Here is a 72,089-nt window from a genome sequence, read left to right as displayed (position 1 = left end):
CCAATTGTTATTTACCTTCTTAACAATGCTATGGACATTTCGGGCATATGGTAGCTTTTCTGCACTTTTTCTTTTATAGAACACTTTCATGAACATTATCGGTATTTGTGTCTTGTTGTTGTAGTGGATGTGGGATTTGCATAGACCTTTGTCTTCAAATAACTCCAGAAAGAATCAATCAAATTCCATTAAATCCAATGATAACAAAACCATCAAAGTGAAAATGTGCTTCATATTTTAGAAGAATTCATAAACCCAAACTGGCTAACCGATTTTTTCTGTTTGAAACACCAACCAGTTTCGAATATTTTCGAAACGGTTTTTTGTATAGTTAATTTTGTGTAATTTTTGTGATACTTTTTGTTAATATTTTCTTATTTTTGTATGAATAATCTAACCCTATGATTACAATAGTTGTAAAAACTAACAAATAAGCTCGTGAAAGAAAACTAAAAACTTTCCGGTTTCGAAATCAATTCAAGCAGTTTACGACATAAGGTATTTCCTATTATCGAGCAATTTTATTAAGAACTAATTGACCGCCCCTGCTTCGCCCGGTAGCATTTACTAATGTTAGTTCTTCAAGTTTCTCCAACCCACATACACCAGCCTGTTCTTATTTATTTGCAAATAAAATATCTAAATTAGTACTGCATAATTTAGGGAGCTTTTTTATTACAGTTGACTCAAATGATGCTGACATTACATACATACATTGACCATTTCATTTTTATATATATAGATGTGTAGATATTCTTCGTGGTCTTAAAATATCATTACTTTAATAATAATTTTATATTTGGCAAACAGTTTAATTTTTAATAAACAAATAGTTTTAATTAAGTAATATGATTTATATTTTGTGGCCACCAAGCGTTTGTTATATTTGAAATATTGTTCGTTACTAAAACTAAACTATCAGCATGAAACAATTTTTTTTGTTGGTAACACTTAACTGCACAATTGACCGGAATTTTTAAGCTTGCGTTAGTTTAGGGACACTTTACCAAAAACTATTTTTGATTTAAAAAAAATGTTTGGTTATTTGGGGGCTTCGGAGGGTTGTTTTCAACAGACAGACGGACATGGCTATACTCCGATATTTATAACGATCCAGCATATATATATATTTACTTCATGGGATCGCATATTATTAAACATGTCTTTGAATTTATAAAAAAATTGTAATAAACATAAATTATATCGAGAACCTGTAATGAATCTCTGTTTTATATATTTGGGGGATTCAAACGGTCTCCTATTAGGTCGTATTGTCATAATGTCATAAAATGTTTCTTTAGTTTAAATAAATTTTTGTTGGGTTTCAAACAGAAAAGTTATAAACTAATAAGACTTTTAGAACTATGTTTATTGTTTAAACTAAAAAAATATTTTACGACATTATGACAATACGACCTAATAGCAGACCTTTTGAATCCCCCAATTGTTTAACATAAACACAAGTTTTTTTTAATCGAATAATTAAATTAAAATGACAGGATTCTCTATATAAGATCATCAAAAGTATTTGTGGACTTTTCCCATAACAAAATGTACCCTAACTGATTTTATACAGTATGAGTTTCTCACCGCAATTTCGAACACTCCACATGAAATTTCAAGCCTCTGATTTTATATTTAATGTAGTTAGTCCACCACGCATCTTAAAGTATACCGATCATCTCAGAATCATTTTCAGACCCGATTAAACGATGCACAGTGGTATGAGAAAAAAAAGAGGGAAATAAATCTGTAATTTCTAAACCCTTAGTCCGATTTGAATGTAATTTCATATGCGCAAAGAGGAAGTAAAAATTAAACTGATTTTATATTCAGTAGTGTGGCCTTCATATCTTTCACATCCAGAATGAATATCTATTTTCTTTTATGGACATTCTAAATTTTGTAAACTCTTATTTATATGCTAATATAGAAAATTATAACAAGTAATCGTACCCAAGTACGTATATATTTGGAATAATCCTTAAGTAAATTCGATAAAAAATTGACTTGGATTCAGCGATGAAATAGAATCAATGTTTATTATTCTTCACTTATGAGAAGATATTTTTATTTATTTTTCAATCATTGGTTGATACATAAATGTTTGTGTAAATCGTCCCAACTAAGTCCCAACTAAGTTGTTAAAAAAAATAGCAAAATATGTTTGTATTAATTACTTACATTACACAGATTTAAATACAATTTTTATATCTTTAATAATAAATTATTATTAATTAGTATACAGTTCTATGACTTATTTAAATATTTAAATTAATACAACCGATATTGATTTCAATAATAGCTTCATTTAATTATACCTATCATCAACAAATATGGGGGGTATAATGATTTTGTCATTCCGTTTGTAACACATCAACAAATTTGTCGCAAATCCATATTAGTATATATGTATATTCTGAATCCTCCTAAGATTCTAAGACGATCTAGCTATGTCCGTCCGTCTGTTTGGCTCCATGATTTCACCTAGCCCTCATACAAATGTCCCTCCGAAATACTCTTTGAGCAGTAATAAATATGTTTATTATGCGCAATCCTGATCAAATTTTGCACAAATTAGTTCTAAGTGCTCTGAAATTATACTGTAAAGTATGACAAAAATAGGGCAACCTATGTCCCTAGTCCCCATATAAAGTCCACCTCAGAAAATGACATGAACATTCATAATTGTCTTATAATAATTAATATCGTGATGAAATTTGACATAATCAAGTTTCATATGAACAAAAATCTTTCTGCCAACTTTTGTGAGGATCGGTACATACTTGAAACATATTGATGAAGGATATACAAGATTCGCCGCGACCAAATATAAAACTCTTACTTGTTTTTAATTGTGTTTAATCCGCTTTATTAAAGATTTAAATTAAATCACATTTAAAGTTAGGGATGGTACTTTGCAAGCACATGCAAATTAAATAAATTGACAACAAACAACATTATTGGTTTGTATTTTATGCACAAAATTTAAATATTTTGCAATAAAAGTTCAAATTGATCACAAAATACATACACACATATATTCGTTGTCCCAATAAAACTTCATATCGTTAGCTTAGTGTGAAAATGAGCTAAGACCAATTTTTATAAAAATTAAGATTTTAATACAAAGTTCTTAATAAGTAAAAATTATTATTGGTTTTATTCAGGGACCGTAAATAACGGTTATCACGAAAATTTTTAATCAAAAACTTGTCTATGTTCAGAATCGATGGCCGTCATAAAAAAACGCATTGAGGAGTTTTTTTTCCTCATGAAATAAAAAATTTTAAGGAGTTTTATTTTTCCCGTCAGAAAATAAAACTCATTTGAGGAGTTTTATTTTTCACGTCAGAAAATAAAACTCATTTGAGGAGTTTTATTTTTCCATTCAGAAAATAAAACTCTTTTCGTTTATTTTCTACTTTTTCCGTATATTTCTTCATTGAGTATATATGATAAAAAGTGTGTAGTAATTTATTTGTTTAATAAAAAAAACAACAACAACTTAATAATAGGAATCAAACAATAACAAATTAAAGTCCCACTTGTTTTAATTTTAATGACAATTTATTCAATTGCAGGGAAAAATAAAACTCCTCAAATGAGTTTTATTTTCTGACGTGAAAAATAAAACTCCTCAAATGAGTTTTATTTTCTGAAGGGAAAAATAAAAGTCCTTAAAATTAGTTTTTTTTTCTGACGGCTATTTTTTAAGAGTTTTATTTTTACGGATTTATTTAGATGGATTTTAATTTTTAAAGTTACAAAATAACTTTTTTGATATCACTTGTAACCCTTACGGTCCTTGGTTTTATTCATTAAGTTTCAACTAAAAATCGTAAATCGTACTTTTTTTAAGGAAATATTTAATAATTTTGAAATTAATCTCAACTACTGGCAGCAAATTTAATGAAAATAGAGTCTTTAAATAAAATAACATAGTTAAAACGATAAAAATAAACAAATGTGTTAAGTCCCAAAAAAGGATTTATAAGTCGCCAACGCATTTCTTCTAAACTGTGATAATTTATCATTATAAATCATAACATATCAATACATGTATATATATATAAATGAAATGGTCCACGTATGTAATGTCATCACGTGAGAACGGCTGGAGCGATTTGGCTGATTTTTATACCCTACACCACCATAGTGGGGAGGGTATTATGCGTTTTTGCAGATGTTTGTAACGCCCAAAAATATTAGTCTAACACCCACCTTAAAGTATACCGATCGACTTAGAATCACTGAGTCGATTAAGCGATGTCCGTCCGTCTGGTCGGCTGGCTGGCTGTCCATGTAAACCTTATGCGCAGAGCACAGGTCGCAATTTTGAAGATATTTCGATCAAATTTGGTACATATTATTTTTTCGGCTCAAGGACCAAGCCTATTGAAATTGGTCCATTATTTCACCTAGCCCCCATACAAATGTCCTCCCGAAATTGGACTTTATCGGTCATAAATGTTTAATTTATATATGTATCTCCACAAATTCCGCTCCAAATAAGTTTTATATACAAAAAATTCATGTCACAAAATTTTGTTACGATCGGTCCATAATTAGTCATAGCTCCCATATAGACCCGCTTCCGAAAACCACTTTAACGTGCATAAATCGCTTAAAAATGTTGGTAAATACACAAAATTCAACATAGTTAATTTTAATATAGACATAAATCACACGACCTAATTTCATGGTGATCGGTCCATAATTGGTCATAGCCCCCATATAACCCCACTTCCGAAAATCACTCAAAAATATAAATTATTGAAATTTTAAAAGACATTTTTTTTTTGTTCTTTTACTTAGTGTAGGGTATTATATTGTCGGTCTTGACCGACCATACTTTCTTACTTGTTTTTATTCGATTCGAAAAAAATTAAAAAATTCCGGCTAAAATCGGCTTTTATGAGTCCAGTTAACTGTAATAAAAAAGCCCCCTAAAGTATGCAGTACAAATTTATATATTTTATTTGCAAATAAATAAGAACAGGCTTGGAGAAACTTGAAGAACTAACATTAGTAAATGTCAGTAAAATGTAGTAAAACTGCATTGACAGATTTCAAAAATATTTCTCCTATAAAATTTGTGAAAAGCGACTTATCACGTTTGCACTCTAAGCTAACGATATGTGGAATTTAATTTTTATACCCTTCGCCATGAGTGGCAAAGTATATACATATAAGTTTGTCATTCCGTTTGTAATTTCTACATTTTTCATTTGTGACCCCACAAAATATATATATTCTGGATCGTTATAGATAGCGAAGTCGATATAGCTATGTCCGTCTGTATGTTGAAATCAACTTTCCGTAGCCCCTAAATAACTTACATACATGATTCATACATCAATATGTCTGGAATTCTTCCGACTATTTAAAATCGACAAAATCGGCCCACAAATGGCTGAGATATAAGGAAAAAACCGGGAAAACCTCGATTTGTGGCATATTTTTTATCTATATCTTGATTACTAAGTCATTAATATAGACAATATGGATATCTAATGATAGATACATATTTTAAAGTCCATTGCAACGATGTATACACAGCTATAGTAAGTTGGACCTACAATGGGTCAAAATCGGGAAAAATATTTTTTAACCCGAATTTTCTTTTCATCCAAAATTTTTTTTTATCATAAATTAGTTTCCAAAAAAAAAAAAAATTTAATTTTTTATAAAAAAAAATGTTTTTAAAAAATTTTTTTTAATAAAAAAAAAAAATTTGTAAAAAACTTTTTTAAAAACCAATTTCGAAAAGAAAAAATTTAAAAAAACTATTTTATAATAAAATTTCGAAAAAAAATTTAAATTTTGTTTACCTAAAAACATTTAAAAAAAAAATAATTTTGAAGTATAATTTAGTGAAGGGTATCTAAGATTCGGCACGGACGAATATAGCTCTCTTACTTGTTTTTATTCGATTGTCTATTTGCGTTTGTAATATTTCTATTGTGTCTAAAGTTATTAAGGACATTAATGTGTTTTTGACTAGAGATACATTTTGACTAAATGGACTTTAATGGTTTTTTAACATACAAATAAATGATGCTGATTGCATGGATTTCTATAAAAATATCTAACAAATACATATGAATTGTATCATATTTTCAATTATATTATTTTGACTTAAAGGTTTATTTCCCTCTCTTTGCAAATTTGTTTTAAAGGATTCCTTCCTTTAAAATAAATTATGACTGGACTCATAATTCACCATCAATCTTTGTTGATGCTGTCAACTAAAATGTTTAAGTTTGTTGCTGTTATTGCTGCTGTTTTTATTTGCTGTAGTTTATAATTGTTGACATAAATAAAATAAAAAATTTAATTAACTCTTAAATTTTAATACGAAGCAAGTTAATTGATTAAAATACAATTAACACCAATGCGAGAAATAATTGTGAGGGGAACGAGAAAGAGAGAGGAAGAGATAGAGACTGTCAGTCTCTCACTCGTTTAAATAGTAAAATGTCTCATGGTTATTTACAATAGTTTAAAGTTTAATGTGTATGGAAGAGGGCAGTATAAAGTAGATTGCAAACTAGTTATTTTAAAAAAAAACACTAAGCAAATATTTATTGACAGCTAGAAGAAATTTGCCAATTAGTTGGCTAAAATACCACAAGTCAAAGTAGAGATTATTGACTAGACTAGATTATAAATAGATAAGTAAATAAAAGATTAATTTGTAAGTTTAAGAGAGGAAGTGTTAAAACTTCAAAAGTCATATTTAAACTTAAATTTAAGCACTGTTTTTATAAATCTTTTAACTTTTAGCCAACCATGCTTGAAGGACATAAGTTTGTTGACGAAACTTTCGATTAGAAATTCGTCAATTTTATAAAAGTGTGTGCTGTAAATTGCTTTCAATTTCTATAAATTAATTAGAAATGAAGAAAATTTAAATGTACATTTTCAATAACTCTTTATTTTATTTTAATACAAAACTGTTACCATAGTTAATTGATAAATGCAAATAGAATTTGCCAAATTTTCACTATTATTTAAATAACAATTTCCATTTGCAATTTACAACCTACTTTGTAACATTTAAATCATTAAATAAATATTTATACAAAACCTATAGACCATAATTAATGCAAAATGTTTTTTTATATTGAATATAAGCATAAGTATTTAAATGAATTTTGTGTAATTAAAATGTAAATTTAATTAAAAACTTTATGTAACTGACGTTCAGTCTTTTGTGAAAAAAATATTTAAATACAAATGCAACAACATCAATATTAAAACAATTTGTTTTAAATATAACAAATTATTAAAAGTGTTGCATACACCAAGGTATTCATGGCGAATACTTAGATGTATAGCAATATGGAAATTGTAATAAGAAATGAATAATGGAATGATAGTGTTGTTTGTACTTATATGAAGTGAGGACGAAGTTAATACAACTTAACTTGAGAAGTTGTAACACAACTCGCCTTACCCTAATTGCATCGCATTAGTCCTCAACCGAGCCAAAAATATTGCATCCTTGGATGCAAAGAAATAATGGAAGCATACAGAAATGTATCAAAGAAACCGATTTTTTTTTCTTGGACCAGCACTCAGGGGATGACTCCTACTCATGCAAAGCATTGTGTTGGAACTAGGAAAATAGGTTATGGGAGGGAGGATAGAGGGAGTAGTGTTTGTGGACATTTGATTTGAATTTTCCTATATTGAAAGTGACAGGAAAGACTTCAGGAGGAAGCTTATTCCACATACGGACAGTACGGTTAAAGAACGAATTTTTCCTGTAATGTGTTGTGCGATCTACTGTCCAGTCGACAACGAATTGATGTGCCCTTGCCGAAGAGGGTGTGTTGCGTAAAAATCTACGGGTTTCGGCAACAAGTTCCCTAATTTCAGCAGAGCACATACCATTGTAGTATCCGTAGAACAGTGAAACACAACCCACATTGCGACGATGTTTCAGTGAGTCAATAGAGCTGGATACCCTATTGTCACCGATAAGCATCTTCGCCCTCTCCTTTACGCGGTCGAGTAACTCCAAAATAGACTTCGAAGCACCGGTCCACACATGAGAGTTGTATTCCATTTTAGGTCGGATATAAGTGGTGTAAATAGTAAGGAGATCAGATGGAGTGAAGTATTTCTTACACCGTTTTAGAAAACCAAGGCACTTGAATGCTTCTTTTGACACTCGCAAAATGTGTTTTGTCCAGCGGACATCGCACTGAATACTCATGCCTAGAACATCAAGAGCTTCTGATTTCTTAATATTTACACCACCCATAAAAACAGATGGAACAACATGATCTGTTGTGCGTTTGTGGGTTAACATAAAACATTGAGTCTTGCGTGCATTGAAATCGACTCTATTCGCACAACCCCAGAGATCTTGGTTGAGCGTATCATTAATAGTTTGCCTCATTGCCCCAACCTCCGACAGGCTTGGTCTATAATTGAATGCATATGAATGGCAAATGTTGCTGTCATCTGCAAAAGAGTAGATAGGGTTGAAAGTTTGACCCAGAAGGTCGTTTATAAAGATAGGAGAAAGGACGGAGCCTTGCGTTACCCCTGAATTGATCTTGAACTCGTTTGATGAAATTCCATCTATAACAACTCGTATAGTGCGATCTCTGAGAAAGCTCGATATAAATCGAGAGAAGTTATTACCAACACCAAAAGCAATAAGTTTTGCTAAAAGCGCACCATGCCATACTTTATCAAACGCTTTAAAAATATCTAGGGCCACCACTTTACTTTCGCCAAAACGGAGTATGGAACGACACCGTTTTTCCGATAGGAAGGCTAGCAAGTCTCCCGTAGTGCGTCCTCTACGAAAGCCATACTGCCGCTCGCTGAGTAAATTGTTGGACTCTAAATATTTCACAAGATGGTAGTTAACCATATTCTCCATAACTTTGGAAAGTGCAGAACAAATTGCTATTGGGCGATAATTTTCAGGGTTGTTAGCCTCTCCCTTTTTAGGAATTTGCGTTACATTAGCAACCGTCCAACATACTGGAAATTTGCCGGCTCGGTATAAAGTGCTGAAAAGGTTACCTAATGGACGAGCTAGCGTCGAAGAATACTGCTTCAAGACCAGTGCTGGTATACCATTAGACCCATCAAGATTAATTTTTTCAAAACCTTACTTTGCGACTTATTGTAATAATTTTTTTTAAATTTTAACAGATTGTTATGTTTTTAATGAATAATTAAAACAAAGAGTTTAGTATAATTTAATGAAATTTCAAGTGTTTTCAATTGTGATTAAATTTTATATATTGTAGATCTTGCGGAAATGAGGTTTGGTATTAAATTAAATAATGTTTAAAATAAAGAAACGAATTACAATACTAACCCCCATTTTCTTAATATCTCGTTATCGTTTTTAGTAACGATAAACCTCCAATTAACATTTTTTTTTGTATGAGAACTGCCAGTTTATCGTCACGATAAAAAATAACCAGAGAATGAGAAAATGGGGGTAAGGGTCATTATTACAACTTGTCTTTATGTTCGTAATAATAAAAGATAACTTTAAGTAATAGAAAAAGGTACCCTTAAAGTTAACTTTGAATATTTCGAACATAAAGGCAAGTTGTAATAATAGCCCTAAGATAGTTAATAGTAGGAGGATTAATAAAGACATTTAAAATACATATTTCTGTTATTATACAATATGCTCCAGTTTTTTTTAACGCTAAAACTTAACCTTCGCTTTACCAATACCCACCCGGGTAACCACTCGGTTTTTGTTAGCTTAATAATTTGTTTCATTTTGTTTCGATTTAAATAAAATTTAGACTCAATGAACAAATTTTAGAGTTCTATATAATTTAATAAAAACATTTTAAACTTTTTATAAGATTTTTTTGATTTTTTAAAATATTGTTCGTCGGATATATGTATAGAAGTGCAGTATCACCCGGGTGGGTATTGGTAAACCACGTACATAAAAAACCTTTGGTAAAGCGAAGGTTAAGGCACTAAAAATTGTAGAACATGTTTTTTTTAACAAATTAAACATACGTATTGTTACCTTTTAAAAATTATGGTTTATTTGCTTTAAATAAACCGTATTTACTTAATAGCTAATAAAAGCGATCAGAACTATTCATCAACTCCTAGAAGTTTCATGAATTATCTAACGGAAAAAACTCAAATATAGAGCTTTACAGTTAATGTTGTTATATTTATAAACAATGTTAATGAGAGCGTGATAGCACATTGATGAAAAGTAGAAGTTTCTACTGATGAAAGCGTTTATAAACATGATGAATGTTGCAAGCAGCCATTTGAGATCGTTAAATTCAAATTGATAATGCAATTTCGTACAAGTATGATATAAATACATTCTTTGCGAAATATTAGAAACAAAATTTTGCCATTTCTTAAACTCATTTCAAAATCATGACTTTGATTATTTTGGAATTTAAAAGAGGGTATTTTTAGATTTGGACAACCATTATTTGGACAACCATTACATATGCGGAAAACAAAATAAAGTCAAGGTAAAAAACTTAAAATATCCGGCTTGCTTTATACCAGAAGCCTTGTATTCTGACCGATACATCATTTTGCAATCAGATCGGTAGTTTAAGAGATTCATATTTATTACCAATTTTTTTCGATCGAGCCCTCTATGCGGTATTTGACATACTTCAGACGGGAAAGTCACTGCGTTAAGCCGAAATTATACTTTCCTTATCAGAGTTGTCCATACAATTGTTAATAGTTCGTTTACGAAAGTGTGAGGCATTTAAACTCTTATATGAGGACCTTTAATTTCTGAATGAAATGCTCTCAAAGTTAACAATTTTATTGTAAAAGGATTTAAAACATATTGAATAAAAGTAGTTTTCTGATCATTTTGATACCATGTATATTAAAGAGTTAATTTATTGTTTGTTTGCCTACAATATCAATAATACTTAAATTTTAAATTTTGTTGATATTATAGAAAAATCCTGAATATTTCAAAAATTTACCTATGACCCCAAAGGATAAATTCGTTTTATTAAAATTTAATTACAGTAACAATTATTGGTCTTTGGACCAAATTGCTGTCAAGAATTACATATTTCCAAAATCTTCAGTACTCAAATCGCAGGTGCAGCGGAATTTTTAAAGTTATTACCTTAATACTTGTTGATTTTAGTAATACATTTTTAGAAATTGTTAAAAAACATTTTAAAATGTTTTAAAGAGTTCGACTTTGTTAATGGATAAACGTTATCTTAGTAAGGCAAAAATTCATATCAGAGTTTTTATAATTAGATATGACTTTTTCCATTTTTCTGTCAACATATGGATTCCGAGCCAAAAGAACTGCTCATCTTTTGAGCCAAGAACGAATCAAGCCAATATCGGATACTCTGTTCCAAAGTGAACCGTATCCAAGTGAGAGAGTTCAGCATAGATTGAAACAAATAATAGTTTAATGGGGCACGGTCTGGACTCTAAAGCGAGTGATGCAAAACTTTCCAACCACTTCATTCTAAATACCTTTTAACAGGTATTGCAACTTGTGGCCTAGCGTTGTCGTGATGGAATATTACAGTTTCATGTCTGAGTAGCTCCTTGTGATGATCTGGTCAGATTTCAGCAGCTCATTATAGATAGGACTCTTTTGCTTCAACTAAATACAGAGAATTACCTTACCGCCATGGATACTTGGCTTTGGTGTCGATTCGGCTAGTTGGCCGGGCTTTACATGACTCAGTTTCAATAAAACACTAAAATGGGGTTAAATAAGTGCCAAACGAATGCATGAATGTTGAGTTAATAAAATAAGATTAAATTTATGAGACATTTATGTACAAGTATGTTGATATTTTTACATATCTGTAGGGAGCAACATATGTACAAATAAGTTTCATCAATGAAAGTAAAAGAGACAAAGAAAGTTAAAGAATTTAACTCAACTAAATGTCACATATGAATTAACACACTTTAGGAACTAAGAGTAATTAGACGTAAAAGTGTTTTCATTTGGACAGTGTAAGTAAGATAAAGTGTGATATTAAAAGATTAGAAGTTATGGGGAAAATATTGGTAATAAAAGTGGTCACTTGAAACCACTTTACACCCACACCCGTCATTTATGTATCCATATCTGCTGTGTTTTTACTCAAACAAACAAAAAATATATGATTATTTTCATTTTCTCTGCAGGAAATTAACACAAGAACATAAATTTCAATAAATAAACTTCCTTGTGTTGGAAGCAGCATTGGTGACAACATTCAAATTAAAAGCATCATAATTTATAATTTTTGTAAAATTTCATTTATTTAAAACCAGCTAAATGTCTGCACAAATAACCACGAATAAAAAACACACACATATTTTAAATTGTAATTAAAAATGTTTTTACCAAAAAAATACACAACATCAACCAAAGAAAACCAACACAAAATGGCTTAGATAAACATAGCTTAAGGCTGAAGTATAAAACGTTAAGAAAATTTGTGTAATTTTTGTGTGTACCCATTAAATTACATACATTAAGGTCTGTTTTGTAACGAAAATAATAAATAAAAAAAAAATTAAGAAAAGCTCTCAAAAATAACACATTTTTTATAAAAATTTTCTGCCATGGGTATGTTATTAGATTTCACTTACATATTAACGTATGTGTGACATTTTAGGGATTTTGCTAAATTAAATGAAAATTAAATTAAAACATTTCAGTTCTTGTATCTTCTGTCAAGTGAAATGGAAGTGTTTACTTTTTTGTTTTGTTGTATTTTCTACAAATTGTCAGTAGTAAGTATTTTATGTGGTTTTGAACTGCACAAAAAAAGAGCCATCATTTTGCTTTATTTTGTTCTTTTTTTATGATTTTCTTGCGAACCCCACTAGCTAATCAAAATTGTATTAATTTTACGTTAACACACCTTTGCTTTTCCGCTTGTTTGGTGTTTGTTACAAGAATGTTTTTTTTAAAAATTTTAAAAGGGACATTTTTGAGTGCTTTTAAATTTAAAGTAAAACGAATGTGTACAGTTTGTAACAAAATAATTTATAATTTATGAAAAAATTATTGGAAAATCTCCCAAATTATAATGATACCCAAGCCAGGAAAGGATTTGACATTGGCGTCATCCTACAGACCTATTACCTTATTGCCTTGTTTGTCTAAACTATTTGAGAGAATAATCCAAGGGAAAACAAGTAAGAAAGTATGGTCGGTCAAGCCCGACCATATAATACCCTACACTAAGTAAAAGAGCAAAAAAAATGTTTCTTCTAAAATTTCAATAATTTATATTTTTGAGTGATTTTCGGAAGTGGGGTTATATGGGGGCTATGACCAATTATGGACCGATCACCATGAAATTAGGTCGTGTGATTTATGTCTATATTAAAGTTAACTATGTTGAATTTTGTGTGTTTACCAAAATTTTTAAGCGATTTATGCACGTTAAAGTGATTTTTGGAAGCGGTTCTATATGGGAGCTATGACTAATTATGGACCGATCGTAACAAAATTTGGTGACATGAATTTTGTGTATATAAAACTTATTTGGAGCGGAATTTGTGGAGATACATATATAAATTAAACATTTATGGCCGATAAAGTCCTATTTCGGGAGGACATTTGTATGGGGGCTAGGTGAAATAGTGGACCGATTTCAGCCAGTTTCAATAGGCTTGGTCCTTGAGCCAAAAAAATAATATGTACCAAATTTGATCGAAATATCTTCAAAATTGCGACCTGTACTCTGCGCACAAGGTTTACATGGACAGCCAGCCAGCCAGCCGACCAGACGGACGGACGGACGGACATCGCTTAATCGACTCAGAAAGTGATACGAAAATCTTTCGAACTAAAAAAGTACTGTTCGGCAATATTTCTAGATGTTGCCCAGGCTTTTGACAAGGTTTGGTATAAAGGTCTAATACATAAGATTAAATGCCTACTGCCTTCTAGTACACACAAAATACTAGAGTCTTACCTATCGGATCGTTTGTTTAGGATAAAATGCGGCGATTATGTGACAAGCGACTATGCGATCAATGCTGGTGTACCTCAGGGAAGTGTTCTAGGACCAACCTTGTACTTATTATACACCTCAGATTTGCCCGAGTCCGAAGAATTAACCATTTCCACCTTTGCAGATGACACTGCAATTCTTAGTTCACATGTGGACTTAAATGTAGCATCTAGAAACCTTGATAATTATCTCAGACACGTGGAGACGTGGTTAAAAAATTGGAGAATACAAGTGAATGAAGACAAAAGCAAGCACATAACGTTTTCACTTAGGAGAGGAAATTGTCCACCAGTGACACTAAACAGTGTGAACATCCCACAGTCTGATCACGTTACATACCTTGGCATTCATTTAGATAGACATCTTACTTGGAGTCGGCACATAGAAGCCAAGCGGCTCCACATGAACCTAAAAGCTTCTAATTTACACTGGCTAATTCACCATCAATCGAAATTAAGCCTTAACTGCAAAGTCATCCTGTATAAGACGGTCTTAAAACCAATTTGGACATACGGAATCCAATTATGGGGAACAGCAAGTAATACCAATATAGATCTCATACAGAGGGCACAATCCAAAATTCTTAGAACCATGACGGGAGCTCCATGGTACATAAGAAATGAAAACATCCACAGAGACTTAGATGTACCTTTGGTCAAAAAAAGGTGTACCTTTGGTTAGAAAAACTCGTGAAGCTTATTTGTCAAAATTACAGCATCATCCAAACCCGCTCGCAAGGCTACTTACAGTAACGCAAGACGAATCAAGGCTACGTAGAGCTGATTTACCACTTATCTAATATACCAAATATGATTCTCCTCTGAGAGAACAATAATTGTTTAAAAAAAATTATGAAAAATTATTTTTTTCAACAAAATGATGAGCATAAGTACCAAATTTAATATACAAACATTAAAATGGACTTAACACCTTTGTACTCCTAATTTGATAAAAATTTGTAAAGAGTAATTTATTTTGCCTCAACGTAGCCCGACTTTATGAATAGACTCTAGACAATAGACACCAACTTGACTCCTAAAGACCAACAATTTGTATGGTTTTAGAAATTGTCTTTTTATTAGTATTTTTTTATCAAAATTATCACTCCTGGCAGCAGGAGAACCAATTGAGTAGCTTTTATTATTTCTTTGATTTAATAGCCTAATTAGTTTTAATTTGAAAAATTTCAAATTGGACCCAGTCGGACTGGGTAGAAATCCATAGAATAATTAAACACTTATCATGATTTATTTTATTTTTATTTATTTAAATTTTGTCGATACCACTATATATGGAATATAACTTGGGCAAACGTCATGCTGGGTTATGTTAGCTTTAGGGCCGTTTGTGGCTTATTCGTGTAGACGTGTGACTTAAGACTTAACGGGATCAAATCGCACGATCTCAGTGGCCAGTTAACATAACCTCCTCGTGAGTTGACCATGTCCTAAAATCGCTAGTGCAGAATGTCCAATGTGGCATGAGCACGCTATTTGATGTCATGTGGACTGGTATCGTCCCAAATTTGACAATTTTGTTTGTTAACTTACCCATTATTCTAGAAATAAAAAAATGGGTAAAGAACGCGGAACGTTTCCCGAACATCAACTGTCAAATTTCAGAAGTCCCTATCCTATCCCTTTCGTTTTATATGTTCCCGGATGTCTCTGAATCATTAGATAATTCTCGAATTTTCTTGTGTTCAATTCGAATAAGTTTGAATAGTTTAAAACTACAAGCCCATCGATTTAAAAAAAAAACCGAAGGAGTAAGGACTGAGATCGAAAAAACCTTAACACACGTTTTTCATTAAAACTTTTAACCCAAGTATTATTTGATTTTCTTTTGTAAAGCATATCAGTCATTATGTTTAATGTCAATTATGTTCATTTGTGGTTAATCTGACTAAAATGAGTGACGAGAAAAAAGTGCGTACTAAAATTATAAAATATTTTCAACAAAACCCAACTTGGTTCTACAAAAAGTTGGCCAAACAATCAAAGTTCTGTCGTCAAACTGATTAAAATGTTATTAAACAGTATTGGGATATCTTGTCCGTTAATAGGAAACCTCAGGTAGAAGGATTGGTCCACATGATGTTTCAAAAGCCAATAAATATAAATCATTTTCAAAAGACCTCCCAATACATTCGGTAGGAAAGCAGTTCGATTAGCTCAGTACTCGGACTATTTGGTAGGGAAAGTTGAAGCCAATGGAGGTTCCTGACAGGAACTCTGCTAAAAAGTTAGAGGCCAAAGACAGAGCACTGAAATTGTTGCAATACCTGTTAAAAAGTATATAGAATGAAATGCTTGGAAAGTTTTGCCTCAACCGTTGTATAGTCCAGACCTTGCCCCATCTGAATACTATTTGTTTTGATCGATGCAGAACGCTCTCTCTACGATACGTTTCACTTCACAACAGAGTATCCGATATTGGCTTGATTCGTTCTTGGCCTCAAAAGATGAGTAGTTCTTTAGCCGGGAATCCATATGTTGGCAGAAACATGTAAAAAGGTCATAGCTAACAATGATCAATACTTTGTGTAAATTTTGTATTGAACAAATGTTTTCAAGTAATAATGATTTTTGTCCAAATATTCATAAAAACTCTAGGATTTAATGTCACCACACACCGAATGTTCTCGGATGACGGCTTCATCTACATCACGAAATAATATATCATATGAGGAGCCGCAGAACAAAAGGTACTTTTTATAAACCCATTTTAATATCGGAAAAAGAACCTTTTGTTAAAAAATAAAGAAAAAAAATTTCGTTTTGTTAAAAACAAAATTAAAAAGTATATTTTTTATGCGTTTTTTTCAAACGATAATATTTAAATGAATGTTTTTAATCCTGATCCTGAATATATAAATAAATTACACATTGAAATTATTTTTTTTTTTCGTTTTATACTAGTATTGTATCTTATGTTAAGCACAAATTTTTTTAGAACCCATTTACTTAGTAAAAAAAATTAAAAAACTTGATTGTTTCTAGAATATTTCAACCCAAATATTATAAAAATACGAAAAAAAATTTTTTTAAAAAATGCGAATTACCTTTTGTTCTGCGGCTCCTCATTTTTTGCTGTATTAGAGTGATATACTTAACCAAATTCGATTCTATGTAGACCTTCTTAATCTAGCTTGGAGACTGTCTTTCTAATTTGTATTCTTCAATAATTGTATCAAACCTATAAGGATTTGCGGGACTCCAAGCAGATCTTCAGATCTTCTGGACTTTGATCTCCAAAGCTAACTTTCCAAGGCATGGCCGGATAGAGTTTTCTAGGCGGTTTAATTCCCACCATACTCCATTTGTTTTGCGGATAGTTCTATTTTGGGGTAGAAAAATAAATAGAAATGATGATAAAATATTAATATCTTCATTTTTTATAAAATACATATTTTGTACCAACAATTTTCTCAGAAAAGTTTGTACATAGATAAATACACATAGAACGGAAAATAGGATAAAACTCTAATAAAAAAATTACTCAAACTAATCACTCATACGAGTGTTGTTTTTGTTTCAACATAGTTTTATTTACTAATACATTCTCACCACTTATGTTATTGACAACTGAGTTAGGTCCATAGAGAAATATACATAGAGCGGTGTCAAAGACCTAACTCAGTTGTCAAAAGCCTAAGTGGTGAGAATGTATTAATAAATAAACCTATGTGAAAACAAAAACAACTCTCGTATGTGTGATTATTTTGAGTAAAATTTTGGTTTGAGTTTTTTTTAGAGTTTTTGTTCTCCTTGTTTCTCTCTGGTTAGGTCCATAGAGAAACATAGAGCGGAAACTACAAAAAACTCAAACAAAATAATTACTCAAATTAATGCAACATACGAATGTTGTTTTTGTTTTCACATATTTTTTTTCAAAAAGAACATTCTCACCACTTAGGTTTCTGACAACTGAGTTAGGTCTTTGACAGGATTATTTCCTCTCTATGTATATTTATCTATGGTTAAATTTATGACAGCAGAGTTTCTGATCTATGTATATTTATCAATGAGTTTTATTTGTATTTTATACGCAAAAACAAAGTATAAGAAGTAGTCCAATTCTTTGACAGCAGTACCTAACTCTAAACATGTGTTAGTAAAAGTCTATATACATATGTGTTAGTAACAAAAATGTATATGTGTTGGTGCCTTTTTAAATTTCACCAGATCTAAGTTTCAATTTGTTTGATTTTCAATACCAAAAAATGAAGCTCTGTTCTATAATTGAAATTCTACCACAAAAAAATTTCATTTGTTCATAATGAAATTAAAATAAGTATTGTGTAAAGGTGTAATAACGTGGTTCGGCCTTTATTTAGTCGGAAAATAATAGTTAAAATTTCAAATATCTCACAAGGGTGTTGAATTCTTGGTATACTTTGGTCAAAAATATCAAATATTAAAAAAATAAACAAAATTTGATTTAGGGCCGTAATAATGGCATTGCCTTTAAGTTCTTATAGTAAAAGTCAAAGAATAACAAGAAGGGAAGCCTCTCAAAAACAACTTCCCTCTCTTCTCACATACAAGTAATATGTGAATTCAACACACTTGAGAGAGAGATTTTACTTCAAAACTTTTTCTTGAAAATTGCAATAAAATTGCACTTCTAACACACTCTTTCACAGACAGATAATATTCTTTTATTTTTTTCCACATATTTAAACCATTCCCAGCAAAAACTTTACGTAGTAAGCCAGCAAGTAATAGTGGAGCCAAGGCATAACTACTTATTATTTGACTGAAACACTACTTACCGTTGTTCGATATTTTTAAAAAATTCATGGGTCAAGTAGTAAATTCACAACAAGAATATGTAGCTAAAAAAAAACACACAAAAAATATTGCCTTGTGTGGGAATCGAACAGTCACATTATTTGCTTGTGTTTGATAGTAAAGCTGCTAACTCACTGCTACATGTATGAGTTATTTTATTGTAAGTTAATAATAGTTTTAACATCAACGTAGGTGGCGAACCACTAACCTCCCGTTTTCCAGTCAAACACACTAGATAGCTGTGCTAAATGCAGAAGTTCATTACCAACCTGTATAAAAATAAGTACTTATTTTAGTAAATAAAATAATGTGCTGAGTAACCACCACTCATTACAAAATAATGCATGAAGTAACTAGTTGTCATTACAAAAATTTTAGCTGGGTTAAAGTAACCGAAACATGTATGTTTTGCACAAACGAAAAATATTTTTTTTTTAATTTTTTTGACTTTTAATTTTTCGTGGTTGAAATTCAAACTGAAAAAAACACATTTGTAAAATTTGGTATTGAAAATTAATAAGAAATTGAAATAAATTAAATTTTTGCAGAAATTATGAAATAAAACGCAGAAAAATCTATTTATAAAACTTTTCCAGGTGAAATATAATTCAAATAATTTGAGAATTGTTCGAATTTTTAAATTTAATTGCAATAAAATTTTGTTAAAATTGAAAGTGGTTTGAAAACCAATACATATAAATAACATGTTACCCATACATTCTTATAGTTAGGTTTTTTTTGACAACCGACTTAGGTTTTTTTTGTTGACAGCGTTTCACTTCTTGTTATTATTCTTTGGTTAAAGTTATCATTAAGGGTACCTTTTTCTATTGCTTAAAGTTAACTTTTACTAAGAACATAAAGGCAAGTTGTAATAATGGCCCCTTATACCTACAAAACAGAAAATAGAATAGGATTCATCCTGTTATTATTTCATTTGGTATAATTTCCATATTTTTGTTTGACTCAGCCAAATTGTAGCTATTTATAATATATTATTTGAAATCTTTGACTATAATACATATTTTAAACTCGTGACTATTTACTTGCATATGTACCTCTGGGTTAATGCGTTTTTAAATTCAAATTTGCTCAATACTGTATTTCGAAACGAACATTTTTAATTTTCTTATAAGTACTTGTTTGTATACATGTTAAAAAGCACCATTGTTTACATATTTAATTATACAAAATTAACTTATGGTGAAATAATTATATTAACTTCCACATTATAAAATTCTCTCTAAGGTTTATTTGAATTTAAAGCACTTCCAAAGAAAATCTCACATAATTGATCTTTAATGAACTAAAAACAGTAACCTTTAGTTAATACAGTAAATGTTTTAATGCGACTTAATTTTCTTTTTGGGTTAGGAATTGAAAATATGGTCACGTATACAGAGGTAAAAAAGACGTTGCAAAATCGACAACGGTAATTTTTTTTGTGATTTTTGACATTGTATGTTAACAATTGTAAACAAATGTTTATGAATCGGCAACACAATTTTGTCCAATTATCCGAATACAGTTCTCTAACTTACTATAAAAAATATTTCTAACTTTTTGCCACTTTTAAAGACCGCTTTAAGCAATTTCTTTAATTTCTTTTCATAAGCATACAGCCATAATTTAAATGCCTCTTTAAACTCTGCAACAAATATCACTGTCTTAAACACACTGTCTGCAAGTTTCCCCTATATTCGACACAGAAAACATATTTAAATACTCTCCTCGATTAGCTCTATATATTTGAACATTTAATTTAAATAATTTTTTTATTTTAATTTAAAAATGATGAAGCTTAAAGGAAATTTCTTTGGCAAAAGCTATTCTCTAAAAAAAACAATAGCAACAAACGGTATTTAAATCTTTAAGGATTTGTTTTTCAGTTTAGCTAAACACAGAAAATCCTTATGTGTGTTGAACAAATTTAACAAGAATTTCAATCTACTCAAACACACAATATTGCGAAACACAAAAAAAAACATTGCAGAAAAAGTTGTTTAATTATTATTTAATTATTAATGAGGAAATTCCCAACACCATCTTCATTGAAATATGTTTAAATAAGAAACATTTAACAAGGATATTATGTTGTTTTGTATAGAGAAATAAATAAAAACTTTTTCACAAAGTTTCCTGGGGATTTTCAGAAATTATGTTAAAGCTAAAATCAATATACATACTAGCAAATATAGTTGGAATTAAAGTTTAAATCTGTTTGAAATTTTTAGCAACTTTAAAATAGTTGAGTTTTAAATTTGTTACTTTAATGGAATATCTGAAATCTTTTGCTAGCTAGGAAAATAAGTGATTTGTTGTATTTAACTTAGATAATTATCCTAAATCACAACTTTTAAGAGGCCTTTTGTAATAATCGTTCCCAGCAACGAAGACTATCTGAAACTGTTATGTCTTGATCTCCAAAATAATTGCTCACCAAATGGTGAAAGGATTTGACATTGGCATCATCCTACAGACCTATTAGCTTATTGCCTTGCTTGTCTAAACTATTTGAGAGAATAATCCAAGGGAAAATTTTAACATTCTTAAGTAGTCAAGACATTATCCCAGATCATCAATTCGGATTCCGTAAACATCACGGAACAATTGAGCAAGTTAACCGCCTAACTGGAGAGATTCGAAAATCTTTCGAACTAAAAAAGTACTGTTCAGCAATATTTCCAGATGTTGCCCAGGCTTTTGACAAGGTATGGCATAAAGGTCTAATACATAAGATTAAATGCCTACTGCCTTCTAGTACTCACAAAATACTAGAGTCTTACCTATCGGATCGCTTGTTTAGGATAAAATGCGGCGATTATGTGACAAGCGACTATGCGATCAATGCTGGTTTACCTCAGGGAAGTGTTCTAGGACCAACCCTGTACTTATTATACACCTCAGACTTGCCCGAGTCCGAAGAATTAACCATTTCCACCTTTGCAGATGACACTGCAATTCTTAGTTCTCATGTGAACTTAAATGTAGCATCTAGAAACCTTGATAATTATATCAGGCACGTGGAGACGTGGTTAAAAAATTGGAGAATACAAGTGAACGAAATTAAAAGCAAGCACATAACGTTTTCACTTAGGAGAGGAAATTGACCACCAGTGACACTAAACAGTGTGAACATCCCACAGTCTGATCACGTTACATACCTTGGCATTCATTTAGATAGACGTCTTACTTGGCGTCGGCACATAGAAGCCAAGCGGCTCCACATGAAACTAAAAGCTTCTAATTTACACTGGCTAATCCACCACCAATCGACAGACATAAGACAGTCTTAAAACCAATTTGGACATACGGAATCCAATTATGGGGAACAGCAAGCAATACCAGTATAGATCTTATACAGAGGGCATAATCCAAAATTCTTAGAACCATGACGGGAGCTCCATGGTACATAAGAAACGAGAACATCCACAGAGACTTAGATGTACCCTTGGTCAAAGATGAATTCAGAAAAACTCGTGAAGCTACTTACAGTAACTCAAGACAGCTCAAGGCTGCGTAGAGCTGATTTATGTTCTCTCAGTGGAGATAATTCTCCACTGAGAGAACAATAATTGTTTAGTTTTAAGATTTAATTACATATTGTAAGGCCTAGAAATTAAAGGCAGGAATAATATTATAATAAACGTATAACAAAAAAAAAAAAACCAAATGGTGAATGGGTTCCATCTCTTTCAACGTGCGTGAGATGCTTTGTGTCGTTCAGAAGTGAAGATCTTTGTCCATGAAGAGCTTGCAAAATCAATGGGGCTGGAAATGGAGCAGGATTCATTCAAAAACAGGGAAATTGGGTATTATACAAATTGAAGCTGAGAGACCTTCATTACTGGCGATGAAAAATGGAAGCCCGGCCAACAAGCCGAATCGACACCAAAGCCAAATATCCATGGCGCTAAGGTCATTATCTGTGTTTGGTGGGAGCAAATGGATCCTATAAATTATGAGCAGCTGACAATCTGACCAGACCATCACAGGGAACCTGTATCAAACGCAACTGATTCATTTGGCCGAAAAACGCCCATAATATGAGGCCAGACATAAAACCGTCATATTTCATCATGACAATGCTAGGCCACAACTTGCAATACCCGTTAAAAAGTATTTAGAATGAAGTTTTTGGGAAGTTTTAGTCTCACCTGCTTTATAGTTCAGACTTTGCCCCGTCTGACTAGTATTTGTTTCAGATTGATGCAGAACGCTATCTCTGGGATACGCTTCACTTTGGAACAGAGTATCCGATATTTGCTTGAATCGTTCTAATCTCAAAAGATGGTTCTTTTGGCTCGGAATCCATAGGTTGCAAGAAAGATGGGAAATATCATAGCTAACAATGGCCAATACTTTGAATAAATTTATATTGTACAAATAAAAGCCAATATAATTGGAAGTTTCTGATATATAGTTCTAAATGGAGGTAGAATAAAGTTAAGTTGAACTTATGCAACACTGGGTAGAACTGGAGGCGCAACTGAGGGTAAAAAATAATCACTCCCTCCTATATTTTATGGCTGACACTGCAACAAAATACATTGATTTGCATATTGCAAGACTTAGGTTTTTGACAACAGTCTTAGGTTTTTTTGTCTCTCAGTAACCTTTCTATGTATGTTGGATTCTATATTTTAGGAAATTCATATTAAAAAAGTACTATTTATAATTCAAACATCACACGGTTACTGACAACTTTTAAAAAAATTTGTAAGATAAATTAAAACATGGCAAAAATTTCAAACTACCTGTCCGCAAACATTGAAATTTACCACATCTTAAGACATATAAAATAATAAAATTAATAAAACCAATGAATAAATATTAAATGAGGATAATAAAAAAGAAATACCAATTCAAATGTATTCGTAAGTTTATCATGTAAATGTTATAAGTCCATTTTCACAAATTTTACAGAAGACACAAGGAATGTTCTAAAATCCTTTGCACTATTTAATTACTTACTAATAATGATAAATATAAATATAAATAATCACAGTTTAGCTCATTTTCCATTACTTATTTTGTATTTTTTGGTGGACTTAACACATTTTCTTGTAATTTGTTCTTTATTTTTTAACGATTTAACTCTATTATTTGATTTAAAGTCCCTATTGAGCAAGGTTTTTGATACCAGTAGTCGAAAAAGGACTTGGCACTTTTCAATATCACAAAATGTATTTCCATCGCACTTTTGCATACCACAATATAACAACGAGAAAAAATTAAACAATTGTAAACGTATTTTAAACGTATTTTTTAAATCTCAATTTTCATAAAAAGTGGACTTAGCACGTTTGCTCACTAAGATAACGTTAACAGAAAATGTTTAAATTATAAAACGCCTTCCTTTCACCTTTAATGATTATTTTCTTGTTACATACAAGAAGTCTCTTTCTTTTTAAAACAAACTCAATTTATATTGGCAAGATAAGCCATGTACTTAAACATTGCCATACAAAACCAAAACAAATCAAGTGAAAAAAATCGTGAAAAATATGAAAATATGTATAAAATCATTTAAATTTCAATATTTGTACAAACTTCAACATACCAAGAAGATTAAACAGTCAGTCGCTCAAAGAGTGCGTTATTAACATAAGTGTGTGTCTGCTGCAGTAATATTATACCTGCAGTTCAAGTAACAAACCATTAGGCACGGTTTTTAAGATATCATCAATGAGGGGTACAAAGCAAAAAAAAAAAATCATACATGACATTTATGTTACATCTAGAAGAATGTTTTACTATATTTTGGCCCATAATGATGCTCACATTCATTCAATATAGAAACAAACTTTCAAGACGTCTTCGGTCATTTTGTCCTCAACAGATTCTATTGAAGACAATATTTAAAACTTGTTGAAATCAGAAGTTGTATGAAATCGACGTTCAGGTCTTTGTTGCTCATCTTTTGGTTGTAACATTCGTTAAAGGCAACTCAAGCGACAGGAGACGAATGTCATACGATTTGGGTCGCGAAAGGTTAAAAGAGCGACAATGTCGCGCATCTTGCCGATGTAATTTCAACAATCGTAACTTTCTTTATTTATATTGATTTCATGAATTAAATACTAAGTTTTCGTTCACATTTTTATATTCTTCACCATAAGTTCGTCATTCCGTTTGTAATATCAACATATTTCAATTGCGACCGCATGAAGTATATATATTCTGGATCGTTATATCTAGCGGATTCTGTCTTCAATATATGACAGCTAAGCTTATCATCATCAGAGTTCATGGAAGACAATATTTATGACAAATTGTTGTCATAAGTGTTAATAGAATTCAAAATTTAAGATATTTTCGTTCACCTTCATGGACATTGTCATCAGCAGAGTTTATAGGTAGTTGGTAGAATTGTCGGCCATTTTGTCCTAGAAAAAGTATAGAGAGTTTCAGAGAAGACAACCTTCAGGACATCTTTTTCCCATCGAATATGTCGTCTGTCAAACTCATCTTGTCAACACATGAATTTGACAGATGACAATATCCCAGACTATGGCAATTGACATTTGGTCATAAAGAGTTAATAAGTCGATTATTGGTCCAATGAAAGACAACTTTTAAGAAATTACTAGTGAATGGTGGTCGCTTGGTGTTTGGTGTTTGTGATTAGCTTAGAAATTTATTTAGGATTATTTAGGTTGGATCGAATTCATGTTCATCTCAAATTTTGGAGTCAGCTAATCGTTATTTTGTTTTTATACCCACCATCAACAAGATGGGTGGCATCTTGATTTTGTCATTACGTTTGTAACATATCGAAATATTGGTGGTAGAATCAAAAAGTATATATATTCTGGGCTCTCATAAGATTCTAAAACGATCTAGCTTTGTTCGTCTGTCCGTCTGCCTGTTGAAAACTGGACAGTGCCCAAACGAACGACCTAGCTGGCTAAAATTTTCCACAAATACTTTCTATTGATAGTTTGTTTGGTATTGAAAATGGGCAATATCGATTCATGATTTCACCTAGCCCTCATACAAATGTGTCCACGGAATACTGTTTGAGCAGTCATAAATCTGTTGATTATGCTACAATCTTTATAAAATTTAACATATATTAGTTCTAAAGGTAAAGGTAGGGTCAGCGAAGTGAAGAAAAGAAGAGCAGCTCACGTGGGTCCAAGCAATAGGTCCCTTTGTGTTACATGGAAGTAGAAAGTCAGAAAAAGATGGACAGATAGAAATGAAAAGAGAGAAGAAAGAGGAAGATTTAAAAGTTAAGAGGAAGATGTCCGAGGAAAGAGAGAGGGAGGAGATTTTTAAATTGCGTACCAATGAGTTGGTGGTTATTAGGTCACTCTAAGGCAGGGAAAGGCAAAACATGGGCGTCGCGTTTTTCATTTACTTTTCTCTTACGTACGTGTGCACACGCATTATAGAGAAATAAACAACTTTTAATCAATCTAGCTTGAGAACTCAAACAAGCATGTTGTGTATCGTTTTTTTATCGCACAATTTAAGAATCAGCGTTGCCAGTGGAAAAAAAATGTCCCAACTTTTAAAGATATTTGATGAACAATATGAGATTTTACATTTTTAATTGGGGAAAAGAGACGAAAGTTTACTGGCAACACCGATTCGTGGTGAGAGCGGAGAGTGTGTATAACTAATACAATCATAAAATGCAATAGTATAGGTTGGCTTTCCCTGCTCTAAGGAGATCCTAATGTCTGGTCTTTTCAACCAATTACTACTCCTTATAAAGGCATTAGTGCCCTCTAGCCTCATATTCGAGAGCTCAGAATTACTATTTAGGAAATGATGTGCCAGGAACCTTAAGCGTATATCTCCTAATGCCGGACAGTGACAAAGAAGATAAAAAATGGTCCCCTCCTTGTTTTGACAACTTCTGCAGAAGTCGTTGTAGGTCAAGCCAAGTCTCCTCGTATGGACCTAATTCCTTCTACCAAGTTTTGTGAGGATCGGTCCATAATTGACCCTAACGCGTTTGAATGTAATACACCCGAGTTTTGGTCAGAAATGGTTGGCGTGACTTCTAGTAATTACAGGTTATAGTAAGTCAGCTACAGAAGACCTGGGGATATGGATAAAACAATATTGATAACTGATACCTTTATAACTGTTGGGTACTTGTACCGAATCTTTGTGTATGTTTGGGAATAATCATACAGGTGATATACATCCCAGCATAGTTGCAAGTAATTAAAGTAAAGATCTGTTCCCTATATGTATGTAGTTTAAGTTTTCCCTGATGAGAATCTGTGAGAAAAATACTTTATATTCAAGTTTTATTCGAAATGTTTTAATTTTGTATCTGGTTGTAATATAAAAATTCTCATTGGGTTACTTATTAAAAAGACATAACTTTTCATAAAACATACAATTTATTTTGCATAACCTTCGTTTTCGTTTTCATTTTCATATAAAATTTTTTTTTTTAACTTTTATACCTTTAAATCTCACGGATTATGTCACCAAAATTTGTTTTACATGCTTCTTTACTTACTCTACTGTTTGCTATAAATATGTGTTTCAATTTAAAGGTTAAATAGAATTTATCTGATCTATTTGGAAGCTTGTGTATGTTTGAAATATAAAATGCATTAAATCTAAAAATAAATAAATTTTTTATGAATTTTTATGAGTCTTATAAGGAATTAGTTAAAGCTGGAGTATTTGTTGGAGTGTGTCGAAAAAAATTATGACAGTTAAATTGATGTTGTCATAAAACGGAAATATTGAAATGTGAAGTGATTTTATTTGTGATTAAATTTTTTATATGCTAAAGATCGTAGGGAAATGAGGCTTGTTATTGATATGAAATAATATTGAAAAATATAATAAATTACAATACAAAAGGAGTTATTAGTAGAAGAATTAATAAAGGAATTTGAAATACATATGCTCCAGTAACTACTTTTTTAAACGCTAAAATTTTAAGAGGCTAAAAATTTTTGAAACAGTTTTTTATCAACAAATCAAATTGATTTATGATATTACTACATTTTAGTTAAAAAATGTTTCTTCTGTCCTTCATGAAAAACCTGATGATATTCCCAGACTTTCTTATATAATTAGTTGGTTAGATATCCCTGCATGAATCCGAACTCCAATATGTATGTCTTGTTACGTTTTTACCTTTCATAAATGGTGGTTTATTTTTATTAAATAAACCAGATACTTTTGTTTGCAAATAAAAGCAGTTTATTAGTTTAAAAATTCTAACAACTCTTTATTTATTCAAGTTTACACAACAACAGTTTAAATAGAATTTCAAACACTTAAATTACACACTTTATAATGTACAATAATGCAGTTTATGTTAACTCTGACCGCTCATATATGATAAACTCACAAACTACTGCAACTGCGGCCAATATTTATACACAGTGCCATCTTCCTTCGAGTAGCCTTATGATTGTTTTTAACGTAGCACAGTGGTTTAGAAACTTTTTTTTTGGAAATAATTCGGTAGCTTGGGAACTAATGGAGGTATTATTACGAAATTTCACATGGTCTGAGCTGAGGTGTTTTCGAGTTGATTTACGTTTGTTCAGCTTCTTAGCGCTAATGGGAGCCAGTACGTAGCCCCTCAAAGTTGGTCACTTCGGGTCTAAATTTTTTTAAATAAATCGCCAAAAATCCATTTATGATCCGAATGAGCTGAAATTTTGAATATAAATAGTCCTTGAGAAGATCTACAAGAAATATGCTATAGCTATAAGTATAGGTTATATCTATTAGTTGAAGAGATATTCAGGTTTATTGATTTATTTTTTTTTAATTTTGCTCGATCTTTTTATGGTTTTTTAGATAGGGCGGGCCTACGGAGGTCGATATTGTCGATAAAATTCTAAATAAAATAAAAAAAAAATTCTAACAGTTATCTTTTCTCTATAAAAAGTTATAAACATCCAAATTTGGAACTTGTACATATATTTTTTCTTTTGAAGAAAAAAAATTTCTTCGGGACTATATAGAATTTTTATATGATCCGTAAAGATAACTTAATGCAAAAGCGTGTATAGAAAAATTTGGCTCACTTAAGCGGACATATCACCCCACAGTCCTATACAAACTTAGCCAATTTTAAAAAAAAAATTCTAAAAAGGCAAAGCACCGATCCACAAAAAGGTACCATATTTGTATAACCCCATATGTTTCTTAAATACCTACTAAGTATTTTTATTATCGCACGGTAAATAACGTCACAGTAGGCACTTTTCTAAAAGAACTCAGTTTTTGGAACACATTTTCCCCGTTTTAGGAATTTCGGTATTTGAAAATAAAAAAAATAAAAAATTCTAATGCCATTGATTTAAGAACATTTGAGTCTATATTGGTACCAAATTTTGTTATGATATCTTTAATTGTTAAAATTTTACATTAATTCAAATTTTATATTTTTATTCGTGGAAAATCATCATATGAAATTTTTTTTAGTTTTTATGGTAAATAAAGTCCCAAATTTTTATAAAATTATTTAATTTTACTAAAATATCAATTCTCAAGTCTTAATGTTTTTGAACAATATCAAATACTTATATAAAAAGCCTTTATTTACTCCTCAGAAGTTCCATAAACCTTGCCCCATTTGACAAGTTTGTACGTTTTTTCATAGAATGCGTGCCAACATTTTGTAAAAAATTAAAGAACGATTTCTTTCTTAAATTTTAAGTTTTCATAGCTCCAGTTGAATGCTTTGAAATGCCTTTTTACCTTAATTAAAAAACCAAAATCAATATTAAGTGTTAAAAAGTTAATTTCAACAATTTTTGACGCATATCCTTTCAAAAATAGAAGAGCAAAACTTTTTAACTAATTTCTTTTATCTTTTTCAGAATAAATATCTTTTGCAAATAAATATTTAACTGAAACAGCATTCAGAGATTGTTTCAATGTCGTCATTCACAGTTATAAACTTTGTCAAGGGTTTTCATTTTCCATTTTATTTATTTTTAAACTGTTTTGTTTTATTTTCTTTTATTTTTTTTACATATACTTCATCGTCATCATCATCTTATTGGGATTCCCATTAAACATTGTTGATTATATTGTGATAACAAGCGCACTTAAATCCACTTAAATTGAAATCCTTTTTGATTATTAGAAAACCTTATAAATAGTGCTGCACAAACGTACATAAATACAAATGAATAAGAAATATGTGTGTAGAAGTATGTGAAAAAGTCACACAAATGAAGCCAAACATTAAAAACTTCTCTACAGAACCTTAAATCTAACCAACCAATACAATTGAAAATATATACATCTTTTTTTTAAATACATATAAATACTAGGCTGGCCCTAATAAAATTGTAGATATTCCCAACTAAAATAAAAGCTGTTTAACTTGTTCTACTTGTTTAATTTATTCTACTTGAGATACCGTTTCTCAAAATTTTTGTCCTGGGTTGAGTATTTCGAAAAACGATTCAATGTCAAAATTTATTATTATAAAACTTCGGATATTTTTAGACTTCCAAGAGAATTCAGTTAAGTCATTGAAATTGACTTTTAAATATCTTTCACATGATATCAATATATAATAGGTTTCCTTTGCGAGAAATATGAAATATACCGTAAAACCTTAAGTCATGACAAAACAAATTGAGAAATGGTCTCCTCAAACACACTAAACTATCATTTTAGTTGGTAATATCAACAACTTATTTGTCCTACATACATACAGGACAACCCTAATAAATACTCCTGCCTGCATTCTTATAACGCCTGTTACTTATGCTACAATATTTTACTATTTATTTACAATCGCACACATTCATTCATACCAACATAAACAAGTATTTTAAATGTTGCCTTTCGATTGTAAACCAGTTTGTATGAGTTTGTTTGCAAGTGTGTTTTCTTATAGAAAATAAATACAGTGTGTGAGAGAGTAGGTGCTATTGACTAACGGCATTGAGAGAGTGAGAACAGAATTGTGTGTGAATACTTGTTCTCATATATTCATAACAGTAGCTACACATACATTTATTTATTGAAAAAGAAAATAGAAAAACAAGAGCTGTTATTTTTCATAATACTCTTACTTTTGTTGTGGCTGTTGTTGTTGTTTTTGCTGTTGTTTGATAATCGTTTAAAGTAGTTCGTTTATTCATTCTTTCACACAACATTTATACTCAACTGCGTTTGTTGTTATTGTTGTGTGTGTTTTTTGTTGTTTTTGCTGTTTGTTTATTAAAAAGTTAAATCCAGTCAAGTAGTCTCTAAAGTGTTTGAAAAGTGTTTGGAAAGTGTTTGTGAGGTAATAAACAACAAGAGTAACTAGAACAACTGTGTTAAGACAGGCAGGCAACAGGAACAACAGCTCAAACATTAACAATACTAACTCTCATACATTATTATAAAATATGCAGATTATCGTAGGTTGATCCTTCTAAGGTTCACCTTCATAATTTTTATACAAAATGGATTCAATCGGAGATTCATTTCCGTATATAGGCCATAATTCCAGGAGCAGTAACGATCCTAGTTGATCTTTGTATTTTCATCTGGATGTAGTTCATCTCTAAAATTTCCTTTTTTAAGGACCCTTGTCGAATAGTTTCTCTTATTAATTTCCAAATCCTTTACCATTTCATGCAACGTTATACTATCCTCTACAGTATTTTATTTATTTACATAACAGTTGTAAACAGTGGTAATGATTTTTTATGACTTAAAGGATACATTGGGAATTGGGTATAAATGTTAAACATCAGTTGGTTTTCCAACTCACTACCAAACCACATGAAAAAAGAACCAAAATAAAGGAAAATTTACAAACTTGTTATTAAGTGTTTAGAGGGTCTTCTTTGGCGCACACGGAACAAATAAATAGTTTAAATTTAAATAAGAAACTGCCAAAATTATACGTACAAAATAATAGTGTAAAGTTATAATGGTTAACTTAACTATAAACAAAATTATGTAAATGAAATAATAATTTATAAAAAGCTATAAAAGGTCTCAAGGTAGTTTGTAAATGTTTGAATTTAAATTAATATGAATTGGAAACGAAGCAAAGTTTTAAAATGTTATAGATTATGATTAAGAGTTAATGGTCATTGCATAATAATTGGAATGTTTAAACAATGTTAAATCATAACAATTGTTTGATTAAAATGAGGTATTTATAGAGTTTTGTGCTTAAGAGAAACAATAAATGTACTTATTAAATAAATTATTCACTGATATTAGGATTTCATCTAAAAATCTTTATTAAGATAATCAATACACCCCAAGTGGTAAATTCTGCTGAATTAGACATTTTGAATTTGAAAAAAATTCAAAATATTTAGAAAATTAAAAAAAAAAATTTAGGGCTATTCCTGTTCTCACGTTCACCATTCACCGTATATTTGGAAGCATAATTACAACAATATTATGCAATTTCCTCAGCATTTCTAATTATAAATGTTTACACATGATTTTTTTAACCTTAATTATATAATTTCAGAAACTTTATCTAATATAAATATTATTGCAATTATTCTTCCAAAAATACGGTGAATGGTGAAAGTGAGAACAGGAATAGCCCTGATTATGATTCCCTCTAGAGGAATTGATGAGTTCCATGATGAAATAAGCAATTTTAATTTAATTTTTAAATTCATTTCATGACTGTTTTAATCTCAAATTTAATATTGCATAAAATACCTTATTTAAATAAAACTTTTTTTCTAACAAAAATCAAACACAAACTTTCTTTCTATTGCTAAACATTTAACTCTTTACTCAATTGACGAATGTGTTTATGCAGAAAACTGAAAAAAAACTTTTATTTTTCAAATCAACAATTTCCACAATGAAAATCAACGTCATTTATTTTATTTATTGTTCAAATGAAATGTATACAAGTCTATGGAAATAAAATGTAATACAAAGTCATACAAAAAGTTTATGGCTGTAAGAGAATAAATAAAATTAATAATGATGGTAATAAAAATGAAATAAAATAAAATATGTATATATAGAGAGAAATCACAATTAATAAAAACAGTTTAAAATTGCGCAAATTTTGAAACTATATAGTTTGAAAAAAAATATACACGTTTTAAAATCCATTATATCTGAGTTATAGTAAAGTTTGATATAATGTTGATTCTTTATTTTATAGAATTGAAATCAAATAACTTCAATTACTGTAGAAAGACACATTTTTCTTTAAAATTTTCTTACTTCTATAAAAATATTCTATGCGAGTCTTTTTCAATTTGCGTATACGTAATATTTAATTAATTTTTATTACGTATACGTCACACTGTATGGACGATCGTAAGAAATGGTAATAGTAAATCTGTAACTTTAGAACTGCTGTAATGATTGCAGAATTTCAGTAAATTAAAAATGTTACAATTTCAATTCATGTGATGTGCCCTAATATTTTCACAATTCATGGATCGTGTATATGTTGTGCTAACTTTCCTCTAGGGTTGGGCATATTTTAATTGAAAATACATCTCTATTTCTAGATTTATGGGATTGTGGATTTTAAGTATATAATCATCAATGACAAAATCATTTTAACGAGCATAAATATTTTGAAAATGTTGGTATCCACATAGAATTCAACAGAAATATTTTTATATAGCCCTAAACCAAGCGACATAATTTCATGGCGATCGGTACACAATTGATCTTAGCTCCAATTTAAGTTTTTATCATTTACTTAGGTCGAACTTGACCAACCATAATTTCTTACTTGTTTATTAATCTCTTTGAAAATAAGTGAAGAATAATTTTTTATAGTAATAGCTGGAATTTTATAACAAATACGAAGAGTGCGGCTATGTAATGAATTTGTACTCTAATGAGCTGTGCGATCCACTAGCCAATCAATCACAGTCGATCGATTCTGGAAGAACACCTATTGAGCAAATTTGTTTCGGTATTTGCGGTACCGATGTAACAGTTAAACACAACTCCATTTGCTGTGATAATCCAATGCTTCAGTATAATTAAATGCTACTAACACTTATAACAATATTCGTTTATTCCTGTATGTGGTCGGGAAGCATCGGCCCGTATATACGGGATAGTTGTATTACAATATTACTATTCACTATTCACTATTAAGTTTTTTGTTAATTTAATGTTAATGATCAAATAATTCTATAAAATAAAGTTTTTAATTTATTAATGGGTTTTAGGACTGTTTTAAACAATGGACATTTTCCATTATTATTCATAGAATTAGTATCGAAGAGGACGGGATGAGATAATTCAGATATTCAAGGGATTTAAACCAAAATGTAGTATTTTTGATGGAGCTCGGTAGATTTTGAAATGAAAAGGTGGGACTTGTTATAAAAAAAGTTTAAGAAGCACTGATTTAAGTTTACTAGAACTAACATATAATACAACGATATTTTTATACTTTGTAAATTAAATTTAATTAATATATCATATTTTATTATTGTAATTTTAAAAATTTAAAGGGTTGCAAATATAAATACAAATGAATATAAGTTCATGTTTCTAAAAGAATCATAAAGTCCCCTTTTGGGGATTCTCACTCACTTGGAATGATATATGTTTAATTTCATGTCTCTATATAAATTATACAAAGTTCATTAGTATAGGACATTAAAATTTACCATTGTACGGTGGACAATTCCAGTCAAAAATCCATAACTTCGATCGATAAATATTTCGATGTTCAAATACAGGGTTTGGCCAAAAAAGCATGGATCTTCTAAAAGTATCAAAAAAATAGCATGTAAGTAATCTAAGTGGCTGAAATATAGTTCAAAAATAAAGAATAACATAAGTGATCGAAAAAAAATTGGTCATTAAAATTTCGGATACGTATACAGGGTTTGGCCAAACAATAATGTACGTTTTAAAATTACAGACAGAAATTGGTTTATTCATGTAATTAACTGAAATTTGGATCAAAAATAAAGAATATCATACGTGATTGAAAAAAATATTGTAGAAATTTCGGAATACATATACAGGGTTTGGCCAAAATATCATAGACGTTTTGAAATTATTGAAAAAATTAGGTTATTCATATAAATGCCCGAAATTTGGTGTGCAAGTTAAGAAAAACACACTATCGCAAAAAAATTAGAAATTGCATTCAGGGTTTGGCCAAGTAAACATTGACGTTATAAATTTATCGAAATAAGTATGTAATTTATGGAAATGGCTTATGCTTCAATGTCTCTTCAATAAGAAGCATTTCAGCTAATTTGTAGTATTAAATATTAGAAAAGTGTCATTAAACCAAAGAAGTACCTACCTTCCCGTTTTCGCTTGAATTTTCAAAATACATACTTCATTTTGGGGAAAGTTTGTGTGACACTAGGGATGCCAAACGGGACTGGGTTTTACAAATCACGGGATTCGGGATTTTAGAAATGTAAATCCCGGGATCCCGGGATTTTTCGGGACGCCGGGATTTTTCGGGATCCCGGGATTTTTCGGGATTTCGGAATTTTTCGGGACTTCGGGATTTTAGTTAAACGTCAAAAACATCAAATTCAACAATAAAAACTATTGATTTCATTAATATATTTAAGTAAAAATATAACAAATCAAAAACTAATGCATTAAATTAAAATAAATGGTCCATGATTTCCCCTAGCTCCATACAATTGTCCCCCGGAGTACTGTTTGAGCAGTCATAAATATCTTGATTATACGGCAATCCTTACAAAATTTTGCACAAAATAAGTTGTAAGTACTCTGAAATTATACTGTAAAGTACTGCGGAAATCGGACAACATTTGCCCCTTCAGAAAATAACTTGAACATAAATTTCGTAAAAGTGTAAATTGTGTAAAAGCCTGTCAATGGAAGGGAGACGTGCTGCTTCCTGATTCAAATGAAAAAATCTGGCTGCGTTTGGATTTGAAGCGAGATTATTATAAATATGCTGAAATTTAGCTTTCTAAGTATTTTGGGTGCTTCAAAAATCTTCCTAAAATATCAAAAATCTCATAATATTTCAGGATTTGTTAATCCCGAAAAATCCCGGGATTCTTTTTCACAAATCCCGGGATTCGGGAAATCCCGATCCCGAAAAATCCCGGGATTTTCGGGATTGGCATCCCTATGTGACACAGACAATGGAAACCTGAAATCTAAAGAGAAATTATGCTTTAAAAAACACCAAACCATTTACCAGAATTTATCCCGAATGTGTAGTTCTTTATGACTCATTATGGTTCATGTTTGTTTGCTTTAAATTTCATTAATAATGTTGAATAATGTGCATTTTCCCGTTTTTAACCTTTTTGATACTATTTCTTCCCCATTGAGCTAGGAAACATTGTATACAAATAAATGTTAATATCGTAAATATTTCCTGAAAAAAGTACCAAAACTACACACAATTTTTACGTGCTAATTACCAAAAAGTATCAAGTGAAGAAAGGTTATAAAATATTGGTTTAAAATTAATTATACACCTGTTTGCTTGATTTAATTTAAATGTTTCTTTATTAGTTTGGAATATATAAAATTTAACCCCTAAACATTCGAATTCCGTTCTCAGTGGATCAATTTGTCAGCGAATCAGTCAGTAAGTCAGCAACATTACTAATTTATATGGAAATATTGTTGAAGGACAAGCAAAAATGCTTGAAAATTTTTAGTATCTATATACTATATATAAAAATGAAATGGTCCATGTGTGTAATGGCATCACGTGAGAACGGCTGGAGCGATTTGGCTGATTTTTTTTATTCGATTCGAAATATTCAGGAGATGGTTTGTAAAGAAAAAAATAAAAAATTCCAGGTAAAACTCGGAATTTTTTTTTTGAGTCCAGTCAATTGTAATATAAAAGCTCCCTAAAGTATGCATTAAAAATTTAGATATTTTATTTGCAAATAAATACGAACAGGCAGGTTTCTGTGGGTTGGAGAAACTTGAAGAACTAACATTAGTAAATGCTACCGGGAGAAGCCAGGGTTGTCAACAGTTTTCAATAAATCTGCTCTTGTGGCCACATTTTTGATGTGGCGGGAAGCAGTTTAGTCTCAAATCATTTGAAATATCTTAAAATGGAAAAAGACAAGGTGAATTTTGTAAGACTTAAATTTCATAATATAACGAGTTAGTGTCTTTTGACATAATCGATTGTTTATGAAATATTAAATAAATCATTTATTAATACAAACAGAATACTAAATAAGTTAATAATCATTTTAATACAATTTAAACAAAGTTATAAAAAAAAACTCATATGAATCCACAGGTTTCAATAACCTCCATACAATTCAGCTTTCATTCATCCATTCCATTGATACAAACACAATTCATATGAATCAACTGAATCATGCTAAAAAATGGGAAACATTTATGAAATAAAACTCCAGTAACTATATGTAATATATCCTTCATTGTTGACCATAGGAGCACAAGTTGTTGCGTTGCTTTTTCGTTTGTTATTAGGAGGTAAAAAGGACAATAGTCATATAAAAAAATATAAATAAATACAAGAGAAGAAAAGGATACTTGTGATGTTTATCAAATGAACGTAATAAAGGACAATAACGGCTACACAAAAATAGAATCACATGAATAAATGTTGTGCACACGTTTGCAAACACATGAAAAAATGTATATTAAAGTATATAAAGGATATATATGAAGAAATTAAACAGCAGTGGCTCCTTTTTATTTATATCATATAAGAACGAATACAAACATCTTGAGTACAAATAAAGAAATCAACAAATTTTCTGCCTGACGAGATAATTTTGTGGTTTCATTTTCATTTTTTGCTGGATACACTCAAAAAATAATCAGAAAATTAGGAGCAAAATATCAAAAATATAAGAAATTTAATAAACAACTCCCTAGAGTCTAATATTATTTGGTTTGAAATATATCCAAAAGATTTCTAGTTACATCTTCAATCACTGTACTAAAATATTTCTGTGAGTGTAAGTCAGAACAGGAAGAACCTGCTGTTTTCATCTTCCTTTTTTTATTACAATAAATTCGTATGATTTTTGGGCTTTACTTTCGCTTTTGATTATTTGTTGAAATTGGTTTGTTGCTGATTTTATTAGTGATAAATTGTTTTATAAATATATACGTACGTACATGTAAAGGATTTATGGGGTTATTTTAAAGGGAACAGGCTAAAATACTCATACAAATATGAGTGATTATGAATAAATATAAATAAGATTTATTAACGAAATCAATGATCAGTCAGAAAGAGAATTAAATTGAATAATATTGGAACAAAATAAATAAAATGTATATTGGTATTTGTTTAAGTTTGCTAGCTAAATAAATAAAAGATGATAAATGAAAGAAAAATATAGATTTTGTTGAACAAATTCCAACATATTTGTAGTTTTTGTCAATTGCTAAAATTTGAATATCATTGGGTCTAATTGGATCAAATGCGATCTTTAATAATAAAATGTAAGTGTTTTAAAAATACACTTTACAAATTATATAGATAGATAGAAAAACAACAAAAGAAAATGTCAAAATGGTTGTGGTTTGTAAAGAGCGAGAAAAATATTTATCACTCGCGTTGCCTATTGAAAATTTTATTTTTTCTCTCGCTCTGCAAACCACAACGATTGAAAAATTAATGTAGAACGTCAAAATACCCATACGGTTTGATATCTGTAACAAGTACGAAAGAACAGTCGGTCAAGCCCGACCTTATAATACCCTACACTGAGCAAATGAGCATAAACCTTTTTCTTTTAAAATGTTAATAATTTATTTTTGTGAATGATTTTCTGAAGTGGGCCTTTTATGACAGCTGTAACTAATTATGGACCGATCACCATGAAATTAGGTCTTGTGATTTATGACTATATGAAACTTATTTATGTTAAATTCTATGTGGATTGTAAAATTTTTAAGAGATTTATGCTCGTTAAATTGATTTTCGGAAGCAGGGTTATATGGGAGCTAAAATTTTGTGAAAATGGGCGAATTCACTTAATTGTGAATAAATTCGAAAAGAATCCATAGATATTTATGACTGATATCTCATTTTATTCCTATTAAATGTGGCTTTGCAATAAAGTAATAAATCTTAACAATTTCTGCCGTTTTCGATTTTTTATGATTTTTTTAAACAAAATTTTTTTGATATTTTCGCGTAAAAAATATATTTTTTGCTTCAATTTGTTATTATAACTCCGAAACTACTGAGCCGATTGAAACGCAATATATATGTGAAAAGTACTACATAGCATGGGAAAAATGTTTTAAAAATTCAATCAATGTAAAGAAGAACATTAACTACTCAATTTTTATTTATCAATCAAAAAACTAAAATTTTGTGAAAATGAACGAATTCACTTAATTTTGAATAAATTCGTAATGAATACATCGATTTTAATGATGGATATCTCATTTTGTTCCTATTACATGTGGCTTTACAATAAAGTAATAAATCTTAACAATTTCTGCCGTTTTCAATTTTTCATGATTTTTTTAAAGCAAAACAATTTGCTATTTTCAAGTAAAAAAATATATATTTTGCTTCAATTTGTTATTATAACTCCAAAACTACTGAGTCGATTGAAACGCTATATTTACGAGAAAATTTCCACATAACATGGGGAAAATGTTTTCAAAATTCAATCATTTGGAAGAAGAACATTAACTACTCAATTTTTATATATCAATCAAAAAACTAAAATTTTGTGAAAATGAGCGAATTCACATAATTGTGAATCAATTCGTACATAATAAATAGATTTTTATGATCGATATCTCGTGTTATTCCCATTACATGCGGCTATGCAATAAAGTAATAAATATTAACAATTTCTGCCGTTTTCGATTTTTCATGATTTTTTTAAACAAAAAATTTGTTATTTTCAAGTAAAAAAATATATTTTTTGCTTCAATTTGTTATTATAACTTCGAAACTACAGAGCCGATTGAAACGCAATATATATGTGAAAAGTACTACACAGCATGGAAAAAATGTTTTCATTCAATTCAATGTAAAGAAGAACATTATCTACTCAATTTTATGTACATATATCAAACAAAAAAGTAAAATTTTGTGAAAATGAGCAAATTCACTTAATTGTGAATAAATTCGAAAAGAATACATAGCTTTTTACGATCGATATCTCATTTTATTCCTATTACATGTAGCTTTGCAATAAATTAATAAATCTTAACAATTTCTGCAATTTTCGATTTTTCATGATTTTTTTTAAAACAAAAAAATTAGCTATTTTTATGTAAAAAATATATTTTTTGCTTTAATTTGTTATTATAACTCCGAAAATACTGTGCTGATTAAAACGCAATATATGTATATATGAAAAGTTCTGCATAGCATGGGAAAAATGTTTTAAAAATTCAATCATTTGGAAGAAGAACATTAACTACTCAATTTTATGTATATCAAACAAAAAACTAAAATTTTGTGAAAATGAGCGAATTCACTTAATTGTGAATAAATTCGTAAAGAATCCATTGATTTTTATGAGCGATATATCACTTTATTCCTATTACATGTAGCTTTGCAATAAAGTAATAAATCTTAACAATTTCTGCAATTTTCGATTTTTCATGATTTTTTTTAAAACAAAAAAATTAGCTATTTTTATGTAAAAAATATATTTTTTGCTTTAATTTGTTATTATAACTCCGAAAATACTGAGCTGATTAAAACGTAATATATGTATTAGACTGACAGCCGATTTTTTTTTTTTAGATTTCAAAGAGTGCCTTTTTGAAGAGTGCCGGCAAAAATTTTTTTCCATACAACTGATTGTCACTCTAATATGTATATATGAAAAGTTCTACATAGCATGGGAAAAATGTTTTAAAAATTCAATCATTCGAAAGAAGAACGTTAACTACTCAATTTTATGTATATCAAACAAAAAAGTAAAATTTTGTGAAAATGAGCGAATTCACATAAATTTGAATAAATTCGTAAATAATAAATAGCTTTTTATGATCGATATCTCATTTTATTCCTATTACATGTAGCTTTGCAATAAAGTAATAAATCTTAACAATTTCTGCAATTTTCGATTTTTCATGATTTTTTTTAAAACAAAAAAATTAGCTATTTTTATGTAAAAAAAATATTTTTTGCTTTAATTTGTTATTATAACTCCAAAACTACTGAGCCGAGTGAAATGTAATATATAAATGGATTAAAGGTTATATAAATCTCAACTTTTCTAAGTATATTTTAATAACATCGGACTAAGTCTTTTTGAGTTATAATTAATTATGTTGAGAGACGTCTAACAAAATTTTTAATTTTACTTAATTTTTTTTTTTTAAATTTATCCATAGAATTTAAAAATTTGACCACTTTTGTACATAAATATTTTGATAAAATTTACTTACCAAATTTTATCGAAATATCTTCAAAACTGCGAATTGTACTTTGCACACAAGGTTTACATGGATAGCCAGACGGACGGACAGACATTGTTAAATCAACTAAGAATTAGTCTTGATTTTTTGCTAAATAGGATCCAAATCTTTCCCGATTTTTTTAAATTTTTTTTCAAAATTTTGCATAATTTTTAATATTTCATACAACCGTACGAAGCGTATCCCAGAGAGACCATTCTGCATCGATCGAAACAAAGAGTAGTCGGACGGTGCACGGTCTGGACTATAAAGCGGGTGAGGCAAAACTCCATTTCATTCTAAATACTTTTTAACAGGTATTGCAACATGTGGCAGAGCGTTGGCATGATGGAATATTACGGTATCATGTCTGGCCGCATATTCTAGGCGTTTTCCGGTCATTGCTCGCTTCAAACGAATCTGTTGCATTTGGTAAAGGTAACCTTTCTGCAGCTCATAATAGATAGGACCCTTTTGCTTCTACCAAATATAGATAATTACCTTAGCGCCATGGATATTTGACTTTGGTGTTTTTTCGGCCGTGCTTCACATACGATCTCTTACGCTTCGGGTTATTGTAATAAATCCGTTTTTAATAATGATCATTTCGCACATGCAAAATTGTCTTTCAAAGTCTCTCGGCTTTAATTCGTAGGTACTAGTATATTCATTCGACTAATGATCGTTCGATTAATCGAATAATTTCAAAATTAATCGAATAATTTAAAAATTATTCGAAGAATTTAAAAATGGCCATTTTCGAATAACGAATAATTCGAAAAATTTTATGTAGAATTATCGAATAAAACGAAGTATGAAATAATGACCCACAAAAATTGTATTGTTTCTGAAATTCGACAAATAACTAAAGACAAAGGGATTTTCGATCACTGTATATGAGTGTTCCGATAGCTGCTTCTATAAATATATAAAAATTACTGCAAGAAGTTTCAATTCTAAAAACAAATCTTTAAACATTTTTAACTTAGGACTTGAACCAATGAAAATAAAAGGTACGGAATAAAATATTTGTTAGCTGGCGAAATATTAGAAGAATCACAATTAATAATCAAAATATTAACTTAGATTAAAGTGGAGTTGAATGTGATGGAGAATGTGATTTTGAAACAGTCGTCGAAAGTGATATTAAGGATGACATTTATAATGATTACATTGAAATAGATGAAGGCCATGATCTTAAAATACCTGTATATAAGTGATGTTATTAACCGCGTAGTGTTGCAAAATATTTAATAATTCGAATGATAAACACAAATATTGCAAACTATCGTTTTGTTGCAAGAAAAGAATGGAGTTCGGCTTATACATGATTTTGAACATCGTTGTCTAACATGGTAATAAACTTTTTGCGATCAAACTTTGGACAGATTCCCTTTATTGTGTAATTCCCCAAGATCACTTCATTAAGCAAAGATTCAGCAACGTTGATAGAGCTTGATGTATAATACAATTTGTTATAAATAATTCAGAAATTGTGAATAATTAATTTACTAAAGAATTAGTTATTCCATTTAAAACCCGAATTAATGAACGACATAAAAAAGTTCTTCATACGTTTATATTGTATTTGAATTCAGAATCATGTCCAACTAGCTCACATTTTTTAAAGCATAGCTCCAAAATGAAAACTAAAGGGTTTGCTAGTCAATTGTTTTGTAGATTTTTCGGGAGGAAATCTGATCAGAATATTTCTGATGAAAATTTAATGATGGACTTTGTTTTCGAATGTTTTTTAACATTATCAATACTTGAACAAATAAATAAAAAAAACAATAAAATATTAAAAAACGTGTAATCGAATTATTCGAACAAGTTAAAATCTCTTATTCGAATTATTCGTTTTATTCGAAAAAGAGAATAATCGAATAATTCGATTACCCTAGGAAGTACCTAATTTGCATAAATTTCAAAACGTTTGTGAGCAGCAGGAACGTTTTGAAATTAATGCTTGAGTAGCTCCCTATAAATTTTCAAGCTCTTGCTGAGTTTTGCAACAATTTTTCTCGAATTCTTGGTCTTCAAACTTTTTTGGCTAGACGATATTTGTCTTCCGTGTCAAAATCACCACTTCTGATCCGCACAAACCATCTCTCGCACGTTGAAACCGATGGAAACATTCACTATAAGCTTTGGTGAGCAATTTGTGTGCTTCCGCGGCATTTCTTTTCAAATTAAAGAAGTAAAGCTAAACTTCCGGCATATGTAGATTCGTTGGCACAAAACTCGGCATTTATCAAAAGGGAACTACTTTTCTTTCTTTCCAATTTGATTGATTGCATTATTTTCGGTCTGTATTCAGGTCTTAAGAGGTTAAAATCTTACATCTTAATAACTAATCTTATCAGCTCCATTTTGTTGCATATTTACTTCATTTATTACAGTAAAATCATGTTTTCCTTCATAAAGCTTAAAATTTCCAAATTATTTTTTTTCTTTTCTAAAATCTCAAGTTTTGTATAAATTCTAAAAGAGTTTTTCAATAAATTCATACACATAAATTCCCTATATACCCCTAACCCGTATCATGTTAAAAAAAATTAATACTTTCTCTTACTTAACTTCATTTTTTTATTTCTGTAAAGAAGGTGTATAAAATAAGCAGAATTTTTTAAAAGTAAATCCAAATCCTTTGGCACAATAGATATTGAGGTTGATTTCACCGCATATTTAAGTGAATACTACACTCGAGGGATTATTTTCAACAGGTGTTACTTACATGTGTTAAACATTTTCATCAATTTATTCAGTGTATAAAATATTTGCAAAAAAGGAGAAAAAAAAAAAACGAAGAATTGCTTAAAGTAGAATGTAGGGAAAATATGTAGATGAAAATATTTTTTCATACTTTTCGTATATTTATATTGATGCCAAAGGAATTATTTTGTAAAGGTGGCAGACGTTAGGATTTAATTTTTATATTTCTAAAGAAAGTATTTGAATTATGTATTGATATGTTAAATTAAATAAACCACATACTTAAACATATCCTTTTTTATCATTAATTTCGTATGACTTTAACAATATTATTGAGACAACTTCTAGATTATGTTGTTCTTGGATTTTGGAAAGTTTTAAAATTTAAGATTTTAGGTATTAGTATTTAAAATGCTGGGCTATTAATGTGGAAGTTGCGGGTTCGATTCCCGCTAGAGACTCAGGGTGTATCTGCAGACAAGCAAAAAGCTTCGCAGTTTGTGTTTGTTTAAAAAAAAATTAATTTAAACATTTTTGAACCCGTGAATGTATTAGTTATATAGAAGAAGAAGTTGTTAACAATTCTAGAACTTTGCTACAATATTTTAATGAAAATTTGTCTAATATAGTTTTTTTAGTAAAATTTTGTTTTATTTTGAAATATTAAAAGTCAGTTTTTGTAAATACTGCCACTAGATCTTGTAGTCTGTACTAATGACTCATAATACCCTCATCATCATCAGTATGATGATGAGATTAAACGTCTTAAATTCATCCCCTATTAAATTCATTAACATTTAATTTCCCGCAATGAATCTCTCATTCTTTAACTCACTTATTAATTGATTTAACAGCAACAGCAACGACATAAATAAAATTCCAAACAGCTGACTCCAGCCAACATGAAGCATTTTATTAAAAATCATTTTGCAACATTTTCCTCTGACATAAATGAAATACACACAGATTTCTTTCTATATAATCAATTTAAAGATGTAAATATATAGTGGTGAACATAAATATCCCAGCAGTTCTGGTGAATGTGAACGAACTAGTTATTTCACCAACCACTGGTTACCGAATTAGCTATGTGACTAGATATTTTGACATTTCCTGAGCCCTAGGAGAGAGCAAATTTAAGTAACTACAAAGAGACAGTCAGGTAACTGATCCAAAGTAGTCAATGTATGTCAAAGCACTTACTAAATATTAGGGTATTCATTCGAGTAATGATCGTTCGATTAATCGAATAATTTCTTACGAATAATTATTCGAACAAAATTTTTCATAATTTCAAATTTAAATGATTAATAATGACTCACAAAAATTTTATTTTTTCTGAAATTCGACAAATAACTAAAGACAAAGGGACTTTCTATCACTGTAGATGAGTGTTCCGATAGCTCCTTCTATAAATATATAAAAATTACTGCAAGAAGTTACTATTTTAAAAACAAATATTTCAACATTTTTAACTTAGGACTTGAACCAATGAAAATAAATGGTACGGAATAAAATATTTGTTATTTAGCTGGCGAAATATTAGAAGAATCGCAATTAATAATCAAAATTTTAACTAAGATTAAGGTGGAGTTGAATGTGATAGAGAATGTGATTTTGAAACGGTCGTCGAAAGTGATATTGAGGATGGCATTTATAATGATTACATTGAAATAGATGATGGCCATGATCTTAAAATATATGTATATAAGTGATGTTATTAACCGCGTACGTAAGTGTTGCAAAATATTTAATAAATCGAATGATGAACACAAATATTGCAAACTAACGTTTTGTTGCAAGAAAAGCATGGAGTTCGTCTTATACATGATTTTGAACATCGTAATAAACTTTGTAAGTATTTGTAAATGCGTCAATCATGCACTGTCTGACTTCAAATTAGCCACGTTCACTGACAATGATATCAAACTTTGGACAGATTCCCTTTATTGTGTAATTCCCCGAGACCACTTTATTAAACAAAGATTCGGCAACGTTGATAGAACTTAATGTATAATACAATTTGTTATAAATAATTTAGAAATAGTGAATAATTAATTTACTAAAGAATTAGTTACTCAATTTAAAACCCGAATTAATGAACGACATAAAAAGTTCTTAATACGTTTATATTGTATTTGAATTTAGGATCATGTCCAACTAGCTCAAAAGCATAGCTCCAAAACAGAAACTAAAGAGTTTGCTAGTCAATTGTTTTGTAGATTGTTCGGGAGTTAATCTGATCAGAATATTTTGTTGAAAATTTAATGATGGACTTTGTTTTCGAATGTTTTTTAATATTATCAATACTTGATTTGTTAACTTTAACGTTATTTTTTGTATTTTTTTAACAATAAAATATTAAACAAGTAAGAGTGCTATATTCGGCTGTGCCGAATCTTATATACCCTTCACCAAATTATACTTCAAAATTTTAAATATTTTTAGGTAAACAAAATTTAATTTTTTTTCCAGTTGTTTTTTGAATATTTTGGAAAAAAAAATTTTTCGATTGTTATTTTAAATTTAAAATTTAAAATTTTTTTTTTTTAAATTTAAAATTTTTTTTTTTAAATTTAAATTTTTTTTTTTTTAAATTTTAAAAATTTTTTTTTTGTTTTTTCAATTTTTTTTTTTTTAAAAAAAATTCGGGTTCAAAATTTTTTTCCCGATTTTGACCCATTGTAGGTCCAACTTACTATGGTCTTATATACGTCGTTGCAAATGTCTTTGAAATATCTATCATTAGATATCCATATTGTCTATATTAATGTCTTAGTAATCCAGATATAGGTAAAAAAATAGGTCAAAAATCGAGGTTGTCTTGGTTTTTTCCTCATATCTCAGCCATTTGTGGACCGATTTTGCTGATTTTAAATAGCAAAATTCTCGAAAGCATGTCTGACAGAATTATTGAAGATTTGGATCCCGAAGATATCTGGGGTCTTCAGAAAACTGATTTCAACAGACAGACAGACAGACGGACAGACGGACAGACAGACAGACAGACAGACAGACAGACAGACAGACAGACAGACAGACAGACAGACAGACAGACAGACAGACAGACAGACAGACAGACAGACAGACAGACAGACAGACAGACAGACAGACAGACAGACAGACAGACAGACAGACAGACAGACAGACAGACAGACAGACAGACAGACAGACAGACAGACAGACAGACAGACAGACAGACAGACAGACAGACAGACAGACAGACAGACAGACAGACAGACAGACAGACAGACAGACAGACAGACAGACAGACAGACAGACAGACAGACAGACAGACAGACAGACAGACAGACAGACAGACAGACAGACAGACAGACAGACAGACAGACAGACAGACAGACAGACAGACAGACAGACAGACAGACAGACAGACAGACAGACAGACAGACAGACAGACAGACAGACAGACAGACAGACAGACAGACAGACAGACAGACAGACAGACAGACAGACAGACAGACAGACAGACAGACAGACAGACAGACAGACAGACAGACAGACAGACAGACAGACAGACAGACAGACGGACATGGCTTAATCGACTCCGCTATCTATAAGGATCCAGAATATATATACTTTATAGGGTCGGAAATGAAAAATGTAGAAATTACAAACGGAATGACAAACTTATATATACCCTTCTCACGAAGCTGAAGGGTATAAAAACCGATATCAAAACTTAATTTTTTACTTTTTTAAAAAAATTTTAATTATTCGAATAATTCGATTAATTTTAAGCGTGTGATCGAATTATTCGAACAAGTTAAAATCTCTTATTCGAATTAATTCGATTACACTACTAAATATACAAGAAGGAGTCTGTTACCAAACTGGCACCCTAAATGGGTGCTTCACTAACTATTTAACTAGTTATTAATTGACTCTAGTCACTACTCGGATACCAGCTAAAATTAAAAGGTTTAATTGTCAACTTTTAGATGTTAACTTACAAAGAGACGGTCCAATACCCAATATAGACCATAAACAAATTGACTAACTTGTTTCTGAAGTAAAATTTTAAATTATTTTCAATCTTTTGTTTCATTTATTTATTGTATCTTCATTTATTTTCTTCATTCCCCATGAACAATTGTTTTTATCCATTATTGCTCTGACTAAATTTACATTCTTCCTTCTAAACTTTGGATTGAGTCTGCTGTGTCCCTCCTTCTTAATCGAATGTGGATTTCAAGATTTCTTAAATATTTTTCTACAATTTTCTTGATCACAGTTTTTGCAAAGGGCACGTTTATATCTTTGTGTATATTTGCGTTTTTGATATACCAGGGGAAAACTGTGATCATTTTGAAAAACTTGTTTTGGCATCTTTGGAATATTTCTACATTTGACGCTGAGGCCGTGCCACATAGCTGGATCCCATAACAACATATCGGTTTTATGATCAAGTTATAAAGTAGAAGTTTACAATCTAAACTAAACATACAGTTTCTGCCAATGAACCAATTAATTTGAATTAAATTAATTTAATTTGAGTCAACCGATACCGATATATTTAACCCACGATTGTTGAGTTATTGTTTGGTTATTTTTCTAATTCACATATATGATCTTGTAAGTAACGAGACGCTTCTTGAGGGTTTTCATGAATGCTTCGATCAATTATAAAAAGGGTGACAGCATATTGCCATGGGGAACTCCTACTTCAATGGGTTGTGGAGATCATAAAAAGTCTTCTTCTTTAAGCTTTAATGTTCGATCAATTAAATAGCTTTCCATCATTTCTTTTCCTTAAACGCTTTTCTTACAACATTTACAAGTCTGTGAGTTCGTTCGATAGTACTGTGTTTTCTTCTAAATCCAAGTTGATGATTCGGAATACAATTGTTTTCAATCAACATCGAATACAACTTGTTCATGAGTATTTTCTCAAATATCTTTGATATATAAGACAATAGACAGACGGGTCTGTATGATTTTATTTTTATGCGATCTTTTCCCGGCTTAGGTATCACGGTAACCATCCATTCTGGAAGAGAGAATTACTTTTACTGCTATCCGGATCTTGTTAATGATTTTGTCAGTTCCAGGCGCTTTTTTGGAGTTTAATTCAACAATAGTATTTTCGTTCTCTCGAATCTCAAAACGTAGGGGTACGGCTGATCCATAATAGGGTACGATTGCGGGATTGCGTCCAGATATTTATTCAATGATTCCATCTTTCGAAATTTCAAGATCTTTTTCAATATTTATATTCGAATATTTTAGCTTCGATTTGAGTTGGAGAGATCTCTTCTTTGAACTCTTCTTTTTTCTTTTAAGAGCCGTTCGACATCTGCAGAATAAATTATACTATCTGATTTGTCTGGGGACGCTCATTGAACCATTGATCCTCTAATACATTACTAATAATGAGTAAAATGGATACTTCCTAAAATGAGACATAAACAAAGTTTGAACTGGCTACACTACAGATTATAAAGGATAGCAGAAGAGATAATTGATTCTATTTTACATTTCTTCTCATATGTAAAGTAGCCAATTGAATCTTCTTAGTATTACGAAAGACACATTAGTCAGTCAAGTAACTAGACATTGGAGATGAACACCACAGATTACACAGATATGAATCAGCTGGTTCCAGTAATATGGCAATAGAAAACAAACAAAAGAAAATGTTAAAATGGTTGTGGTTTGGAAAGAGGTTGTGGTTACACTCGTTGCTCTTGCTCTGCAAACCACAACCATTGAAAAGTGATTGTAGAACAGTAATGCGCAGCCCATACCACAATTGTGGAAAATAAAATCACACGTATTCTAATGCTCTTACATTTTAGTAGTCGTTGTCCACTCAACAAGACAACTAGGAATACGCATGAGCACTGGTGTATGACTTTTTCTTTATTTTTTCAGTTTTTGTATATGTGTGTTTGTAGGTGCACTGAATAAAATAAAGAATTGAATGTGTTGTAGAACGTCAAAATAACCATACGGTCGATATTATTTTATGGTAAACTGTCATTTGTTTCATATCTGTAATAATATGTGATGAATACTTTCTAAAAGTGATACATTGCCACTATCAAAACTGCAGGGATGTATGTTTCGTTCAGACTTTATGTGATTGCAATATTTGTTGTTGACTGACCCCACAAATATGAGTCAAACAACTAAAAATCTGGAACATTGAAACTAGGTTTTCCCAAACAACACTCTACAGGTGGTCGAAGGGGTGGTCAAACTTTATTTGTGTCATAAATAAATAATAAATAAATAATTCTGTGTATAAAATTTAAGGAAATGGAAGAGGGATGTTTGAAGTATAGTATTGAATTCAAGTGACATAAATACATAGAGTAATGAAGAAAAAGTGTCTGCATTTTATATGATTTACCAAATAAAAGACAGTATGGTGAATAATTTATGGAGTTTGCAATTAGTTTGTGCGAGATGCTATTTTAGAATTTGCTAAAAATATATACTAAAATAAAATAATAAATAATTAAATTGAAATGTAGTCGTAAAATAAAGTTTAAATGTCAGTTTTAGAAGAACACTGTATTCGCCCACTTACTTTTTCGTTTAGACTTTAAACTTTGAGAGAAAGACAATATAATAATAACAATAAAATAGGATTAATAAAGAGACATTTAAACCTATTTTACTATGGGAATATGTGAACAGGAAGTAAACGTGAACAACACTGAAAAAATCTATGGAAGCAGCTAGTTACAATGGCTCAGTTCAGTTCATTTATTGCTGCATTTGTTATACTTTAAAGGATCATGTTCCGGTTCCTCAAATCAATAACTTTACATGTCGAATGATCGAGTCATTCCTAATATTTAACCTCGAAAAATCCGTTATGTCGTGTAGAAAAGGTCTGACCATTTTCGCAGTCCTAGACTCTGATAGAGCTGGACAAATAACCTGCTCCACCATTTCCTCCTCGTCCTTATCAGAAGCCACTATTTGATGTTTTAAACTTGTCTGATCAATTTTCAATATAACATTAACCATTTCATGATGTAGTGATATTTCGTGAAGAAAATGTTCCAAAACTCAGAAGCACCTCAGCTCTGACTGTGTATAATTTCATTAAGATATCTCCAATATCTTATCGAATTACTTTCAAAAAAACAGGTTAAAAAATGGTTAACTTCTCTTTTATTTAAGTTTTAAAAAGATACACTCTAAGCTACGTTTCCTGAATTTTAGCTATAATTTGAACATAAATTTGCAACACATTTAGGGATTTTGATAGAGATCATTGATCGGCGGGTGTTTTGGTTACCGGGAAAACTTAAATCTGTCAAATAAATTATATAGTGTCGGCGTTTCGCTGGGTCAGGTCTAGGAAGCTAGTTATATCGATTTGAAATTAATATAGTATAGGGTAAATTGTAATTTGTTATGTCTTTTTCATGAATTTTGATCATCTAAATATCCGAATATCGCAAAGTGATAATCAGAAAAGTTGTTAAGCACACCGCCAATAAACTGAAGCGATATTCTTGAGAAAATCAGTTTTTTATCTCTTTTTCGTAATTATCAAACAAAACTCAATTAAAATCATCAAAATGTTCAAATAAAAGTACCAGACCCTTTTTTTACTTTTTTACTTTCTTGCTTGATGATGCGCCTTCTTCTTCGGAGTATGTGTCGGATAAGAATCTGTCTTCATCTGGAAAAAATCAATTGTTTTTAATTAGTTAGTTAAATTCGAGTGCAGCCTTTTGCGTTTCCATGGGCATGGTTACTTGATGAAAACACTCGCCATGTTCATCCGACTCTGGTTGCTGAAGTATTCGAGATGATGATGCTAGAATTGAATTTTGAGAGACATATTCACTTCAATTTTGTGGAAGTATTGCAACATCGTGGTCACAAGAGCGGGATAATTGTGTGCTCACTAACATCGTATGACTTTCTTCACTGCCCTCCACGCAATGTAATCATAACCGACAAAAGCGTCTTTAAATTCCTTTGATTTTATGAGTTTCCGTATATCGGTCTCATTCAGAACACCTTCCTTTATTTAGCTTCGCTGATTCTTGGGAAAATATTTTTCCAACAATCGAGAATTTTCGATTGATTCACAATGGCCTTGATGAAATTTTTGACGATTCCCAGTGTGATATGGAGAGGGAGCATGAGCTCGTTCTCCATTAGTAGATGATTTTAATTAAGTTTTGCTAGATAACTTGATGAAAAATAATGAAAAACTGATTTTTCAGGGTCCCACTCAAGGAAAAACAAAAATACCTATTTCCTTGTAGCCGGCGCTGAACTTCGCAATGGAAAAATTCATGAAAAAGGAAAAAAAATTACAATTTTCCCAATACGATATTTACTAACTTCAAATCTATATATCTCTATTCATAGACCTAATGCGACTTCTTGTATTAAACACAGGTTTTTGTATGAAAAATCATTATATTTTTCAACATAGTCTCCCTTGAGCTCTGTGCACTTTGTCCAATGTTTCTCCAATTATTTTATACCTTCCAAAAAATAAGATTTGTCGATATTATCAAAATAGGTATTTATTTGTGAGATAATTTCGTCGTTGGGGTCAAATCTCTTTTCTCCGAGCCATTTCTTTAGATTTTGCAAACAAGAAAAAGTCACTCGGTGTTAAATCCGGAGAATAGGTCTAATGAGGGATTTCGTCGTTGGGGTCAAATCTCTTACCCCGAGCCATTTCTTTAGTTTTGGAAACAAGAAATAGTCACTAGCATTGCCTTGGCGAAAAATAAAGTTTTTCTTGGACAAATGCGGTGTTTTTTCTACTCCTCATTAAATCGACCCAATAAGTTGGCAGGTAGTCATTGTGCATCCCTAAAACCAGTCTGCCTTATTTGCGCCGAATCACCCTAAAAAATCCACTATTTTTACTGTTGTTTAGTCTCTGATGGATTGTGGTGGATCCAGGTTTCTTCCACGGTTACGAAACTGCAAAAAACTCCTGTGAAGTTGTCACACGATTGCTTTTGTGAGCGGAGAGCTTTCTCATACCCATGTGATCATTATAAATTGAAACCACTGAGCCATTTGATGTACATACGCTTCCATAATCTTTCGCACTTTCGATCTCTGATCGGCCAACACCATATCATGAATTTTTTAAATTGTTTCTGGTGGAGAGATATCAACTGGGCGTTCAGAACATTCGGTATATTATGTGCTTGTACGGCCTCAACGAAATGCAGTAAACCACTTTTTTTTACCATTGAAATTGATGGTTCAGAGTTCCCATAGCATTTACCAAGTTTAGCATTGGTTTGACTAATTTTTTTTCGAAAAAAATAATGCCCAATGAGCACAAGAAAATTAATTTTTTTTAAATTTTCGCCTCAAGTCACGCGGTAGTCAGCTGTCAATGGCTGCAATTTGTTAAAATTTTGACAGGATCTAAATAGTCGAAATACAGATATTCCATCCAATAATAGGAAAGGAGTCCAATATGTTTATTAATTCAAAATATTAATTCTTAAATTAATGTATTATTTTCCTTTTTCACATACGTACATATTTTCTTTGAGTGTATCAGACAATTGTAGCTACCAAGTATCAAAAAAGTTTCTATTAAATCCTTAAGGTATATGAAATATCTTAAAAACCTTAGAAATGATGCATTAAATATTTATGATTAGCTAAAATTTATTAAATTTTACTAAATAAAGAGAAGAAAACAAGACTTAAGTCTACAAATATTTGTTGTGAAAAAAATAAAATCTCAGTTTATGGTCTACTTACATTAACATTAAATAATTCACGACATCCTGTGGAGCAACAAATAAATTCATAAAATTAAAATGTAACAACTCAAATGAAATTTTATTTATGAGTTTTATTAAGTGTATTGCATTAAAATGACAAATAAAAATAAGAAATAAATTTAATAACTCTCATATAGGAATGAATGTTAGTTAGTTTTCTAATTTGTTAATTCATGTTATCGCCATAAATATAATTATTATGGAATTTTATTATTTGCTTTTAGCCAACATTGCCCCCATACCACCCAACTTCACCTATATATGGCTGCTTAGGTAGATAGCTATGATAGCTATTCAGAAGTAGTGTGACAAATTTGTTACTGTTTGCCAGGGAGTGTATTTTAATTCGAATTCTAATCTAAATAAATAAATAAATGTACTCGTAGTTTGTTTTATATTTATGTTGATATTAGAGCAAAACAAAAATAGATAGAAAGAACATAATTACAAATTAATTCTGCATTTATTAAAAGAGCTTATTTGTATTTATATGTTTCAAGTACTTAAACTAAATAAACATAGTCACACATCATAATTTTTTTTTGTGTTATCTCTGGATGATAAAATAAATTGGTCAGTGATTCACAAATGGTTAATAGGACTTCAATATAAATCTGTATCTGAGATATAGACGATTGTGAGGAAACGCGGCACTCATCTTGCGGAAAGCTTTCTGAATTGAAACTACTGAGGCATGAGAGATGCCTATGGCTTCCACAATTTCTCTCACTTTCAATCTTCGATCGGACAACACCATATCTTGAATTTGTTCAATTGTTTCTGGTGTAGCCACCTCAACTGGGCGTCCAGAACGTTCGACATCTTCTGTGCTTGTATGGCCGCACAGTGAAAATTTTTAATAATTTTCGGATCAAAAATCTGTAACTTTTGAATGGATGAGGATTTTTGTAAGATTTTTTTTGTTGAATAGGTTGGACTTTAAGCTTTAATATGTATTTTAAGTCATAAAAATGGAATAATTAAAAAAACAGTTATGAACGGTTAAGAATACATTTTTGATTTTTTTTTTGAGATTTTGTATAAAAGTAGCAGTACTATAGTACCTCTAACTCTCATATTTTTAGACCAGTTTCAAAATTTTAAACAATTATGGCATCGAATTAATCTTTCATAAATGTCTGCATATTTCATGAAATTATGTAAGTATTTATAAAAAGTTTCGCATTTTTATATTTTTTTTTCGTAATTTTTCAAATTCAACAAATGTTATTTTAATTTTTTTTCTCTCAAAACCTATTTTTTTGCACAGTGTTTTAAAGATAATTTTATGTAGACAAAAATGAGACATTACTTGTTAAAATCGGTTTATATTTGCAAAAGTTATTAAACTTTTTCAAAAAAAGTTCGAAAAAATTGTACAACATTTTTTTTTTATACTTTGTTTTTTTATTCATATGCGCTGAGGGAGAAAATACTATAAAAGGTGTTAATGGAAAGTTGAATAACTTTTACAATTTTCACCCGGTTAAAAAATTAAAACACTGTTTTGTTAAGAACTAAATTTACTTTATATATAGTTATAAATTTTATAAGCTATCATAGCAAAATAAGCAATGAAAAGCAACTGAAATCAAAAAAAGTTGATAATTTTTTTTTAAAATTTCTGAGTTGCTTAACATTTTTGCATGCGATTTATTTATAGGCACCAAAAGACAGCTAGTTTTAATATATATTTTAGCTAATAAGTTAAGATTTCATTCTATGTTAAAACTAGATCGGCGGCAAACGGCGCCAATAGTTAAAATCCTAGTCAAAGTTGCGTAGGTAAGCCAAAAAAATTTTAAATGAATACATTTAAAATCTGCTAACAATATATACAAAATTCATTACAATTATAGAATCTAGACAAGATACCCTTTCCAACAAGGTATAAAAATCTTAAAAAAATAACTACAAATATTAAAAATACGCCCTTGAATATGATATAATTTTAACTCCCCAAAACTTTAAAGTCGAAAGTAGTGCGTTCTGTCGCCATTTTCGAATACTTCTGTTGACATAATAACAATAATTTCTGCAAATAATTATTGCTTGACATCTTAACTTTGCGATAGAACTTGTTTTATGGTTAATATCAAGCATTTGAAAATCAATTATGAGATGCATTCACCTTATATAATCGAAATTCAGTAAACCACTTTTTATCATTGAAATTGATGGTGCCGACTTCCCATAGTATTGTTACGAAATTGTATTTGAATTCAAATATAAAAGTTTCCAACGGCTGGTTTCAAGTAGCATCATGTTTCTCAACATTTCTATTTCTGGAGACTTCTAATTGTCGATAAACACCAGTTAACATAACTGTGGACATTAACATACCTGTGGGTATTATTAACATAGCTGTGGAACATACAAAATTGAATAAAAGCTTTGAATTGATCATTGTAGATAGAGAACTTTCATGAAGCCACTGGAAGGAAGATGGCGCTGTGTATAAATAGTGGCATCTTTATTATTACAATTTTTAAATTACTAAACTGCTTGAATTTACTATCAAAAGTATCCGGTTTATTTAAAGGAAATAAACCACCGTAAAAAACGTAACAGTATTTATCAAGCTTAGCGTTGGTTTGAGTGATAGTTTCTTTCCGCAAAAAATAATGCTTAATGAGTATACGAATTTCACTTTTTCCATTTTCTCCTCAAGTCACGCGTTAGTCTGCTATCAATAGCTTTCAAATACAAACCAAATAACGCTGCTTGTTAAAATTTTGACAGTAGTAAACTGTCAGTCTGTCACTGTTGACAGGAGCAGTATTGCCCTTTCAGTTAAAAGGCGGGAAATTAAAAAACTCACGGACTTATTGACCCGCCCTTGTATTGAAATTTTCTATTCCAGTTTCCCATTTCCATTTATCAAAGTTTAAGAATCTAAGAATTAGATTACAAACTACTTTATTAAAAACATGGTTAAATATTAGCAGCTATCAATAAAGTTAACTAACTAACTATTAGCAGCTATTTATTTGCTTGATATTGAATTAAATACAAATGTATACAAATGTTATATTTAGTTTTTTTCTGTTGTCCAAACATTTGTCATCCATTCTAATGACACTAATTCTAGCAAAGCAAAAAATATTTTCAATTAATATTTGCATTTACGAGTGAACTATCACTACCTTGATAAGATAATGACTAAATAATAAATACAAATTATTATTAACTGTTAAATTATTAGTAAACGTTTTAGTACACATGTCTATTTCAAAACTAATTAATATTTAACATAGACAAACAATTAAGTAAATATGTATATATAGAAAACTAAAGGGAAGGGAACTGACACAGAACACAGTCCCTTATATAAAACATTATAATAAGATCAAGTGTAATGAAGTACTTCTTTCATTGTTTCAAATAGTTAATCGAGTAACTCAAAAATCATCAAGAACTTGTGAATCATTCACAACAATTTCCTTACTATAATTAAGTAGAAATTATGAAGATTCCTCAAAGGAACATAGCGGACTTTAAATTAACCACCAGGGACCGAACATGATCGTTATTTACCTATAAAAAAAGAATGTCAACGAAGTTGATAAATATTATAAAATAAGAAACAAATATCACAAACATTTTAATTTGTGAAGTAATGATTAATTGTCAAATTCTGTCTGATGTTTTTGTTATACAATAAGTCAGCTAAGAAAACATTTAGCTAAGACACAATAAGCATTTCAGTGAAGACACAATAGTCTTGCGGACTTTAATTTAGGGGCCGAAACTGATCGTTATTTACCTTTAAACAAAACGAATGTCAACGAAGTTCATAAAAATTATAAAATAAGAAACAAATATCAGAAACAAATGCTGATCAGATTACAACAAAGATATCTATTGAAAAACATATTAATATAATCCATATTCTCTTTATGCCGACTATTGCATTAAAATCCACCCGACTCAAATATGGTTCTTCTATGCTCTACAATATTTTGAAAATACCTCGTCTATCCTCTTCTAATTATTTTCATTGGTTTGGTCTCAATTGAATAGTTTGTTTATGGCAAAAACCTCAAGGCGAAATCAACTTTATCCTGAGGATTACATTCAACATCACTGCTTCAAATAGACACACAGTTACAGTGCACCTGAATAGAATCCATTCAGTTGTAAAATATTACAAGATAAGAACAAGAAATCATCACTATCATCTCATTATTACAACCTTCAGCATCATCCTCTACATTTGTTTTTTGTTGTCAAACCTCGTTGTAGTGATACAAATATCAAAATATTTGTTTGTCTTGTTGTTAAATAAACTCTACGTCTGTGGCAGAGTAACAACCCTGCAGTTGTAAGTTTTAATTCGGAACTTTGCCCAGCTTATATAACTCACTAGTTACCTGTAGTGGATCGAGTGATGTTTTAATCATTATAATTTGCACTATAGTGAGATATTTTTTCTTAATCTTTGTGGCAATAAAAGTAAAATAACATAATGTTAGAACCACCACTTCACTATACACAGGTAATGCAAAAGGTTGCCGTTGGTATTTACCTCATCCTAGTAATGCTTAAACATTAGTTTCTGTTAATAAAAAAAATTGTTTGGCTAAAAAACTGAGTTCCCATTGAGAATTTGTTCCTGCTAAGAACAATCACAACATGGCAAATGTTAAGATACCTGCTAACACGTAACCAAAGATGAAAAGAGTAGATGATATTACTAAAAAGCAGTTGTAAAATAATGTTCTTTTCAAAAATAAAGCATTTTTAACAAAGTATTGATTGATTGATTTTAACGTTTTTCTTCACGATTTAACACAAATTATATAAAATACTTAATAACAGTCAGGATTCTACAAAATTTATATCATATGGATGGTTCTTTAGGTCGCTGATTACAATTCCTAAATATAATTTTAACAAGTAAGAGTGTTATATTCGGCAGTGACGAATCTAGTATACCCACCATATTAATATGTGACAATAAAAAATATTTCTGATATACTTAGGAGTTATATGAGTGGGGTAGGGTCAATTGTGGACTTGTTTATGAGCATTTTCATCAGGATAGTAATTAATTTAAGACATTTATGAATGTTCAAGTCATTTTCTGAGGGGGGCCTTGTATGGGGACTAGGGAAAAATATTGCCCCATTTTCTCCATACTTTACAGTACAATTTTAGAGTACTTAGAACTAATTTGTGCAAATTTTTATAAGGATATTTATAATCAACATAATTATGATGGGGGCTAGGTGAAATCATGGACCGATTAAAACCAAGCAAACCTTATGAACAGAGAGTATAGGGTTTTTAATTTCCCGACCTTTTTTGATTCCCGGGAATCGGGAAAATTTGTTTCTAATATAATTCGCACCGGTACATCTTGGCATTGAAGATAAGTCACCTTTATTTCTAGATCGTGCAGTTTTCCATATGTCATTTTAAATGTTCATTCCAAATAAATAATAGTAATAATCGGTCTATTATTGCCGAGATATAAACGAAAAATTGTAAAAAAACGTTTCACATTTTTTTTGTGAGTTCTAACTTGTTTTCATTGTAGTTTCGTCAGTTTTTAATTCCCGGGAATCCCGACTAAAAATTTCAGCCTGAAAGTTCCTTTCGATTGGGCCCTATAGTGTTTTCAACAGACAGACAGACGGACGGACACAGTTAGATTGTGTTAGAATCTTATGGGGAGCCAGAATATATATACATTTCATGGACCGATACTGCCATTTTCCAAATCAAGCAAACCTTATGAACAGAGACTTTTTGTGGACAATTTCATCCGGTTAGTTCCTTCCGCTTGTGCCCAATGGTGTTTTCAACAGACAGACGGACGGACATAGCTAGATCGTCTTAGAATATATATACATTTCTGTTAGATTTTTGGTCTTTTAACAGAAATATAATGTAATATTTTTTAAATTCGATAAGGCGGATCCTATCTAGTGTATCATAAATAGATAAAAGAGGATAATATTTTCTATAATAAAACTAAGTATAGTATAGTTAACTCTTTGCAGTTTAGTGGTCAGTTTTCAAACCACCTTTTCTATAGTCTTTAAAACATAGTTTATTGGTATCTATTGGCATTTTGCTAAACAATTAAATTTTTTGAAGTCATCGTTTATGTTTTTTTTTGAAAACCTTGCCGTTAGGAAGCTCTGGTTAGATTAATATATTAATTTGAAAATATTGTAAACCGCAGTTTTTCTAAGAGACTTTCACGCATTCAATAAAAAAGGCACAGAATGTTTATTGTTCATCGAATTCGAAAATTTGTATCATATTTTTATACCCTTCAGCTTCGTGAGAAGGGTATATATAAGTTTGTCATTCCGTTTGTAATTTCTACATTTTTCATTTCCGACCCTATAAAGTATATATATTCTGGATCCTTATAGATATCGGAGTCGATTAAGCCATGTCCGTCTGTCTGTCTGTCTATTGAAATCAATTTTCTGAAGACCCCAGATATCTTCGGGATCTAAATCTTCAATAATTCTGTCAGACATGCTTTCGAGAAGTTTGCTATTTAAAATCAGCAAAATCGGTCCATAAATAACGGAGATATGAGCAAAAAAGCGGGACAACCTCGATTTTTTACCTATCTTTGAGCTATATCTGAATTATTAAGTCATTAATATAGACTATATGGATATCTAATGATAGATATTTCAAAGTCCATTGCAACGATGTAGATAAGGCTATAGTAAGTTGGACCTACCATGGGTCAAAATCGGGAAAAATATTTTTTAACCCGAATTTTTTTTTCATCAAAAAATTTTTTTTTCATAAATTTTTTTAAAAAAAAAAAAAATATAAAACGTTTTTTTTGAAATTTTTTTACAAAAAAACTTGCAATGAGGTGGTATTGTAATTTATTTTTTTCATATTTTTCATAATAAACAAAACTTAATTAAAGTAAAAATGCAATTGTTTTGATTTTAAATTTATACACATAAAATCACGGCTGAAAGAGTTAAATTGATATATTTAAGACGTATTTGAGATTGAGAGTAAAAATTAACAATCAATATTAAGTATAAATCTTTATTAGATTTTATTTTTAATAATCACATTTGTAATTATTTGAATAACAATATGAAATTAGATTTTCAGAATTCGATATGAAGGATCATCGCCATATTTTAAAGGTCACTGATTAAGAAAATATCAAATGCAATATTATGGTAAAAATCTGTCAAAAAAACTAAAAGTAAATGAATACACCATGTACATATGTATATCGTTAGCTTATTCGATAAACGTGCTAAGTCCTTTTTTTATTTATTAGGTATTTTTGAAACTCTACTTTAAGTGTTATTGTTTTCGATTTTCGAAATCAATTTGGAGAAAACAATGCAGCAGACATTTTGATTTTGTTGATGTTTTTGTTATACAATAAGTCAGCTAAAACTATGTTCACATTTGCACATTTGTGATTAAGCTCTAATCACTTCAAAATCGAGATGATTATCCATACATTTAAATGATTTGTTAATCACTTCAAATTGACATGATTAAATCTTAAATCTTAAATCACTTCATTAATCACTTAGAATCAACTGAACATACCTCAAACTCATGATGATGTAGCATCGGCCACCTTTTAGTTTAGTACCGATAAATAAATTTTGACAGAAGTTTTTTTTTTCTTAAAAAACCTTAAATAATTCATCAATGTTCACAATTACATAATTAAAAAGTTTAAAATGATCTGCTGATATCTTTAATAAAGTATTTATTTCCATATTTAATGCCTTAAAGAAATATAAATTTGTTTGTTGTTTTTTATTTGCCAACTTAATCATCTCAAATGTAATGTGAACGGCTTTGATTAACTTAATCAAAATTTTGCTTGAACGCGTTTAAAAGCCCAAGTGTGAACATAACATAAGACAACATTTATCTAAGACACAATAAACATTTCAGTGAAGACACAATAGAGTTGTATTGGAAATGATTTCAAAATGTATGGAAAATCATGTAACAAATCACTCGATTTAAGCAAATGGCGTACATATTAAGTGACCAAAAGTTCAAGACATCATCTTTAGCCTTTTTAAATTTTGATTTTGAATCACAGATAAAAAGAGAAGTTCTCGTAGGCAACGATTTTTGGTTACTGGTTCCTAGTAGGAACTGGCTCTTGTTCAGGCACGGCAGAAACGTGGCAGAATTTTGTTGATGCAGCTTATTGACTTTAAATAAACTCCTAAAAATTAATCCAGTTATGTTAAATCATATATTCTAGGGGTTAGTACACGATCAGGAAATGTCTCATGATGTTTGTCTTATTCACTGATTACAATTTATTTATAGACCATCCTGACTGTATAATTTCTTTAGTCTTTATTACTTAAACATAGAAATACGTACTTAATTATTTTTATATTTTTGTACTCAACAGTCACATGAGCTTAAAATACTTGAAACAATATTAAAAAATTGTTTACATTCATTACACAATCACATTTTTAATTTTCTATTTTTACAATTTTCTTCTATTTCCAGTTTTCATCTCTCATACTCCACAACTCTAAACCCCTTTTATTCTAGCGAAGTATTTTTTCACCAAACGGAGTGCGTTCCCAAGGACAAACAGCTAATAAAATGATGACACAAAAGAAATTCGTTGGTTGTATTTTGACATCGGCGTTGCTGTGCTTGTGGTTGGTCTCCTACGCTGAGTGTGCTCCCATGCCAAGGTAGTGGTATTTTTTATAAGAAATTTAATTAAAAATAAATAATCAGAATCATCACTTCCTTACCCAACAACATTAACAATTCTCATATGTTACTTAATTATCAAATAACTAGAGTTATAATTATGATTTATTATTTCATGAGTTTTCTTGAGCAATATTACAATTGCATGAGTAAGATGTTTGTATTTCGAAAAATAATAATAATGAAATGAAAAATTATTCTACAAGAAATGCCAAAATTTGGCTATAATTGCTGCAGCAACTTTTAAAAACTAAGGTTTTTGTAATTTAAAGGATAAAACTATTAATAAACATGTTTAGTTTTAATATGAAAACTTCTACACATTTAAATAAGCTAACATTTTGGGTGGTATTTCGAAATTCGGAACTTAGCAGGAAATTGTAGGTCTGTGTCGACTGTTACATCTGAGCCTCTATAGGTTAGGTTATAAAAATTGCACGGGTTCAAATAAGTAACAGCAATTAAAAATGTCAGAAATATGTTGTCCCGATGGTGTATCGAGTTATGTATTTCTGAATTGTTTATATCCAGTAGTTTAGCCATTAACATACTTATATAACGCATCACTATCTAATGGTTATTTTCCTGATTTTTGCAAAAAATCATATTGTTCAGAGACTATAAATCGAAAACTATTGCAGTTATATCTGGATTTCCTCAAGTTAGACGCAAATGGCTAACTTGCTGCAGCAATGAAACCAAATGTTTATTAGGTTTCATCAAACGCTAAGGATAAGAATGTGTGAGATCAATTTAAGAATATATTATCTGGGATCCACAATACGAAATCCATATAAAGAAAATTGAATCCCTCCAAATACAATTTCTTTTATTTTGTCTCCACAAATTGCCATGGAATCCTAACATTAATCTACCGTCATATGAATGTCCGTTAGCACTTATTAAACTTCCTACTCTGAAAAGTAGGAGAATATATATGGACATCTCATTCATGATTAATTTAAAGAACGGTGCAATTAATTCGGAATTCCTACTTCGCAAAATTGAATTCCAACAAGAAATTATTGGGTGTATGATTTAAAAATGCGAGATTTTGAACGGCGTTATTATTTTTAATAACTTATCTATATGTCATTTGGAAGAGTACATATCTGTCATTTATTCTCACTTACTTATTGAACATTACAGTGTAAACAATGTTGAATTTTGTGAAGACAAATATCGTCCAGGCCAGCAAAAACTAGTTTGATGACCAAGAATTGAATGCATTATTCCATGAATATTGTTGTAAAACTCAACAAAAGCTTGCAAAATCAACAAGCCCAACCAACCAGCCGAATCGACTTCATTCTAAAAACTATTTAGAATGAAGTGGTTGGGAACTTTTTCCTAATCCGCTTTATAGTCCAGACCATGCCCCATCCGACTACTATTTGTTTCGATAGATGTATAACGCTCTCTCTGCGGACAGAGTATCCGAAATTGGCTTGATTCGTTATTGGCCTCAAAAGATGAGCAGTTCTTTTGGCTCAGAATCCATATGTTGCCAGAAAGATAGGAAAGGCTCATAGCCAACAATGGCCAAGACATTGAATAAATTTATATTGTACAACTATTTCAAAATAAAAACTACAAAATTGAAGAAATCACGCATTTTTAAGTCATACTTACAATATATCTCTTTAGCTCCAATATTTCCGTTCAAATGCACTATAGATTAAACGGCTACCAAAACTGTGCTAAAGTCCATTTTTTCAAATGCAAATATTGCACTTTTTAATACCATTTTGTAACCAATACTCCAAATTAACTAAGTCAGCCTTTTGTTTTTGGCAAATATTAAATTCCATTTGACAACACGCAGTCAAAGACATTGCATCGTAATTACTTAATAAATTTTGTTGAAAAGCCTGTATTGCTTTCAAATTTTCAATTGCATGTTTAAATAATTTCGCGAGTTATAAACAAGAAAGTGAAAATGGAGAACAATGAACTAAGTAAGTAAGTAATGTTTTTTGTTAAAAAATGTGATAAAATTGTTTAACTTGCTTGAAATAAATCCACTTTTTTAACATAACCTTAAAAGTGCTGCGATTGTTTCCAAAATGTAACTTCGTGGAAGCTTTTAAAATTTCGGCAAAGTTCGGCAGATTAAATGAAATCGGAAATGAATATATTGAAATGTTATAAACCAATTTTCATTTACAAATAATAGCCATTTTTAGCCGTTTTCGAATAATACTATCTTTTTTAGGTTATTTTTTGAAATTTGGCTTAATGAAAATTCAAAAAAAGAAAAATTTTATGCCGTTTTCAAACATGTAGTAGACAAAATTGAAGTAAACATATTTTCAGATGAAGTGGAGAAGCATGTAACTAAAACAATAAATTTGTTATACCCTACACCACCATAGTGGGGAGGGTATAATGCGTTTGTGCAGATGTTTGTAATGTCCAAGAATATTAGTCTAACACCCACCTTAATATGGTACATATAATTTTTTCGGCCCAAGGACGAAGCCTATTTAAATTGGGTGAAATCGTTCCATTATATCACCTAGCCCCATACAAATTTCCTCCCGTAATTGGACTTTATCGGTCATAAATGTTTAATTTATATAGGTCTCTACACAAATTTTGCTCCAAATAAATTTTATATATACGGAATTCATGTCAGCTAATTTTATGATGATCGGTCCTTAATTAGTCATAGCTCCCATATAATACCCGCTTCCGAAAATAACTTTAAGGAGCATAAATCTCTTAAAAATTTTGGTATACACATAAAATTCAACTGTCATAAAGAAAATAATCACACGACCTAATTTCATGACTATCGGACCATAATTGGTCATAGCTCCCATATAACCCACTTCCGAAAATCACTCACGAATACAAATTATTGAAATTTTAAAAGCAAATGAGACTCTTGCCAAAGTTTCTTTTCAATCTATTTTACTTCATATTGCTGAAAATTTTTTGAGTTGCAAAAAGACGCTGTAATGGAAGCTGAGAAGACATATTTTTTAAGCTCCGAATTTATATTAAGCTGTACCTCAGATCCATTAATTTCCACATCATTTTTAGATAGGCGCTTACAAATCCGGAAACGTTCCAGACTTCTACCAGAAGTAATTCAACTGTTATGTTGCAGTGAACCCATGGAAGAATTTAAATTTAGCCACCAAGACAATGAAATTAATGAAAGCGAAGAGGACCTTTTTGATTTAAATTTACAAAATGAACTAGATTTAAGCAATTACTAAATGTTTTAGTATAATTAAAATAAATTAATGTATTAAGTTTGCATTAATGATTGTAAGTTAATTTTTGGTCGTTAGTGGGTTAAATTCCATTTTTTTAATAGATTAAATAGATTATTCTGCATTAATTAAACCAATAACTAGCGGATTGCATTAATTTTATCAACACATCAAAATATTTGTCGCAGATCCTGGGTCCTCATAAGATTCTTCATAACTGTTGAATATACTATAAGGCTCAAGCTAAAGGAGATAGCTGTCTCCAAGTTGAATTCTTTGCAGAATTTTCCACACCCTGTACTTTCAAGCATTTTAGAGCTATCGGTAAAGATACATTTTTCTGTTCGATTAGAGTACTTTGCCATGCAACCAGTTCTCCAGTGTTGGAAAGATCGTATATATTTTGTCTACCATCACATTATTAGGAGTTTCCTTCAATGTCCGACATTTCTTCAGAATACCGAACTATTAAGGTTTCCAGTTTCCACTTTGCTGGGATCTGGTAACGGTTATCCTTGCGATGTGTTTGACATGTATATCTGGAGCAGTGACGTTAAAAATTATCTGTAGAGTTGCCGTTGGCTTGAGCCTCTATAAAGATCTGATCTCATTTCCAGAATTTCTTATAGGTTGACAAAAATGCTGAAAAATCTATTACTTTTCCTTGCTACAACAATTCACTATAACTTGCTGATTTTGTCCTGTAGACATTTGTTAAAAAAGTATGAGAAAATCAGGGAAGATTTATCTTCAATTCATTTAAAAATTTAAACTGTTTCCACCGGAAATACATTCGCCATTTTAGAGCAAAAACACAATCTCTGCCTAATATAAACTTAAATTTGCCAGATACTGAATTACTTTAATACCTGAACAATAAAAAATATGTTCTAGTCAGAACAGTTTCTTAAATTTAGCTTAATTCTAATGAATATTCAAAATATTCAAAATACTTTACAATTGAATGACATTTATATTAACCATGTTTTCTTTAAAATAAACTGGATAATTAGGCAGGATAATTACAAATGTAAAATATTACTAGAATGAATTTTAATAACATTTCTCTAACAGTCTAACAATAAGAGTTAACAATAACAACAAGAAAAACATTAATATAATTATTTATGAAATACTTACCTACTTATTTTCCACAACAATTCACTCGTTTCCTTTACTTTACATTTCTTTTTACTAATTTTTTATTCAACAAACATTCCTGGGTTGGTACCACCCCACCCATCAACAACAATGACAATGAACACAACAACAAAAAACCATCTGTAGTCAAAGTAATGGATACTACAATGAATTGGAAGAAGTACCGGATGACATACTAATGGAATTAATGGCACGTTTTGGACAAACTATAATGAGAGCTCGCAATGATTTGGAAAAGTAAGTTAAACTTTTTTAGTTTAAAGTTTTCTTTAAACAATATCAGCAGCGATGTTATTTGAATTCTACATTTTTTTTAGCTGGTGCGTGTTTCTGGGAAATATGAGCTGAGAGTTCATTTTATTAATGTCTCTTAGGAAATATTTAAATTTGTTGGCTTAAGGTGAAAGGATACAAATGTTGTTACATTTGTACAATTTAAATTTAAGAAAATAGACAAGATTTCATATTGGTCTACAGTAAGAATGTCATAATTTGGGATAGATTTATCAAGAAACCCCTACGGTTTTATTAATTAAAGAAGTAAATTCCAACACGATTTTTCCAACGACTTGAAATGAATACTGTCTTGTACAAATAATGGTATTGATAATAAACAACATCAGCAAAGTGAGGTCTGATCCAGACACAAATCACATAGGTGATTTACAATTAATGCTTTTTACTTTCATCTAGAACTAACAACACTACGAACCTAATATCTTCTCCGGATGCCCTTAGTATAATAACTTTTCGGTCTTTGAAATAAGTTGAACCCATGTATCTGAAAACATATTTTAAGAAAATATTTGGCAATGAATTACCTTTGCATCTGCGACCTCATGCCATAAAATTTCTTTTGGGAAGTTTCCCTTAATAAGTTTGAAAATATTTTCGTGTGACCACATGGATTCCACCTTTTAGCAGCAGTCAACTGAATCGTTTATTTCAAAAACCAGTCAAGCAATAAATAATTGATGTTGAGTGAATTAGAGAAAACTTTCTATCAACCTAAAAAATACTTTTATTTTTTCACATTTATTGAGACTTACAACATTTATGAATAAAAATAAATAGATAGGGATATAATAGAGCCAGTCAGGCGCCGTCACTTGACTTCTTTCTGCACTAAACACGGATTTCTCGGCTTTGCTGCACCACAATAGGGAGAAGTATTTATTTTTTTTGGCATTAAACGATGCATTAACCTTTACAAAAAAGTAACAGCCATTTAACTAAATTTTGAATTTTTTGTTTCTTGACTGGTTTTTGAAATAAACGATTCAATTGGCTCATATCTGCAATTGTTTTCCAATTTTCCTATTCGCCTGAAAACATCTAGTATGTTATTCAATTTACAGCCAGCAGCACTCCCAAGTTCATCTAGAAATCTGTTACTTAGGCATTTAAATCTATGACTCTGTAGTCTCGGGCAGTTGCACATAATGTGCTCTACTGTATCCAATTCCTCTACATCCCCACACACCCTACAAAAATCCTGTGTGCTTTTATCCCATTTACCTATGAAGGCCCCAATTGAGCAGTGACCGTTTATCACTCCTACTTAATAGAATTCTGAGACTACACCTATCCAATCCAATTAATGTTTTGGTTGCCTTTGCTCCAATTTTGGTGAAATGTCCTTCGAGACTTGAAAATCCGTCCTACTATTCCAGGATTGGTTGGTGGAGTCACGGAATCTTTTAATGCATCCATAATGTAGCTAGAATTAGTTGATTCAATTCAATACAATTGGAACTAAACCATACTTTAGTGTGTGACTGCATTGAGTGGTTGATTGGCCAGTTCTAATTCTAACATTTTAACCCCTAGAGGGGGTAAATGGCTTCTTTTACTACTCTGTCATACTATGAGCCTCAAAAGTGTATAGAAAAAAATAGAAGGAAATAAATATGTAACTTCTAAATGGTAAGTCCGATTTCAATGAAATTTCACAAGCACAAAGAGGAAGTGTTGTCGAGTTTAAGTTTTGAAATTGGACCTCATGGGAACACCAGGAGCGTGACCAAGGGTCATCGAAGTAGGACAACTAGGGTATGTTACATTTTTGCCTGTCCCCATACAAAAAAAAATTATTGCCATACAAAAAAATATTATTGGAAAAAATTATTTGGGAGAAAAAGTACTTTTTTTCTTTTTAAGTTATCAGAAAAAATTTCTAAGAGGATGTATAAGGAATTTATACTTTATGAAAAGCTAACTTTTCATCAAATATTTTAAATAAAAAAAATTCGAAAATTGTTGATACAGAGGAGAACAGGTTCATTCAAAAAACATATATTTTTATGTAAAATTCAAATTTAGGTCAAAAATTTTCAAATCGCTTATTCGATAGCAAAATATAGTAACCGATTTTAGATGGCCCAAAATGTTTTTAATTATTTTGTAAAGGGGTTCCGATAACCCCTTGGTATTGTTACGTTTTAACCTTTTCCAAAACCTTGGTTTATTTCCTTTAAATTAACCGGATACTTTTGATTGCAAATAAAAGCCGTTTAATAGTTTGAAAATTGTAACAACTCTTTATTTATTTAAAAATGTACAACAACAGAATTAAATAGTCACTCAATGTTTTTTTATACACGTTTATAAATTCGCAGAAATACAGACACACTTTATAATGTACACGAATTCACTTTAAAATACAGCACACTTTAAGGCACTCAGTTGATGTTTATTCAAATAGCGTCTCTGATAAACTCACTAACGACTGCAACCTCTGCCACTATTTATAAAACTGCCATCTGCACTCTAGATTTCTCTTTAACTGTCTAGATCTTACTAATACATACGCCATCTGTGGTGTACTTTCTACAATGTTCTTTAACAGAATATTCGAATTCGAATATACGGTCGCAGCAAACAGCGTTGCCAACTTACGATCAATAGTCAACTGAAAGCTTTTATTCAATGTTAATAATGCAAACAGATATGTTACAGTTTGCTATTACAGCACTGTTATTTGAAAGCATTAGGCTACTTTTAAATCAGCCGTTAAAATCGTTATATTTGAATTCAAGTACAATTTCGTAACAGTATGAATATTATGGCCAAAAAAAAACTAAAAATTCTAATTTTTGGGATTTTTCAACTCTTTTTTGGGAATTGCTGATAATAAATTTCAAAATTTTGTTTTTATTTTTCCATTTTAAATAGAAAATTCTGCATAACTGTTAAATTTCACTAAAAACTATTCATAAATAAGAATTTAATTTCATTTTGAAAAATTTGTTTCTATGCAAAAATTAAATTTCATATTTTTCAAAAAAGTATTCCATGAATTTTAAATTGTCAAAAGTAATATACATTTTTGAAAAGTAGACAAAATCCTCTATCCATTAATATACAATATATCTTCCTTATGTTTTTTAGGTGGCAAATTAATTAGGGAAAACTTAACAACTTAGATATTTTATACCCTTCACCTTCGTGAGAAGGGTTTGTCATTCCGTTTATAATTTCTACATTTTTCTTTTCCGACCCCATAAAGTATATATATATTCTGGATCCTTATAGATAGCGGAGTCGATTAGGCCATGTCCGTCTGTATGTTGAAATCAACTTTTCGTAGCCCCTAAATAACTTACATACATGATTCATTCATCAATATGTCGGGAATTCTTCCGGCTCGGTTGCTATTTGAAATCGACAAAATCGGCTGAGATATAAGGAAAAAACCGGGAAAACCTTCATTTTTGGCCTATTTTTTATCTATATCTGGATTACTAAGTCATTAATGTAGACAATATGGATATCTAATGATAGATATTTTAAAGTCCATTGCAACGATGTATAAAAAGCTATAGTAAGTTGGCCCTAAAATGGGTCAAAATCGGGAAAAATATTTTTTAACCCGAATTTTTTTCATGAAAAAATTTTTTTTGGTAAAAATTATTTTCAAAAAAAAAAAATTTTAAAAAATTAAAAAAAAAAAATAAATAACTGACATACATGATTTATACATCAATATGTCGGGAATTCTTCCGGCTCGGTTGCTATTTAAAATCGACAAAATCGGCCCACAAATGGCTGAGATATAAGAAAAAAACCGGGAAAACCTCGATTTTTGGCCTATTTTTGATCTATATATATCTAGATTACTAAGTCATTAATATAGACAATATGGATATCTAATGATAGATATTTTAAAGTCTATTGCAACGATGTATGTAAATCTATAGTAAGTTGGACCTGGGTCAAAATCGGGAAAAATATTATTTAACCCGAATTTTTTTTTCATCAAAAATTTATTTTTGTCAAAAATTATTTTGATTAATTTATATCAATTTCAACCTCTTTCAGCTCTAAACGTACCGTTGACTTTGGTTTAGCACGCGGCTATTCCGGCACCCAGGAAGCGAAACATCGCATGGGTCTGGCTGCTGCCAATTTCCCCGGTGGTCCAGGCCGAAGGAGACGTTCGGAAACCGAAGCTTAAGTTAATGAAAAGACACAGTCTATTTTAGCAGCAGCTCCTCAACCCAGCAAACGATTAAGCCCACACTAAACAATAAAATTGAAGTAAAACAAACACGAAAACGTCCCAGCGCTTAGAAAAACTTAAAAAAAACATAGAATAAAAAGCAGATACAAACAAAAAAAAAAAAAAAACAATTGGAATGATGTCTAGATTTTAATCTAACAAAAAATTGTATTAATTTTAGTTTCATTTATTTAAATTATTAGAGTAAAATTGTGTATATAAAAATTAATTTAAATAAAAGTATATATTTGAAAAAGAAAATTACACACAAAATTTAAAGAACTAAACTGCACAAAAATCAAATGTTAAACAGTTGCTCCAAAAAAAATAAAAAAATAATCTTTACAAAACACTATTTATTTATTTAGAGAAAATATATATAAAAACCCGATATACATACTTAAATGTAATTGTGCTAAAACTAAATAAAACTACTTACTACAAAAATGCTTGGTTCCTTAAATTTATAAGTTTTATAAAAAACGTTTATTGTAAATCAAAATAATTTATAAATATATATTTAACAAAACAAAAAAAAAAACCGCTAAAAATCGACATTTATAAATGTTCAAAAAATCTTTTAAGTAGAAATTGTACTATTTTTTAGTATTTAAGTAAAACTATTTATTGTATGTTAAAAAAAACAAAAAAAAATCATAAAATTGACAAACACATTAACTTAAAAACATGGTCCCCTCGAAAGAAGTTTTTTTTTAGTTCTTAAAGAAAGAAAAAACGCCTTTTTCTTGTTTCTCTTTTAATTTATTTACAATTAAGTTTTAGTTTTACACACATTTAAAAAAACAAAAACAAAAATTATAATTAAAAAATATAATAAATAAATGATAAAATAAATAACACTTTAAAAAAATTATTGAAAAAATGCCAGCACAAATTTGTAT

General features: G+C 30.2%; 1 protein-coding gene across 2 annotated transcripts; it reads left to right on the top strand.

The window, feature by feature from the left end:
* Positions 1–62,109: 62,109 nt before the first annotated feature.
* On the top strand, positions 62,110–71,571 carry Dh31 (diuretic hormone class 2). Of its 2 annotated transcripts, none has more exons than XM_065500728.1 (3): positions 62,110–62,279; positions 66,813–66,923; positions 71,007–71,571. In XM_065500728.1, the coding sequence occupies exons 1-3, from the start codon at positions 62,185–62,187 to the stop codon at positions 71,140–71,142; spliced, it is 342 nt and encodes a 113-aa protein (XP_065356800.1). In that variant the 5' UTR covers positions 62,110–62,184; the 3' UTR covers positions 71,143–71,571. The 2 variants fall into 2 exon arrangements, with proteins under 2 accessions (XP_065356800.1, XP_065356799.1); XM_065500727.1 differs by having other exon boundaries at positions 62,112–62,282.
* Positions 71,572–72,089: the final 518 nt, after the last annotated feature.

This window comes from Calliphora vicina, chromosome 2, assembly GCF_958450345.1.
Source record: "Calliphora vicina chromosome 2, idCalVici1.1, whole genome shotgun sequence".
Lineage (NCBI taxonomy): Eukaryota > Metazoa > Arthropoda > Insecta > Diptera > Calliphoridae > Calliphora > Calliphora vicina.
Note: the sequence above shows the minus strand (reverse complement) of the source record. Positions and strands in the feature narration are given on the sequence as shown.

Coding starts and splice junctions, on each gene's coding strand:
- Dh31 (XM_065500727.1), top strand. CDS start 62,185: ATGATGACACAAAAGAAATTCGTTGGTTGTATTTTGACATCGGCGTTG. Junction 62,283..66,812: donor TGTGCTCCCATGCCAAGGTA/GTGGTATTTTTT, acceptor AACCATCTGTAG/TCAAAGTAATGGATACTACA. Junction 66,924..71,006: donor GCTCGCAATGATTTGGAAAA/GTAAGTTAAACT, acceptor AACCTCTTTCAG/CTCTAAACGTACCGTTGACT.